Source organism: Neltuma alba, unplaced genomic scaffold (genome assembly GCF_004799145.2).
Source record: "Neltuma alba isolate B1F8T4 unplaced genomic scaffold, ASM479914v2 tig00000619_pilon, whole genome shotgun sequence".
Taxonomy (NCBI): domain Eukaryota; kingdom Viridiplantae; phylum Streptophyta; class Magnoliopsida; order Fabales; family Fabaceae; genus Neltuma; species Neltuma alba.
The window spans coordinates 83,218-144,165 of NW_021632117.1; the positions used below are offsets into that span (position 1 = coordinate 83,218).

The 60,948-nt window shown below is 32.5% G+C and overlaps 3 protein-coding genes across 4 annotated transcripts; 1 reads left to right on the forward strand and 2 right to left on the reverse strand.

The window, feature by feature from the left end:
- Nucleotides 1–29,347: 29,347 nt before the first annotated feature.
- Nucleotides 29,348–39,229, forward strand: LOC114742140 (chloride conductance regulatory protein ICln). Of its 2 annotated transcripts, none has more exons than XM_028930404.1 (7): nt 29,348–29,756; nt 35,890–36,019; nt 36,669–36,783; nt 36,925–36,984; nt 37,100–37,153; nt 37,231–37,316; nt 38,788–39,229. In XM_028930404.1, exons 1-7 carry the CDS (start codon nt 29,590–29,592, stop codon nt 38,857–38,859), a joined length of 684 nt encoding a protein of 227 aa, XP_028786237.1. In that variant the 5' UTR covers nt 29,348–29,589; the 3' UTR covers nt 38,860–39,229. The 2 variants fall into 2 exon arrangements, with proteins under 2 accessions (XP_028786237.1, XP_028786243.1); XM_028930410.1 differs by having other exon boundaries at nt 29,350–29,756; nt 35,890–36,013.
- A 3,709-nt stretch (nt 39,230–42,938) lies between these two features.
- LOC114742173 (uncharacterized) lies at nt 42,939–43,982 on the reverse strand. The gene is made up of 4 exons (XM_028930456.1): nt 43,730–43,982; nt 43,441–43,645; nt 43,175–43,359; nt 42,939–43,075 (listed from the first exon to the last, which is right to left on the reverse strand). The coding sequence occupies exons 1-4, from the start codon at nt 43,875–43,877 to the stop codon at nt 42,939–42,941; spliced, it is 675 nt and encodes a 224-aa protein (XP_028786289.1). The 5' UTR covers nt 43,878–43,982.
- Nucleotides 43,974–45,104, reverse strand: LOC114742182 (uncharacterized). The gene has a single exon (XM_028930463.1). The coding sequence runs from the start codon at nt 45,102–45,104 to the stop codon at nt 43,974–43,976; it is 1,131 nt and encodes a 376-aa protein (XP_028786296.1).
- Nucleotides 45,105–60,948: the final 15,844 nt, after the last annotated feature.

Consider the following 60,948-nt stretch of genomic DNA (forward strand, 5'->3'; position numbering starts at 1 on the left):
ATTTATTTAATTATAAATAGTTGGTATTAATTTTTTAATTTATTGGCCAAAATTAGTTTTATAATATATGTAAACTGTGCATGTTACAAGTCAAATTTATGGATGCTAAAATAGTTGGAATAATTTGAAAGAAAACTATAAATCTCATAAGCATTCATTATTCTGTATTCTATTAACGAGGTTTAACTTAATAATTTATGGTGCACAGCTCATTGTAATGCGTTAACAACTTTCCTTTAACTTCCTATTTTCTCTAGGTGTTCACTACATAGTTTGTGCATCAGTTGTAAAATGTCAAAAATTTATTATGTCATTTATTCAAGATTTTATTGTGTTTAGTTAATATATATTAAATTGAACTATATATATATATATATTTAAATATATCGTAAGGGAAGGTGGCCATTGGTTTCATTCCGTGATTACATGTGTGGTTGGTGAAAATTTTATTAAGAGATTGATTTAAGTAATGATTATTGATTTTGTTCAATAAATTTTATATATTTTGGTTGGGAGATGCAATTCTACTTATTATAATTTATTAGGTTATCACAAAATATTATGAAAAATTAAGGTACATTATTAACTAGTCATGAAATTATATTGTGACTTCGTACTATATAGTAGTTCCCGAAAAAAATTTTGTAACAACATTGAATAACTAATATAGTTTTTCTCTGTGGATAGAAAAAGAATAGATAATAAAAATTATGACCCATAGATGTACATCAAAACTTTGGCTCACTAAAAAGTCTGAAAGTGATCACTTGAAGTTTGCAAGAGTCATACATGCAAACAAATACTAAATACATAAGAGTAGGGTAAAGTTTGCTACTTTTAGCCTTTTACATTCAATCTTTTCTCTTGTTTCTTTTGCTTCTAACCATCAAGGTTGCTTGATTAACTTTTCACATTAATTTTTCTTGATGTCACATGGCCCTTAGTTAGTTCTAAGTCCCTTATTTCTCATACTTGGCCCTTGAGGCTTCGTCAGAGTCTCTATCTTCCTTGTCCCTTGGTCCTAGAAAAATTTTATTTTGCAATTTGGTCTCTGAGAATCCTTTTGTCATTTTAGGAAATTTTCAGGACTTCTGTCAAAAAGGGGTTTGGTAGTCTACTCATTTTAGACTATTTCTTGTACTTCTAGGCCCAAAATTTGGTGTTACATTAGGCATTGCTAAGAGATATATAGGTAGGACTAATGATTAAAGTGATTATCTTTTACAATCATAATCCACAACAATGTACAAATATCAAACATCAGGAATAATAAGCAACAAAAGGTAATCAAGTCATAAGTCATAATCATTAATCATTGTTTAATAGTTAAATGCAATATCCTCCTTATACCTTCCAACTTAAACCCATAGGCTGAGTCCTACCGTGTGACTTAAGACTCCCACGAGCTTTTCTCTCATGTGATGTGAATCGACCAAAGTTAGCAAAGCACACATGAGCCATGGGCTCCTCTAAAAAAATGGTATGCTACCCCAATAGGTTTACTGCCCAGTATCATAGCGAGTATGCTACCCTCGAGGTATATTGCCCCAAGATACTTTTGGAGTATTGCAAATGAAGTTTTATTGCTCTCTCCAAAGTTCTAACCATAGTGCACTTTACAGGGGAGAATCACATGGTGATACAATACATCTCCATCATTTTACTTCCCCTTAAATTACATAATTCACATCTAATTATGGCATGTCTCAATTCCTCATTAGGTAGTACCAACATATTAACACATAAGAGATTCAATTTACATATTCTCTAGTTGCCAGCATGTGCCTCAAGCATAAGTATTACACAAGCATACAAAGGGAAAGAAACAACATACAAACCTGAGCTCTTTGCCATAGTGATAGATGTTCTTTATCGCAATGAGAGAAATCCTTGCTGAGGCATCCTTTGACATGCTTCACCATGGCAAGTAAAGCTTTTTACCACGGCGATACACATAGTATCGCGATAAATAGAGGCAACACTAGCAAATCAAAATTTAGGGCTTCTATCTAGTCCTAGAGTTCCACAAAATTCAGATTTTCCCAATAATCAGCTACACAAAACAAAGCCTTAGATACAACTAGTGATTTCAAAAGCTACTTTATTTAATTTCTTTATTCCTGGTCATTTAAAATCTAACCTAAAGGCTCTTCTTTTAATTAGAGGCCCTCTCAGAGGAACTAGTAGGATAGATGGATAAGAATTCATGTTACCTAGATACCAATAGTAGTTACTGGCATTCCCAGATTGTCCCTTAAATGTTCCTCGAGCTCTTAAAACTACCTTAAGATAGACATAAAATTGAATTAAGAGACTGGTAGGATCCCTCAAGAGGTACCCAAAATCCCAATTAGGTGACTAAGAAACGAAAGAAAAAGAACAAAAGAAACAGAAAGGCTAAAGTTCTCAGAATTCCAAAAGGTTGCTCTGAGTATTTTAAACTCTACTAAATGACGGTTGCATTTAAAATTTCAACCTTTCGCAGCAAGCGTATCACCGTGGTGCCTTACTTTAATAAGATGTTGCATTTAAGGTGTTTACTGTGGCGAGGTTGCCCTTCTCCCGATAATGTTTTTAAAAGCGGATGTTATAAGGCACAATATTTGTTTGTGGACATCTAAAGCGAAGTTTTATAAATCTTAGAAGATGTGGATGTCCATGAATTCTTCCAACTCTTTACTTTTCATATTGTACACTCTATAACCTCTCCATTGAATAGTTTTTAGAAGTTTTTATTACATAAATCAAAGGCTACATATGGTACACTTACGTGAATTAATATTGTTATTTATTTTATGTAACCCTTGGTTAAATTTGGAGGCCTATAAATAGAACGTTATGTAATACACATTTGGTATATCCAAGTGAATAAGAATACACTCCCCTCCTCTCTAGTTTTCTCTTGTCTTGCTTATTTCTTTGATTTCAAATCTCTTTTATATTTCCTTATTTTCATAACAATGATAATTTTTTTAAAAAATAAATATGGCTTTACTAGCAAGCTAGCAGACTAACTTACTGTGGGTTGCATGTTTGATGATACAGGTTAAAAAAACTCGTTTCTAAGGGTGGCCAGCCCTAACCTAGTATTTTTGACTGGTTGGTGGGTTGGCCAAGAGTGACCCATATTAGTAGCTTTCTATTTTAACTTTTTTTTTTTACAACAATATTGTAAGTACGACTGTTCTTGAACGAGTATGGGGAGCTGAACTTGACCTAAAACCAATAATAGGAGTTAGCCCGTATGATCGGTTTGGATTGGGAAAAAGCTAGCCCTCCAAAGTTTGAACCTTTTCAGCTTATGTTAGTTTGAGCCCACTCCACCACAGGCTAGCTTGCGGGTTTGTTGGCAGGTTAGCCTTTCTCACATGCACACACACACGCACGCGCACACACACGCATGCACGCACGCGAGTGCACACGCACACACACACACATGCATGCACCCACGCATATGCATGCACAAGCAGGAATGCAAGCACCCACACACGCACGCGTGCGCGCGCACACACACACACACACAAAAGAGGGGGCTTGTCACATCCTGTTAATTTTAACTTGATAAATGAGGAATTTAGAATTGACGAAGAGCTAAATAAAATAGTAGAGGGAAAGATGAAACAACTTTTAAAGTAAAACTAGGGCAGGGACCGAATTATCATTTTGAAAAGTTTTGGTCAATAAAGAACTGTATTTTAAATTATACCCAAAATTCCTAAAAATTTCCTGAAATTCATGAAAAATGGAATAAAGTATCTAAAATAGTATTTGAGACCCAAAAGGAGAAAACAAGATAAAAATAATTTATTAGAGAATTTTTTGTAATTACAGGTATTTTTGGGTAATCAAGGAAAAACTAGCCAAAATGAATTATTTTAAATGTACAAAAGCCTCAATTATTCAGACAAAAATAAGAAAAAAATTAGTTGAGAGTTTATAACAGATTGTAAAATCATTTCTAACATCTAAAAGAGCAGAGGTTAGCTTTAAAAAATATTTAAATCTGAATTATGTTGATAAAAGACCAACTTTGGGAAGAATTTGAAGAAAGGGAGTTACAGGTAGAATTTTGATCTAAGAAAAATTGATGAACTTCTCCTCAATAAAAAGAAATTATTAGCATAGAGAAATGAATTTTTGGAGATTATTGGACTAAACAGGATTCAAAAAAAATTTAACCAATATAGTGGAATTATATAGCAGAATAACCTAAAGCTTTGTAGGATAACTTTTCCTTCTAATTTTTTGTAATTTTTGGCACTATTTTATGAGAGTAGGACAAGATTGGAATTATGCCATTTATCAAGGGGCATAATTAGAAGAGGGTAAATTATAATTTTATTTTAGTTTTAATCACATGTTTAATTTGTAAAGATGACACATAAGAGGACATTTGGCAAGCTCTTAAGATGTAAGAGGACACTTGGCTTCATCTTAAGAAAAAGACATGATCAAAAGCCAAGACATGAAATTTTAAGATTTTTTAAGGGCAAAAAGAGGAAAACTATGACAAAAATTGAGGCCATAAATACTCCACCTAAATAATGCATAATTCGGCTAAAAATAGAGAAACCAAAAGAGGGAAGATTTTGCTCTTAAAACTAAGATAAACAAGACAAAAAAGGAAGAAGAGGAAGTGCAAGGGAACTTGGTCAAACTTAAGCAATCGTCTAAGGTAAGTCAAGGCTTTCGTTAAGAGTTTAATTATCTTGATTAGTGATTGACTTGGATTTAATTTTGATGGAGAAAAATGGCTAAGAATCCTATGAAATCTTGCTGACCTAAATGCCACATAATTAGATATAAATGATTGAAAGACGACATAAGGATTAGGGTTAAGAAATTATATTTTTGGTATAAAAGTAAAGGTTCTGGATCTATATAGTATGTCCTACTTGTGTCTTAAGATTATTGTATTAGTTATATGTGAAGGGATTTGCAGGAAATTAGTATAATGGCCTGTGTAGAGGGAGGCGATTCTAAAGAGACAATTAATCAAAGACTTCCAAGCGAGTCATTCCCTCTATGGTATCATGAAGAGGAGGAAGACCTAAAGACCCTATTCCTCATCTAGGGTATTATTCAAAGACACAAGAAGATGAAGGTATACATTCTTCTGAGGCAACCAGTGAGGTAAACAACATGGACTTTAGGGATGAAGTAGTTAGTGTCCCTGCACAGAAAAATGATCAAGCTGGACCTAGCAAAATGGTGCTATTGCCAATAAAATTAGAATTTCCAACATATGATGACCTGTTGAAGGAATTCAAATTGTAGGCCCGATATATAAAGAATGATGAAGATCAAGTGGCCCTAATTTATCTTGAATTTCTGTACCAGATTAGGGTCCTACATTTTGTAGTTACTCATAAGGACCACATATTAGATGAAGCAACCTGGATGATGGCCCTATTTGAAGTACTTCCTGATACAAAATTGTTGTATAAGGGGCTTTTTTGGACTTGTTGTATGAAATAGTTACTTTTGAGCAGTTTGTTAGGGCCCTAGAAATCTTTGTGTTAGTTAACTTTCCATGAAATGATAACTAAGCATAGTTAAACTTTTGAAATGTGTTGATATGTGGTTGCTAGTTGTACATATAAATGGCTTTTGCTGCCCTGCCATATAAAATGGTATGAATGAAATATGAGTTTCATATATATATATATATATAATGGTTCTGTTCCTTTTATAGCTTAAAGAGTAACAAAATGATTAGAAGAAGAAGGAATGCTAGCGCAGGGGAATAGCCATAGGAACATAATAGGCCCCCTATAAACCCAGTACAAGTAATTATGAATGGACTAGAAGAAAAACAAAAAATGATGGAGAAGATTCAAATTAATCAAACTCGGTAGGAAAGAGAGCATGACACTGCAATAGTAACAGCAGTGGCAGTAGCCGTAGCAAACTTATGACAACCTAAATAAGAAATAGTTGGGGTACCTCAACAACCAGTCCAACCTCAAGGTCTACCAACTGATCAGGCAAGACGAGCAATAGAGTAGAATATCTAATGTTGGATTAGTCGTTTCCATAAGCATAACCTGCTTGCTTTTGAGGGGACTCTTGATATGTAAGTCACATGAGACTGGGTGGCCTGGCTAGAGAAAATATTTAAGGTTATGGATTGTCCATCAAAGAAAAAGGCTTAAATACCCATATGCAAGTTAGAAAAAGAGGCTGATCATTGGTAGAAGAACATTGAGCTAGTTCTTCAAGCCGACAATATCCCAATCACTTAGGAAGTATTTAAGGAATGGTTCCATTAGAAGTATTTCTTGCGATTACTAAGGGATGAGAAGGAAGTAGAATTTCTCACCCTAAGAAAAGGAGAAAGAGAACCTTTTAATAAGTACCTAGCTAAGCACATCAATTTGTCCCATTATTCCATATACCTGCAATATTATAATAATGAGCAGTGGTCTACTAAGAAGATAATTAGGAGATTGAAACCAATCCTAAGAGAGAGGGTAGCCTCTCAATAGATCGAGGTATTTAACAAGGTAGTAGAGGCATGTAGAATCATGGAAAGTAGTCAGAACCATCTAAGTTTAACGAGGGTAACCTTGCAAACTGAAAGAGTACTTATTAGGGCTGGATAGGAAGGGACCTCTAGTAATGTCAAACAGAGGAATAGGCCTGGCTTTGGCAGAAAGCCCAAAAGATGAGGTAACCAATATAACCAGAATAGCTAAGGCATATGAACGGTGTAAAAAGGATCATAAAGACTGGCCATGCTTGATGGCTCAGAATGTGTGCTACATATGAGGCAAAGCTGGATAGTTTGCAAGAGAGTTCCTGTAGAGTATGGATGGTTCAAAGCCCCAGACATAAGGAATAGTGTTCGTCTTGACATGAGAGGAGGCTTATAACTTGCTCATAATGATAGAAGGTATAATTAGTATCAATAATTATCCTGCTAATGTAATGTTTGATTCAGGCACAAGCCATTCTTTATATCATATAGTTGTACTAGGCATTTGGGTCTCACTGTTGATACTTTGCCATATGATATAACTGTGTCCACTTGTACTGGTGCTAGAGTTATAACTTTTAGTGTATGTTTGAATTGTATTGTCCAGTATGAGCATTATTGTACTACTTTAGACCTAATATGCATGCTATTCTATAATATAGATGTCATTATTGGCCTTAACTAGTTGTCTTCCCATAACATACTCCTTGATTGTAGAAATAAAACCCTTATCCTCTCTCTGAAGGAAACGATCCCATATGCAGAAGTAAAGATAAATTTTGTAACTGAGGCTTAAGTTGATAAGTATTTGAGAAAGGGTTACGGGCGCTATCTGGTATTCTTCTCAGAGTAGGCAGAAATGGAAAAGGAATAGAAGAGATTCTAGTAGTGAGAGATTTTTCCAAAAGTCTTTCTGAAGGAAATCAAAGGACTGCCACTAGAAAGAAAAGTAGAGTTTGCTATTGATATCGTACTAGGAGTAGGACCAGTATCCAAAGCCCCATACCAAATGGCTCTTAATGAAATGGAAGAATTAAAGAAATAGATTGAGGTGCCATTAGAGAAAAGGTTTATTCGACCTTGTGTTTCTTTATGGGGTGCTCTGGTATTGTTTGTTAAAAAGAAAGACAACAGCCTTAGAGTATGCATAGATTATCGAGAACTGAACAAAGTGATTATTAAGAATAAGTATCCTCTTCCTCAGATTAATGACTTGGTAGATCAGTTAGCTGGTGCAACTGTATTTCTTAAAATTGATCTAAGATCAGGATATAACCAGCTCGAGATTAAGGCAGGAGACATTTTGAAGACCGCCTTTAGGACTCGATATAGACGTTATGAATTTCTGGTAATGCCATTTGGTTTGACAAATGCACCCGGTATCTTCATGGATTACATGAACCATATTTTTTTAACTATACTTGGATCAGTTTATCATAGTCTTTCTAAATGATATCTTGGTGTAATCTAAGACTCTTAAAAAACATGAACAATATTTAACGATTGTCTTGAGTACCCTAAAAGAGAAGCAGTTGTTTGCCAAACTCAGTAAGTGTGACTTCTGGCTGAATCAAGTAAAGTTCCTAGGTCACATGATTTCACAAGATGAGGGAACTATCGATCTCAGTAAGATAGAAGTAGTGTTAGCAAGCTATTACAAGAGGTTTATTCAAGACTTTTCCTGTACTACCCAATCACTGACAAGACTTACCAAAAAGAATCAACCTTTCACGTAGAATGAGAAGTGTGAGGCTGACTTTTAAGAACAGAAAAGAAGACTAACCTCAACTCTTGTGCTTATTATTTCTTATCCTACACAGACTTATGTGGTATATATTAATGCTAGTAAACAAGGATTAGGCTGTGTGTTAACGCAATAAGATCGATAGCTTAAGCCATATGAAGAGAACACTCCCATGCACGATTTGAAGCTAGTAGTAATAGTATATGCGTTGAAGATATGGAGACATTATTTGTACAAGATATCCATTGAATTATATTGTAATCATAAAAGTCTCAAGTACCTCTAAGATAAAAAAGAGTTGAATATGAGACAAAGAATATAGATGGAGTTACTCAAAGATGATGACTACCAAATCAAGTACCATCCGGGTAAAGCAAATGTTGTGGTCGATGTGTTAAGTAGGAAGGTAATGTAGGTGGCATCATTGATGGTCAAAGAATATGAATTATTAGAATATGTGAGGGATTAAGGTCCTATCTACCAAATGCAATTAACAACGGAAGAAACCCAAGCATTACAAGTAGATACTTTAATAATGGATCAGATAGAGAAAGCACAGAGGCAGGATTAGTTTGCAAAAGTTTTCAAAAGATGTTCAAAAGGGAGACTAAAGACTTTGAGATATCATCAAAGGGATTATTAAAATTCAGAGGAAGAACATATGTTCCTTCAGTCGGTGATTTTAGAGAGAATCATCTAGATGAGGCACACAAAAGTAAATATACTATTTATCTAGGAATAACCAAAATGTACCATGACCTTAAGACACTTTTTAGTGGCTTGGGGTGAAAAAGGACATAACACAATGTGTGTCAAAATGCCTCACATGCTAAAAGACTAAGATAGAACAACAAAAGCCTTCAAGATCTCTACAGCCCCTGGATATTCCTATTCCTGAATGGAAATGGGATATTATTTTCATAGATTTCATCATAGGACTATCTTGTACTTCATCAGGGTATGATGTTATTTGGGGAATAGTGGACTATTTGACAAAGTCAAACCATTTCCTTGTAATGAAAGTTAAGTACCCTTTGGAGAAGTTAGCAAGATTATACATTAAAGAAATTGTCAAATTGCATGGGGAGGTAGAGAATATCATACCAAATAGAGATCATCATTTCATATCCTAATTTTGAAAAGCTATACAGGAGCTAGTGGGTACTACTTACAGCATACCATCCACAGATAGATGGATAAACGGAGCGAACAATCCAAACACTAGAGGATATGTTATCTGCATGTGACTTGGATTTTAAATGAAACTAAGATGAGTACTTGTTGTTAGCAGAGTTTGCTTACAATAATAGTTATCATTCCAGTATTCAAATGACTTTATATAAGGTTTTACATGAAAGGAAGTACAGGTCCCCTCTGTGTTGGATAGAACTTAGTGAAAGGAAAATCTATAGTCTTAATATAGTGGATCAAACCTTAGAACAGGTTAAAGTAATCAAGCAAAGATTACTCGCAACACAAAGTAGACAAAAAAGTTACGTAGATGTTAGAAAAAAGTTGCTAGAGTTTGAAGTTGGAGATCATATGTTTCTTAAAGTATCTCCATTTACAAGAATAGGTCGATCTATTAAGGCAAGGAAGTTAACTCCAAAGTATATCAGACCACTTGAAATCCTTTCTAGAGTCAGACTTGTAGCTTATAAACTAGCCCTACCCCCTAATCTCAGCCAAATACACATTGTCTTTCATGTTTTCCAACTAAAGAAATACCACCCAGATCCTGCACATGTTATTGAACTTTATAACATTATATTGCAAGATAATTTGTCTTTTGAGTTGCGACCAAAGTGGATTGTAGATCAAAAGACCAAACAACTAAGAAATAACACTATTTCGCTAGTCAAGGTGATGTGGAAGGACTTGACTTTGGAGGAAACAACATGGAAAGTGGAAGATGAAATGAGAAGCAAGTATCTAGAGCTTTTCATATAAAGTATGTTTTAAATTTTGAGGATAAAATTTATTTTAGGGGGAGAAATGTCGCATCTTGTTAATTTTAACTTCATAAATGAGGAATCTAGAACTAACAAAAGGCTAGATAAAATAGTAGAGGCAAAGATGAAACAACTTTTAAAGTGAAACCAGGGTAAGAACCGGATTATCATTTCGAAAAGTTTCAGTCAATGAAGGAGGGTATTGGAAATTATGCCCAAAATTTCTGAAAATTCTCAAAAATTTGTGAAAAATAGAATAAATTATCTAGAATAGTAGTTGAGGCCCAAATGGAGGAAACATGATTTATTAGAGAATTTTTTGTAATTATAGGTATTTTTGGCTAATTGAGGAAAAATTAGCCAAGGTGAATTATTTTAAATGTACAGAGGCCTTAATTATTCTGAAAAAAATTAGAAAAAATTGGTTGAGAGTTTATAACAAATTGTAAAATTATTCTAGACCTCTGAAAGTGTAAAGATTAGCTTTAAAAATATTTAAATCTAAATTATGCTTGTAAAAACTGATTTTGGGGAAATTTTGAAGAGAAGGAATTACAAGTCAAATTTTAACTTGAGAAAAATTGGTGAACTTCTCCCCCATAAAAATAAATTATTGGCATAGAGAAATAAATTTTTGGAGATTATTGGATTGAACAGAAAAATTTAACTGATATGGTGGAACTATGCAGTGAAATAACCTAAAGTTTTGTGGGACAACTTTTCCTTCTAATTTTCTACAAAATTTGACACCATTTTATAAGAGGAGGACAAGGTTGGAATTATGCCATTTGTCAAGGGGTATAATTAGAAGAGAGTAAATTATAATTTTATATTAGTTTTAATTACATGTTTAATTTGTAAAGATGACACATAAGAGGACATTTGGCAAGCTCTTGAGATGTAAAAGGACACTTGGCTTCTTCCTAAGAAATGATCAAGAGCCAAGTATGACATGGAAATTTAAGATTTTTCAAGCGTAAAAAAAGGAAAACCATGGCAAAAATTGAGTTTATAAATACCACCCAAATAACATATAATTCGGCCAAAAATAGGGAAACCAAGAGAGGAAAGGTTTTGCTCTTAAAACTAAGACAAAAAATGAGAAAAAGAAGAAGAGGAAGTGCAAGGGAACTTGGCCAAACTTAAGCAATCATCTAAGGTAAGTTAAGGATTTCATTAATGATTTAATTACCTTGATTAGTGATTGACTTGGATTCAATTTTGATAGAGAAAAATGGCTAAGAACCTTATGAAATCTTGCTTTGCTAAATGCCACATAATTAGATGTGAATGATAAAAAGATGGCATAGCGATTAGATGATAGAAAATGGTTAGAAACTTCTGTTATAAGTTAGTTTATGAAAGAATTTCAACTTGTTACCCTTGGATATGTGTTTTGCCAAGCATGAATCATGGGCCTTAGGTTTTATTCATATTAATTTGATGCTTTTAATGAGTTTAAGGGATGAAATTGTGTAGAATTATGTTGAGAAAATGTGTTTAGAAGCATTAAAGTTGAAAATAAAATTTTGAACCCAAAAAACCCTATATCTCGACCAACATTAAATCTTGGGAAAAGAGTTGGAATTTGATGAATCTAAGTTTAAATATAGATTCTACATGAAAAATCATATAGAAAAAGCATATGGGAGTTATGTTAAGAAAGATGCTACAAAAATCCTAAAATCAAATATAAGGATTAGGGTTTATGTCAAGTCAATTCATTGATATTGTTTGAGTTAAAATTGAGGATGCCTTGTTGTGTAATTGATAAGAGTTAAATATTGGCAAGAGAAGCTTTAAGGCTAAGGGAAATAAAGTAAGAACCAAGAGTTTGAACCAAGGTAGTAAGAACTAAAAATTTTGATGTTAACTTGCATTGCTTGCTATGTGTTTTTATGCCATAATGTGATTGGGTAAGGTAGGTTGTAATGTGTTGAACTCCTTGCATTTTATACTTTGATAATGTGCACAGTTGAGTTATTGAATAGTATGTCTATGTGCTCCCTTTCCATGGCATGATGTTGTTAGGGAATGTACAAAGTTATTAATTGACATTTAGCATGACAAACCTTGCATTGTTAGCATTATTATTGTTGTTCTTTGCTACTGGGTTGCTTTTGAAATCTTATTCCTTTCTATATACAATGAGGCCATTAGGGGCTAGTCCATCAGAGGAAAAAGGAAAAAATATGGAGGCATGAGAAGAATTTACATGAAATATTATACTTTGATATGGATTGCGTTATGCTTTATGACATGTAATTATGAATTTTGAGTAGTGTTATGTATCTTGTATAACAATGATGGATATTTGTATGATATTATGTTCCTATCTCTTGGGAAGTATGATTATGCCTAAGAAAGTGATTGCATAACTAGTAATTAGTGAATTGCATAATCATAGCTTTAACCTTTCAAGACAAAGCATTAAAAGGGTTAATAATGCTCGTAAAATCATGATTTTATGGCTATGACCTTTCTGACCAAATGATAGAATTTGGCTATGAGATTTGATGAGCTTAAAGTTCACATTTCAAGCTTTACATAGAGTGGTAAACTACTTAATTTGGAGCCATGTACAGAAACTTCTAAATTTTTGAAGTTATAGTAATAAAATTGAAAATTAAACATGATCGGACAAACAATACTTTTTGCACAAAATAAAGAGTCTGAATGGTAAAGAAAATAGTCCAGTGAGTACTTTCTCTATGTAAAGAAATGAAAGAGCTTCAAATAAAACTTGGAACCATATTATTTTGATTTTTTTAGATTTAGTTATGAATTTTCAAAGTTAGATAAAATTCTAGGGTTATCAAATGAATAGTAACCCAAGAAAGTCATTTTTCAATATTGATTTTCCAAGCCTAATGTCATGAAATGTGGTTCTATTTGATATGATTTGACTCCATATATGGTTATAAGTTAAGATATTACAGGGCCAAAGCCTAAAAATAAAACTGGTTGCCAACAAATGCTGTATCTGGAATAAGTGTCCATAAGGCTTTTCAAATAGGCAAGGCAATTGTCAAATAGCAAGGATTGAGATAAACCCATTTTAGCTAGAGTGTCTGCTGGTTTGTTGCAATCTCTTGAAATATAGAGTAATGAAATTTCCTAATTGAACTTCAGCATTTCACAACTTCTAAAATAAATGAGGCTCTAATTATCATTCCTCTCTTTTCTATTCAGTTGGTCAATTAAGTTCTTAGCATTAGATTCAATCAAAACATGCTTGAAGCCAAAATCCTAGGCCAAACTCAAGCCTTTAAAAATAGTTGATTCCTTAGCTTCTAAAACACTGCAAATTCTAATCTCATAACAAAACCCAGCTATCCAAACCCATGCACAATCCTGAATGAGGCCTCCACAACTAGCCTTAGAAGTAGCAAGCACCATAGCACCATCCATGTTGATCTTAATCTAATTAATAGGTGAAGGAACTCAAATATTTTTTCCAAAATTTGGTTCAATACAATGGAGGTTTTTGCATAATCAATATGAATTATAAAATTCTGCCATCAATTCAAAATGGAATAAATGGGGTCAAGTGGTCTTTCCTTGATAGGATTGAAAATGAAATTTTTCCTCCATAACCATAGCTTTCATACGAATACACCCCATAAAAAATCCCATTTATCATAGACACTCTTTCCCCTTTGATTCTTCAGATTATCAGAAATCCAGTCTTTTAAAGAAGCATTGAAAAAGACGGATATATACCTGGGTTTTAGCAATTTCAAGCAAAAATTTCTCACGTAAGAACAATCACATAGAACATAGAGTGTCTTTAATTTTCACATGACAGTAGTTGCTATATACTGAAGCAGGAGACCAGTTACTCCTCTAGAAATTAGTTGGAAGTATGTCATTGAAAACTCTCCAAATAAAGACTCTGATTCTTTTTGCTCCTTGCCATTTCCAGATCATATTATAGGCAGGATGATAAAAACTTTGATCATTTTCCACAAATAAATGGTACACACTTTTCATACTAGAACTACCATTTGCAGTAGCTTTCCAAGTCATTACATCATCCACTGTAGCGTGTAGAGGACATAACAACTGATAAGACGCTGTAAAACATCCTGATTAACAATGTTGTTTAATTTTTGGAAGTCCCAAGCACCATAGCTTGTCTAATCCGCAACTATACTAGCATTCTCTTCTTGAGTGAGAGGTCTTAAACATAAGTCCTTGATCTTTTTATCAAGAAACAGCCACAGATCATTAAAGAAATTGATTAGATTACCTATTTCAAACTTGCTATTTAATGCCTTTATCAACAATCTTTCCCTGTTGACAAATAAATTTCCATAGTCGAGAATCTCTAGGAAAAGTAGTGAGTAAGTCCATATCTTCACGTCTCATATATTTGTGATTTAGAATATTATTCCATAATCCTTTTTCCTCAACTAATAGTTTCCAAGCTAATTTAACATGATAAGCTCTATTCACAAAAGGGAGGCGTTTGAAACCTAAACTACCATAGGATTAGGTAATGTAATCAGATGCCAAAAAATGAGATGGTATCCATGACAATTTTGATCATTACCCCATATAAAGTTCCTTTGTATCTTCTCAACTTCTAAGCATATTTTCTTAGGCAATAGAAACACTTGTATAGGATACAAAGGGATGGAGTTTAATGTTGATTTAGTAAGCATAATTCTTTCGGCTAAAGATAAGCTTTCAGCTTTCCATGCAACAAGTTTTGTTCTCACATGAACCACAATGTAATGTAAATTTTTTATTTGTTTCCTATTATTAGTAAGAGGAAAACCCAGGAATTTCCTAATCTCACTAGAGATTTCATTTGAGTGATTCTTCTGATGTTCCCTTTCACAACTATTGGTACTTTAGGAGACAAAAACAAAGAAGACTAATGGTTGACAAATTCGCCTGAAGTATGAATGAATTTGTCAAGACTTTCCATCATATAGAGGGTTTGTTGTTCTGTTGCAACCCCCCATAGAAGTAGATCATCAACAAATAAAAGATGAGAGATAGCAGGGCCTTGATTAGCTATTTTAATAGGCTTCCACTTTCCTTCATTCACTACATCAGTGATTATATGAGAAAGCTTATCTATACAAAGCACAAAGAGAAAGGGAGATATTGGATCACCTTGTCTAACACCCCATTGACATTGAAAATAATGATTTTTCAAGCCATTTCACAAAACAATATATGAAACAAAAGATATCCAAGACATAACTAACTTCAAGAATTTTCATCCATACTAGCCTCATAAAGTACATTTTCCAAGAAATCCTAACATATCCTATTATAAGCTTTGGCTAGATTAATCTTCATAACTCAAAGACCTTTCATGCTTTTATTCTTTTTCATAATATGAAGAAGTTCCTACCCAATAATTATGTTTCTTGAATGTGTCTCCTCTTGATGAAGCTAGCTTGAAAAGGGGAGATCAATTCATTTATTACCCCTTTCAATATTTAAGTAAGAATTTTTGTGATGTATTTGTAATGGATTGAACATAGTGAGATTGGTTTGAAGTGAGCAACCAACTCAAGAGTATCCTTTTTCAAAATCAGAGAAATCAAAGTTTTATTAGCTTCTAGCCTTCCACAACAGAAATTTCTCCACTAAACACCCCTTGCACAAATTTTGCAAATTGAAGGTCCCACTATATTCCAATTTCTTTGAAAGAAAATTAGAGAGAAACCATCAAAACCTAAAGCTTTAAAAGGACCCATAGAGAAAATTGCATTCTTTACCTCTTCATCAGAAGGAGATTTACAGAAATCATCAAAGGATCCCTCAATAGTAGGAAACTCAGTAACAGTGTTCAAAATGCAACCCTTAGTAGAATCTAGTTTATAAAGATTTTCAAAGTATCTAATAACCATTGATTCTAGTTCTTCAACATCCTCAACCCAAACTCTAGATTCGCTTTCCTAAGTCAATGTTCTGTTCTTTTTCCTCCTAAATTTAGTCTTCAAATGGTAGTATCTAGTATTTTGATCCCTTTAAGAGACCTAGTCAATTCTAGATTTTTGGAACCATTTGAATTCTTCAAATTTAAGTACTTCATCTAATTCATTTTGAAATTCCAATTCTGTTACAAAGAAACTGAGAAAAAGGGAAAGCATTAGAATTTTTTTTAATTAATTCTCACAATTCATTTTCACATAATCTTATGACAACCCACTAAGACTGTCTAAGTCCATATTCCAAATTCAACATTTCTTTTTACACTTTTTTTTGGGAATAAATTTTTTTTTGGGCCTGTTTGGTTTGAGGAGAGGGTAAGGTAGGGAGGGTAGGGAGGGTTTTAACCTTATCTTGTTTGGTTTGATTAAAAAAGAGGAGGAAGGGATATTTAATTATTCTTTGTTTGGTTCAAGAGAGGGAGGGTGTAACACCTCATTGGACTAAACAATAAACTTATTTTTCAATCAATCAAACCACACAAATACTTAGGGACTTTATCCCAAACTATATAGGATCTCAATACTCTTTGTCATAGAGGTTTCAATACAAATTATAACTACAAGTACTAATATAAAAAGTAGCCTCAAACAAGAAATTAATAAAAACTGATTTTTTTTTTTAAAAAAAGAATAAGTCGCTAGTGTCACGGCACTTAAATATAATATAGCATAACATACTTAACGAGTACATTAGAGCCTTTAAGGCTCACTTCTTTAGTGCCTTCCCTTGATCCCCATGAGACTATTCACCTGGAAACTATTAAATAAATAGGGTGAGTACTAACGTCTCAGTAACCCAGAGTTTAACTATGCACATACAAACCGTCACACACAAGCAATCATTAACTGGCTTATATACAATTACTGAAATAAGTTGAATAATCAACAACAAATAATGTCACCAAAGTTCATAATAAGCATATGCATATCATGTCTACATGCAATAGATGCCTCCTTCCTTATTACTCCATGCAACCTTATTCTGCTAACTGGAACCATAGGCTTATTTGTAGGCTGGCCCACACGCTGGACCAACCAACGCTACTCCAGTACTCAGGATGTACCGGGCCAAGTTACAGAGCCCAAGCCTAGACTATAGCTCCCCTCCTTAAAGAACTAAAGAGGAGGTGTCACTATCCTACATTCTCCCTCTACAAACCTAGCTAGGTAAGTATTAAGGAACGGGACCCTTAAAAAAAGCCAACTACTGTGTGCACAGTGGAGGCAAACCACGTGGTTACTATATATCATATCGATAAGTATCATAAACTCCTCAGCTCAACCACCAATGTATGTCATGTATAAGCAACAATTCCAGTACATGTAAGCATGCTTGAAAAAAAAAATTACCATATATTTTAACAACTATAATTCAAACATAAACATGCTTAACAAGAGAATCCAAAGAACGCATAAAATAATACAATCATAGCCCTTTATCTTTTCATAGTCTCAACAATTTACTTGCATCTAAGCAGATAGAATTATATATATATTGATATACATTTAATCATGACACACCCACAAGGCTTGAACACACATAAAAAACCCCAAGTTACCTGTGTTCTCTTTTAACTCACATGCAATCAAGCAACAAATTTCAGTAATAAGAACTCTCAATGACAGTCTACAAGAATCACACATATACAAAATGTTAATTCATAACTCATGCTATTAAAATCCATCCTAAGAGTACCTTAAGGTTACTCTAAAACTACCTTAGAGCCTTAAAGCTGCTCTAAGGAATCCAAATTAAATATTATTAAATTCTTCTAATTAAGATTTGACGACTATTAGTCGTTTTAGTTTAAATCTACAACGTGTGTGTAAATATCCATGAGTAGGAAATACTACCTCCGGTCCTTAATATAACACGTCATTTGACTTTTATTTTGATCCTAAATATAAGACTCCAATCCACTTTATTTCTCATATTTATTCATTTTATTCCAAGTTAGTCTTTCTAATAGTGGTAGTTCTAGTTAATATACTTGATTAGTAAGGATATTTTATGAAAGACAATACTTATTTATTATAAATAACTAATTTAACTTATTTTCTTAATCTCCTCAAATTAATAAACTAGCTCTTATATTTAGGACCGAAGGTAGTATATGTTAAGGTCATATGTTCCTTAATTCTAGAAAATCAAATAAAACAATTTTCATGTGTAAAATACAACTTTAAATATATTTACAATAAGTTATATTGTGGGTAAAGGACAAAGAGTCACAACATATTTCTGTGAACTACCAACCTTAAGAAGAAATAAAATATGCAAAGTTGGAAATATACATACATATATATATATATAGTCATTTGAGAACAATCCCCTATATATAATACACAAAATAATTGATTGTCAAAAGTCACTATATATATAATATACAAAATAATTGATCGTCAAAAGTCATTATACCTGCAACAGGAAAACTCTATCTTGGGGGAGGCAACAATCCAAAATGACAATATTAAATAAAAGAAGAAAAGAAAAAATAGAAGAAGGGAAAAATTGATAGAAAGAGACAGATGGAGTGCGGCTAATATCACACACATATATGGGATTGATGGAAGCAAAAGCAAGGCTTGTGAAAATCATGAAAGGATACAAAAGAAAGCATAAGGAAGAAGGACCGGCCGTGAGATTGGAGAGGAGTGAGAACACATTAGGTGCATGTGTAGGTTTTTGTTCCTCAGGTTAATAAATATACATAAATATTTAGATTACATTTTATTTAATTTGTATAATTAAAATTTTGAGTTTAATTGTTTTGAGATCTATCCAATCTAATTAGATATAGATAATATGTTAATAACTCCATATCTAATCTCAATTTTTTAAAGTTTTATAATTATTATTTACTCAACATAATATTATTTAGTTCATGACTAATTACTAATTAATATACACTCACACGGACATATCAAAGCATTTATTCTAATAATTATTTCTTTTTGTTAGACTAATGTATAAAACTAATTTTATAACATAGCATCTTTCTCATAAATTATAATATATCTTTCTTGTACCTTAAATTATCATTAAATCTCTAAGTCCTCAAAAATCAGGATGTTACAATTCTTCCTTTTTTTAAAGAATTTTGTCCTTAAAATTCAATACATCAATCAATACACAACAATTGTTGTTATTTCACCTTTACTTAATTCAAATGTGGCTTCTTTTTTTTAAATATTTTTTTAACTTCCATGTCACCTTGTGCATAGGTTTAATTTTCCTATAATTTACTTATCAAACTTTTCCCACACTTTTGTCATTGGAAAAGACCCATTTCTCCATACCCGACCTAGTCTAAGTTATTATCATTATTTATATTAGAGTCGCTATGAAAAAGTAACTGTCTATACTAGTAGCTTTACTCGCCTAATCTATAACATCGAAACAATTTCATTTTCCCTTATTAATTTCATGGCTGGGCTTAGTGATTTTAAAGCCTACACACTTATGCCTACTATTGAGATACACATATACTTCCTTTAAAGTTAATTCTAAATAACCCTTTACTTCAATGTACTAGTTAAAATAAATTTCGTAAACAGCATTTAATTACCTATTATTCAATTTGTTTTTTTCCCCTATTATGTTGTCTAATCCATAACCGCGTACAGGTTTTCACCTATTATATTCATAGTAATTGTTCAAATAAAATCATAAGGAATACTTTGCAAGCTTTTAATTTTGGATATCCTCGAATCATACCATGATAAGGTCAATACGTATATTCCAAAAGTATTAGTGTACCATTCTTAACCAAATTTTAACCCACCATTTTTTTTCAAATGCAATTTTCATGCTCTTAGAGAGACATATCCCCCAAAACTTTATCTACTATAATCTATAACCTTAAAGTGAAATCCCAAATCATCCATATCTATCATACTCTCAACATTACTCACTTGACCTACATCTTGTTCTTCAATGTTTTCATTTAAATCAAGATAAAAATTTGTAATTCTGTTGATATTTTGCTAAGAATCCTTTTCATGTATGATAATTTTATGCTTGAAATACTTCAAAATGGAACTTTTAGTATTCACTACGTAATTTTAAGAAGTATTATGCATAATAAATGATTTTTTTTGCCAACATGTAAAATAAATAGTTAAATATTTGTATTTAGAATATGAAAGTCACTAACCTAGATGCATAAATATCTGTACAAAAAAAAAAACTTTCCACTCAATTTTTTTTTTGGTTAAAAAGTCAAAATTAGTTAAAGGTTTCTGAACATGCAAATAAACTTCCAACAACATACTGAGTTTTTTTTTTAAGGACCTTCATGATAAATTCAAAATACATTGAAAAAAAATATGCTTACAAAGGATATCACTCATCAAAATATAATTCTTAAGTTCGTTTTCTTTTTCCTAAAAAAAATCATCAAAAACTTACAGGTAACATTTCAAATTCTTAAGGAGACCAAAATACTTATCAAAATTCTCCCCTAAGGATGATTATAAGTTTTGAGGGTTGCCAAACACCCCCTGAGGATCATTATAAGTTTACTATTGTCTTATATCTCATGCCTAACACATCTTCATAGGGTTGATTGATCATATATCTATACATATACGCTTTGCTTCCTAATACAATTTTTCATCTCAGGATTCTACCTTTTATGCTAATATTGTTAATAAATAATTCATCTTTTAATCATTTACTCCATCCATCAAGTCTTATAATCAATCTATCTAGTTAGTTTCAAATTCTTTTACTAAATTCTATCACAAGTATTTTCATACATCTTCACAACCTACACACCACAATTTCTTTTCACTATTTTATGCTTTTGTCACTCATACATTTTGATGTTGATTCCTATCATTGTGCTTATTATAAACCACACTCTAAAACATAATTTCTCTAAGAATCCCCTTTTTTTTTTTAAAACATGTCAACTAAATTTCCCACAATTAGTGTTTACCACCCTTTTTAAAAACTTGTTGTTTTTTTTTAATATAACCATGCGCTTTATACATCTTTTTTTTTCCATCCTTTTTCTTCCTTTTATATCCTCATGTATTTCTATATGTTTTTTTATTACAAAAATATGAATTTATATCAGGAAAGTAAAATCATTTTTTTTACCGGTCATTCTTGCTAGTTGTAAGTAGATTTCACTCTTCCATTTTAAATTTGAAAATTTGCTCTAGTGAGAAAACAACCATGATGGCCCATTAAAGCATCCTCTTCATAAAAAATTATATATTTTAGGAATTGGCACTTAGAAGGTTTAAGCTAATCCCATTATTTCAAGTTGGTTAATTTGACTTCTAAAGAGTATGCTAGGGATGGAGGACATCGGTTTCATCAAGTAACACTCCATGGTTGTGATATCTCATCCATTACTTTTAACTCCTCAAAACACCAGTACAACATCATTCGGTCACCAGACTAGAGAAATCATAGACATCCCCCTAAAAGCATACAATTCGCCTAAACATGGGCATGGAGCAAGCTACATCAAACAAGCATGAAACTCAGAATAAGAGCTCTATATTTGATTACATGTACTATTGTACTGCCTCAACTTAGTAAACAAAGTCACCAACTATTGACAGGTACAGATGTAGGATTATCATCTCCAAAGTAGAAGCAAAAATGTCATGTTCATATGCTATTTGCTAGTAATAAGAGCGCAACAAGACATGGAAAATTGTACGATATCAATCTATCACTAATAGAAAGAAGAAAAACAATACAAAAACCATTTTTTGGTAGTAAAATAGCATAAAAACTCCAAAAATAAATGTTATTACATTTAAATATTATAATTTTTTTAATTCCTGTGAACAATATTAGTGCCAGCAACATTCACTAAAGATAAATTTAGGTCCTTCCCAATCTTTATCACTCGGTATAGTTCGGCATTGTTCTTTCTTCTTCTTCTTCTTCTTTTTTTCTTTTGTTTTTTTTAAGGAGGCTTTGTTGTATGTTTCTAGTTGACTTAGCCAGGTGAAACCTGATGAAGAACTTCTAACAAAATCCATCCAATTTTGACATACTATTACCAAGCCTTATTCTCGAAGTTTACTTTTCTACTATACTGACTTCAATATCTTCATAAACTAATATATCGTTACATATTTTATTTCACTTTTAGGTATTAACCACATTTTCACACTCATTCCATGCTCGTTTTGTTATTATTTTTTTTACACTCATACTTAACACTTTTCACTTTTATATTTTAACTACATCAGCCATTCTTATATCTCTCTGGCCATGCTAACTATATTCATTATATTTACAACTATCTCGATTATCCCATTATACATCTACAATTAACCACATAATTTAATACTGCCCAATTTACATACCATTTTTACTTGTACACTTTATTTATACCTTTACCTCTTATCAATACTTCAATTCCTCACATCAATACACTCAATATCATATAAACACAATTACACGTTCCAAATTTTACATTCTACTCTATACTTCCTCCTCTCTATTTACTTGCGCTCTTTATTTAAGATAGCTAACTACGATGTATATTATACATTTAATTTATTTGAAGTTCTTATTACATGCACCCGATTGATTGCATTTCTCTTATACATTCACCTTCCTTCACTACTTTCATTATCCATAGCATTCCACTTACATATCTTAATTCACTCTAACTTACAACTGAATAACTTTTCTCTCACACTCATCACACAAACACAATGCTTAGGATTTCTTCAACTCCTCACGTATAAATTTTTCACATAAAATTCTTCTTCTTCTTGTCCTTTTACCTACTACAATTTACAATTTAAATATAAGAATTTTTTTTATATTCTTATTCTACTCATCACACTTAGGTTTTTTTTTTTGGCTATACCAATACTAAAACATTCTTACATCACACCTGCCTAATGCTACTTTGATTTTATTATGCTTTTAATATTATTCACACTAACATTGTTTTTCTTTTGAACTTATTCAAATTACACTCAATTCCGCCTTTATTTCTCTCCCCCCTTTCCTCATTCCTAACTTACCCAAGTCATTCATTATGTCAATTTTTTACACTTAATTCTTCTCATTTGTTAACTCTTTAACCCTCCATCCTAGCCATTTTCTCACCAATTTTATTTTTATCCTCTTATTGAGATTTCACACATCTCTCATTTGCTTTAAAATTGCCTTGTCTTGGTGTAATTACCCATTACTAATAAGTTAAATATTTAGAGTTAACATCTTTTTGCCCCTCCTATGTATAGTACCACCACCATATAGGAAGTTCGGAGTGAAGCAATAAGTTACCTTCTTTTAAATAAGGTCTAAAACTAACAAGGGAAGTGCACATATTATATTTAATTTGCCATGACTTCTAAGAAGTTTAAAGAAACACAACCCTTTAAAAAAAAACAAAAAAATGCTTTTTTGAAATATATAAATAAATGGCCAAAGGACAACCTGGCGCTGAAACCAAAAATGTAACACATCATTGGACTAAACAATAAACTTATTTTTCAATCAATCAAACCACACAAATGCTTAGGGATTTCATCCCAAACTATACAGGATCTCAATACTCTTTGTCATAAATGTCTCACTTTAATACAAATTATAACTACAAGTACTAATATAAAAAGTAGCCTCAAACAAGAAATTAATAAAAACTGATTTTTTAAAAAAAAGAATAAGTCGCTAGTGTCACGGCAATTAAATATAATATAGCATAACATACTTAACGAGTACATTAGAGCCTTTAAGGCTCACTTCTTTAGTGCCTTCCCTTGATCCCCATGAGACTATTCACCTGGAAACTATTAAATAAATAGGGTGAGTACTAACGTCTCAGTAACCCAGAGTTTAACTATGCACATACAAACCGTCACACACAAGCAATCATTAACTGGCTTATATACAATTACTGAAATAAGTTAAATAATCAACAACAAACAATGTCACCAAAGTTCATAATAAGCATATGCATATCATGTCTACATGCAATAGATGCCTCCTCCCTTATTACTCCATGCAACCTTATTCTGCTGACTGGAACTATAGGCTTATTTGTAGGCTGGCCCACACGCTGGACCAACCAACGCTATTTCAGTACTAAGGATGTACCTGACTAAATGTATAAAGCCCAAGCCTAGACTATGGCTCCCTTCCTTAAAGAACTAAACAAGAGGTGTCATTCCTATGTTCCCCCTCTACAAACCTGGCCAAGTAAGTATTAAGGAACGGGGCCTTAATAAAAAAGCCAACCACTGTGCGCACAATGGAGGCAAACCACGTGGTTACTATATATCATATCAATAAGTATCTGATATATCTCTATTTTATAGTATATTTTTATACATAATTAAGGGATTTTATAATGTTTAAATGGTTTAAAATGTAGAAGATATTCATATTTTGAATTAAAGAAATTATATAAATTAATTGCTTAAAATTGTATTTTTTATTATATTTTTTATAATTTCCCTTTTGAAAGGTATTTTTGCTTTGATTTCAGGTTTTATCCAATATCATTTAAATTCAAAGGTCCTTTAAATTTTGTTGCCATGAAGTTCACACCAAATCAATAATTCAAATTTAAAGTTCTATCAAGATTATAAGATAAAAGAAAATAAAAGATAAAGTTAGAAGACTCAAGGGTTTCCTCATCTAACTAGGACAGGTTCAAGAGCTATAAAAGGAGATCAAAGGAGCCTTGGAGAAGCACCGAAGCCATCTACACTACACAAGCACAACCATACACTTGGCTTCCTCTTGTGTCTAATTATTTCATTGTCTTTTTATTATTTTCTTTTTATCATTATGGTGTCATCTAGCCATATGTGTGGCTAGTCCTCTTTGTTATTAAGGACAACGTGACGTGACTTGAGTTTCTGTTTTTATTTGGGAGTTTGCTAGTTTTCATATTTCAATCCACTAGTACATTGCGTCTATGAATTTCTCAGGTTAGGATTTTGATTTCTTTTGTGGACTGATATTTGATTTGTGTTTCAGTTGAACAATTATGTTTTGAAGTTTTCAATGAATATATTTTCAGTTTCCTTATGATTCTATGAGTGTTTATCTTTATAGATTTTTATTTTGATTTGCACAAGTAGTTTATACTTTAGGGTTTTCAATAGATAACTCTTTTTAGGAACAAGATATAATTGTTTAATTAAATTCACAACTAAGTGGTTTTTAAATGATTAATTGAAAGGTGATTATATGCTAATTTTCTAGATATAATTATTAATTAATTAATCATGACTTAGATGTTATTTAGGGTTTTTCTTTTTGACTTAGCAATTGTTTTTATACAAACTCTTCATCCTTTTGAACTGTGATAGCCACTCATCAACATCCTCAGGAAGTATATCATTCTGGTAAAGTCTTCGTTCCTTTCACTTCCTTTTACTTATTGTTATTTTCTTTTTATTTTTGTCAATTTATTTTCTTCAACAAATCAATCAATTTTCTTTCCTACTCCTTCCTTCTTTACATCACGTTTTTCTTAATTAAAAAGGTTTTCAAATTTTTAACAAAGCTCCTCATAGAGAGAGGTGACCTAGAAAGAGAGAGACGACCTAGGTTGACCTCTATACTATATAGGGCTAATTTATTTAATTAATTTGAGAGCTTACATGACAGGGGGATCAAATTTTGGCAACCTAGGTCGTCTCTCTCTATGAGGAGTTTTGTTAAAATTTTAAAAACCTTTTTAATTAAGAAAAATGACAGTGAAAAAATAAAAAGACAGTGAAATAATTAGACACAAGAGGAAGCCAAGTGTATGGTTGTGCTTGTGTAGTGTAGATGGCTTCGGTGCTTCTCCAAGGCTCCTTTGATCTCCTTTTATAGCTCTTGAACCTATCCTAGTTAGATGAGGAAACCCTTGAGTCTTCTAGCTTTATCTCTTATCTTCTTTTATCTTGTAATCTTGATAGAACTTTAAATTTGAATTATTGATTTGGTGTGAACTTCATGGTAACCAAAGTTAAAGGACTTTTGAATTTAAATGATATTGGATAAAACCTGAAATCAAAGCAAAAAGACCTTTCAAAAGGGAAATTATAAAAAAATAATAAAAAATACAATTTTAAGCAATTAATTTATATAATTTGTTTAATTCAAAATATGAATATCTTCTACATTTTAAACCATTTAAACATTATAAAATCCCTTAATTATATATAAAAATATACTATAAAATAGAAATATATCAGTATCATAAACTCCTCAGCTTAACCACTAATGCATGTCATGCATAAGCAACAATTTCAGTACATGCAAGCATGCTTGAAAAAAATAAATTACCATATATTTTAACAACTATAATTCTAACATAAACATGCTTAACAAGAGAATCCAAATAACACATAAAATAATAGAATCATACCCCTTTATCTTTTCATAGTCTCAACAATTTACTTGCATTTAAGCAGATAGAATTATATATATATAAATTGATATACATTTAATCATGACACACCCATAAGGCTTACATACACATAGAAAAACCCCATGTTACTTGTGTTCTCTTTTAACTCACATGCAATCAAGCAACAAATTCCAGCAATAAGAACTCTCAATGACAGTCTACAAGAATCACACATATGCAAATGTTAATTCATAACTCATGCTATTAAAAATCTATCCTAAGAGTACCTTAAGTTTACTCTAAAACTACGTTAAAGCCTTAAAGTTGCTCTAAGGAACCCAAATTAAATATTATTAAATTCTCCTAATTAAGATTTAACGAGTATTAATCTTTTTAGTTTAAATCTACAACGTGCGTGTAAATATCCATGAGTAGGAAATATATGTTAAGGTCATATGTTCCTTAATTTTAGAAAATAAAATAAAACGATTTTCATGTGTAAAATACAACCTTAAATAATTACCATTTACAATAAGTTATATTGTGGGTAAAGGACAAAGAGTTGCAACATATTTCTGTGAACTATCAACCTTAAGAAGAAATAAAATATGTAAAGTTGAAAATATATATATTCATTTGAGAACAATCCCCTATATATAATATACAAAATAATTGATTGTCAAAAGTCACTGTACCTGCAACAGGAAAGCTCTAACTTGTGTGATCTTGGTTGAGGCAACAATCCAACATGACAATATTAAATGAAGGAAGAAAAGGGGAAAAAAAAAAGAGGAAGAGAAAAATTGATAGAAAGAGACGGATGGAGTGTGGCTAATATCACACACATATATGGGATTGATGGAAGCAAAAGCAAGGCTTGTGAACATCATGAAAGGATACAAAAGAAAGCATGGGGAAGAAGGGGCGGCCGTGAGATTGGAAAAGAGTGAGAACACATTAGGTGCATGTGTAGTTTTTTATTCTTTAGGTTAATAAATATACATAAATATTTAAATTACATTTTATTTAATTTATATAATTAAATTTTGAGTTTAATTGTTTTGAGATTTATCCAATCTGATTAGATATACATAATATGTTAATAACTCCATATCTAATATCCATTTTTTTTGAATTTTTTATAATTATTATTTACTCAACATAATATTATTTAATTCATGACTAATTACTAATTAATATACACTCACACGGACGTATCAAAGCATTTATTCTAATAATTGTTTCTTTTTATTAGACCAACATATAAAACTAATATTATAACATACTATCTTTCTCATAAATTATAATATATCCTCCTTGTACCTTAAATTATCATTAAATCTCTAAGTCCTCGAAAATCAGGATGTTATAGAGGGAAGCAGTAGTAATGATCAATTTATCATTTTACCCTTACATATTATTTTTTATTTTTGTTTATATATGACATAAATTAATTTGCATCTTAATTCAAATTACATAATTTGATAAAAATGCAATATTGTTATATTAATATGCTTATTATTGTTTAGTAATTTTTTTTCTAATTACCATAATAATATATTTTAAATAATCAAATTAACAAATTTACTTTGTTCTTTTTTTTCGATAGACAAGAAACACTAGTCAGACAAACTACAACTTCACGTCAAGCAAAAGTGATTCACAAACAAAGTCTGGTGGCATAGAGAAAACCATTAAACCACTCGCCCTTTGCAAAGCCTTCTTAGGGTGTGTTTGGGTTACACCCCAAACTATGGTTTGGGGACCCAAACCATAGTTTGGGGAATAATCTATCCAAACACCCCCTCCAAAAACCAAAACCATGGTTTTGACTCCAAAACCATGGTTTTGGAAAAAGCAAAATTTTTTTGCTTTTGGAGAAAAAAGGAAAAGTGTGAGGGTCTATATGATATGTATCTTGTTATTTTTTTTATAAACATATTTTTTTATAAATATATTTAATCTTATATTTTATAAATATATATACACATTAATTATTTATTAATTATATTATCTTATGTATTATTAATTATGTTGGTAAAAAACATATTATTAACAATTTTATTCATTCAAATTAAAATATATCATAAAATCTATTTTTTCTGTAATTATCATATTAACTTATGTCTTTTTTTTAGTAATTTGTATATATAAAAAGTGCTTCTGATAACAACTATCCAAACACTCTCACTTCTCAGAATCACTTTTTTACAAAATCTATTCTTCACAGAATCTATTTTCTCAAATCTATTCTCCAGAATCACTTTTCCAAACCACGGTTTGGTTTTATCCAAACACACCCTTAGCCAAAATGTCTATAACAGCATTTGACTCCCGTTTGCGCCAGTCCACTTGCACGTCCCATTGCACGTCCCATTCTTGTTCTCTTTTGGCTATGCTTTTTCTTCCGGTTTTAAAACATATTTTAGTTAATAAAATAATATTTTTATAAAAATTAATTAATTCATAATAATATAATTTTTCATTGTAATAATATTTTTTTATTTTAAATTAATTTTTATTACAATATATTTTAATTATAATAATATACCTTTACTTATTTATAATAATGCATTTTTATTTTAAATTATTTTTATCATAATATTTTATTTTTATTTTTATTTTTATGAGAATTAATGAAATATAAAAAAAATAAGAGAGTAAAATTATCTTAGATTTTGGTTCTTCAAAAATTTCAATTTAGAGAGAGCTAAAATAAAAAAAAAAAAAAAACGAGGAAGGGGAAGGGGATTTTTATTTTCTTCCAAAATTTCTAACCAGACTTGGACTTTAATAAAATTTAAAGGAAATTAAGAAAAATCCTTTTGCCCTAGCCACTCTTTAGTTTTCAGTTCCCTCGTCTTCGCAAATGCAAGTCGCCCCCTTCACACGTTGAGTCTGTCGTCCTACTGCTGTTGTCGTTTTCTTCCACTTCAGTCCGTCACTCTTTTTCGTCTTCACCTTCAAGCTTCATTTCGACGGCCTGAACCCTGAATTTGAATTACCGGACCGGAGGGAAGCAAAACCTCTTCAAAATCCTTGAATTCTTGAGGTACCTGTCCATTGCTACCTCCTTAGAAGAAGTTGAGGCGAAGCAAATTCAGAACGCAGAAAGATGGTTTTGGGGCTAAGAAATTTCACTGAGAGGACCGGACATGGCGTCGGCCAACCAGTGCTTGATATCGGCAATGGCGAGGAGCTCATGCGCGTCCAACCAGGGGTTGATATCGTCCTAGCTAATCGTCCTCGCGAGTCCCATGGCACTCTCTATGTTTCTAACAAGTATGCTGTTTTCACCTGTGTATTTATGTCTTTCTTTGTGACTTGCAATTGTTTTGTTAATTTTAGGTGAATGGTTATATCAGTTTGGGCGAAGTGATCTAAACGGAGGTTCGTTTGGATTAATGATTGAAGAATATTAACAAAATATTCGACTTAGTTGAGTTTTGTGAGCGTGAAAGTTAAACGGAAGAATAAGTAGCGGTATGTATGGGCGAGGGCGTTGAGTCTTGAGCTTTTGTTTTACTGTAACCATGTCATTTGATACAATTTTCTGCTTCTTAGGGGTGTTTGGGTAACTCAAAAACATTTCTCAGAGGTATTTTTTCGCAAATCGTGACAAACTCCTCTATATATTTACTTCGTATGCTGTAAAAATACTTTTAAAAGTATGATTTTGTTTCTACCCAAACACCCCCTTGGTGTCTTTGGGCAGAAGTTGAGATAAATAACAAATCTAAAAGAAACACAAAACGGGATGCCACAGCCACTGCATGAATAATCTCCTTTCATGTGGTCTATCTTCATTGGTCTATTCAAGTTGGCTCATGATTGTTTCATGAGACTTGTGGTTAAAATTCAGAATGTGATACATTTACCCTGGCATAATTATGTGTGCATATGTGTGTGCATGGGATAAAACAGAAACTCAAGATATGCAAATATGAATTCTCCGTATTATTTACTATCAAGTTCTGCTGAGAATATAAGCACAAAGGCTATAATCATCAACCAAAAGCAACAGAAGAAATCATCACATTACACAAGATAATGGAAATACATTGAAAACAAAGCACATAAAGCAGAAAGAAATATCAGAGGGAAAAGACAGAGAACAATAAGAGGGAGATTGAGATTCCAAAATGTTGCTTGCCAAATCCTCTGACAATAACCGAATTTATTCCTCTTTCTCCCATATCTTCCATGTGGTCCTGCAGGCTATAGTGCTCCTATGTGGCATCGATGGTGGATCCTTAGCATTTTGGGCTTCCTCCGATTCTACTTGGCTGCAACTTTCTAATCTTCTTTAGGCCCGTTCATGACAATACTCTCCCCATTGAATTGGACCTTGTCCTCAAGGTCGAATTAGGATAATTTGGTTAAAAATTATCTAGATTTTCCCAAGTTGCTTGTGATGAAGAATTTCAATTAACCAAAAGCTGGTTAGTCCAAGTATCTCAATGTTTAACCCTCCTTGTATCCAGAATATTAACTGGCTGCATGACTAGATTCCTATGAACAGAAATAGTAGTCAGTGGAGCAAACTAGGAGTGAGGGTCACTATAACATTTTTTTTTTTTTAAGTATGAAACATGAAGATTGGATGTAAACATGGCAACTTTAGTTTATAAGCAACTAACCCAATATACTGTATCATTTCAAATGGACCCTGATACCACAGAGAGTTTTTGAACCTTGTGTTCTTTCAAGGAGTGCTACCTATGTGGTTGTAACTTAACAAAGACATATTCTCCCTCCTGAAATTCTATATCAATTCCTGTCTGCATAGAGTTTCATTGATCCTGTGCCTTTTTCAAATTTTCTTTTAGTTGAATGAGCAAAGCATCCTTTTTAGCCAATTGATCCCATACTGCCCTAAGACCTCCAAGGACCGATCCGGCCTAACAAGTATTGGAGGTTCTCTCCCAAAGATAATCTTATAGGGTGACATTCCAACGGATGTATGGTAAGAGGAGTTGTAACAAAATTGAGCCCATGGTAAATAGTTAGTCCATGACTGGGTTGATCATGAGCAAAGCACCTCAAATACATCTTTAGGCTTCTATTCAGTGCTTCCAATTGACCATCACTTTGAGGATGGTTTGATGAACTCATACATGACTTTGTGCTTTGCATCTTAAATAATTGCCTCTAGAAATTACTAGTGATACAGGATCTCTATCTGATATCATGGACCTTGGTATACCATGTAAGTTAACAACATTTTGTACAAAAACTTCAGCCACATGTTTAGCGGTGAAATGAGTTTTTAAAGGCATAAAGTGGGCAAATTTAGACAATCTGTCTACCACCACTAAAATAACAATATACCCTTTTGACATAAGTAAACCGGTCACAAAATCCATAGCAATGTCCTCTCACAATTGTGATGGAATAGGTAAAGGTTGCAAAAGCCCATACAGTGACACTTGGATAGATTTAGCTTTTTGACATACCTGGCATTATTGTATGTACCTTTTTATATCAGCTCCTTGCCCTTCCACCAAAACTCAGCAACTACACAAGCATGGGTTCTTGCTATACCGCTATGTCCACCCACTAGAGAGGAATGAAACTCATTCTAAATTGTGTGCATTAACCTAGTATCATCATGAGGAATAACCAAAAATAGTACGCCATTACTGACTCGAAAATTTGATTATGCCAAAGGAGATTCAGTCACCTTTTGCCTTAACTCAAGCAGATTTGTGGATGTATTGATGGTTGTCTATACCGAAGTAAATAAGTCATTGGTATTAAATAACAGAGCCAAATAAGAGCGGGACAAAGCATTAGCTGCAACGTTAGTCTGTCTCGACTTATACTCTATTTCGTAATCATAACCCAACAACTTAGGGAGACAAGCTCCCTACTTCAGTGGTTGAATAGTCTGGTTAGCAAATGTCTCAAGCTTTGCTGATAAATTCGAATAATAAATGGATGGCCCACCAAATAGTGTCTGAATTTAGAAATAGCTTGAGTCAATGCATAAAGTTCATGAACATAGGCTGAATGGTTCTGCATGCAGGGCAGTAATTTCTTGGAAAAATGAGCAATTGGATGGTTGTTCTAACTTAACATAGTACCAGAACCTGAAGCATCCACTTCAATCATATAAAGTTGTGTAAAATCCGAAAGTAAGAGGATTGGAGCAGTCATCAAAGCTTGTTTTAAGCTGTTGAAGGCAGATTTAGATTCTGAAGTCCGTCTAAAAGATTTTTTTTTTTTTTGGCAACAAATCAGTCAGCAGAGCAGCTATATGAGCATAGTGCTTTATAAACTTCTTATTGTAACTAGTCACTCCTAAAAACCCACATAATTGAGAGATTGAGACAGGCATGGACCATTCTTTAATAGCAACTAATTTGTTTGGCTGCATTTCCATATCCCTTGGCGACACCACATGCCCCAAATAATCTATCGAATCATAGCCAAAAGAGCATGTAGTTATCTTAGCATGCAATTGATGTTGTAATAAACAATCTTGAACCAATTTTAAATGATGCAAATGTGTCGCCCAATTTTCACTATAGATGAGAATGTCGTCAAAAAATACAGGAACAAAATGACATAAGAAAGGTTGAAAAATATCATTCGTAAGGGCTTGAAAGGTTGTTGGTGCATTTGTAAGACCAAAAGGCATAACATGCCGTTCATAAAGCCCGTGATGTGTCCTAAAAGCCGTTTTATGTCTATCCTCCGACTTAACCAAAATCTGGTGATAACCAGAATGCAGATCCAATTTAGAAAATAAAGTTGCTCCTCTTAGTTCATCTAATAATTCATCAACTGTTGGAATAAGATAAGAATCCTTTAAGTCATGGCATTTAAAGCCCTCCAAGTATCATCTTTCTTTTGAACTAGCAAAATTGGTGCTGAAAAAGGACTAGTACTGGGCTGAATAATACCTTGGTCTAGTATCTCTTGAACCATCTTTGTTATGGACTTTTGACTAAAGGGATATCGATAAAGCTTAACTTTCACAGAAGTGATTCCATCTTGTAATAGAATGGCATGGTCATGAGACCTTTGTGGAGGAAGTCCTTGAGGAACTTTAAAAACTAGAGTAAATTGCTTCAATAATTTCAATAGATCATCCGGCAACCCCTCAGGAAATGCTATTTTAGTAGGAACTTTCGCAATCATACAAACCAGAGCACATAGCTTCTGAACAGAATTAGTATTTTGGTCATGCCTCATGTGATGGTGCTATAGAGGCTCCACACTATTGGACTGATTGCCAGTTAAAGTGATGAAGGAACTGTTCAAGTAGAATGTGATTGTTGCCATGCTGTAATTCGTGATATGAGGTCCTAGAGTGGCAAGCCAAGAAGAACCTATCACTAAATCTGACTCTACAATAGGTAACACAGGCTTGCAAAGTAATATTGTGACTATGAATATTTATCGTCAAATCTTTCACCATTCCTTCTCGCATATACAGACTATTACCAACCATAGCCTTATCATTTGAGTCATGAAAGGGCAATTTTAGATGAGACACAATACATTGATGGATAAAATTATTTGAACTACTCCCATCCAAAAGGATTTGCACCAAAGTACCTCCAATGGAGCCAGTAAAATGGATGATCGTCCTATTCTTGGAACCATGAAAAGCGTGAAAAGGCGCATGAGGCACATTAGATTCAGATTGGGGCTCAGAAACTGGTTCAGTGGCAGAGTTGAGTCCTTCAAGTAGTTCATTAGACTCGGATTCATGGTCATCAACCTGGAATAATAAAAAACAATGATTTGGGCACTTATGGTTCTAGGAAAATTTCTCGTCACAATTATAACAGAGCCTTTTTTCTTGCCAAAGTTGCATCTCAGCCGCTATTAACTTTTTTATCGACGATATGGTTTTAGATTGGGGTTTGGGTAACAGCCCAGTTAAAGAGGTCGCTGTTGGCGCTTTCACAGTAAGGGAACTAGAGACAATGATGTTGAGGGTTTCCTAAATGACATTGAAACAGAGTTGGACCAACCAGCATTTGGGCCTTTTTGTGAATGTCCACCAGTTGAAACTTTCTCATCAAATAAAATGGGCCGGTGAGGTAGCTCGATGGAAACAAAACGACTCTTAGGCTATCACTTCACTTTTGTGGGGTTGGTTTCAGCCCACTCAAGAAACAGTCTTGCAACGCTTCATCAAACAACCCCTTGACCCTATTAACGGTGGTTGTGAACTCAGTATGGAAGTCCGCTGCCGAGCGTGTTTGCTCCATTTTGAATAACTTGATCTTGGGATTTTCAAAATGAGGGGGACCAAATTGTTTTTCAATAGCCAAAGCCAATCCATGCCAAGTAGGAATTTGATTAGTTTTCTAGAGCATTTGGAACCATGGATCTACTGAGCCGTAAAAATGAATGGAGGCCACCGTAATCTTTTGATCATTTCGAGTATGATAGAATGAAAAATATTGCTTAGTTTGAAATAGCCAACTCAAAGTATCAGTACCATCAAAACAAGATAAATTGATTTTAATTTGTTTATCAAACTATTGTGCAGAGTTCATCGTGCCCAAAGACGTTGAAGATGGTGGGGATGATGTTGAAGAATTTTGTTGAGTCCATTGTTCCTAACTCCTGATTAATGCATCAACTAAGTGCGACAATGTTGCCAAGGAATGTTCGAAGGCTTAGAGCTTCGTAGTAATAGTGGTTAAGGTAGCCTCAACGTTCTCCAACCAATTCAAAACAACATGATCATTTTCATCAAGTCTCTTAATCTTTGTATTGATAGTTTGCGGTTGTGTATTCTTTGCCATTGAAGCAGGGAATGAAAGCACCAAATGGGCAAACCAGAAACTCAAGATATGAAAATTCGAATTCTCTGTATTATTTACTGTCAAGTTTAGTAGTACAAAGAATATAAGCACAGAGGCTATAATCATGAACTAAAAGCTACAGAAGAAATCATCACGTCACATAGGATAACGGAAATACACTGAAAACAAAGCACATGAAGCAAAAAGAAATATTAGAGGGAAAAGACAGAGAACAACCGGAGAGAGAATGAGATTCCAAAATATTGCTTGCCAAATCCTCTAACAATGACTGAATTTATTCCTCTTTCTCCCATATCTTCCATGTGGTCTTGTGGGCTCCAGTGCTTTTGCGTGGCAGCAATGGTGAATCCTCAGCACTTTGGGCTGCCTCCGATTCTACTTGGGCTGCAACTTTCCTATCTTCTTTAGGCCCATTCATGACAGTGCATGTATATTGTACATTACAACATTTTGCTATTTCATTGCATCATCATTTCAATGTTCGATGATGTTATTGATTGTACTTATTCGATACTGTTGATTAGCAACTTTAATAAGGTCAGGTAAAGAAGGTTGGGAGGTGTGTTTTCAATTGCTGACTGTGACACTGTAGTTGTGCTAGTAAGCTGACTTTTGTTTTACAGGAAATTGATATGGTTGAGTGATGTAGACGAGGCTAAAGGCTATGCAGTTGATTTTTTGTCTGTGTCGCTTCATGCGGTATCAAGAGATCCAGAGGCTTATCCAATCCCTTGTATATATACACAGGTACAGGTACCTGTACATGTAATGATTTTGTAACAGCTATGTCTGTGCTATATGGTCTGTATTATGGTTGTGTCACTAAGGGTTGGAAGGCATATGAAGTAACTGTCCTATTCTAGTTTTAGACTTGGAATTGCACGATCCAACTTCACTGCAGATTGTAGAATGCAAGCTCCCAAAGCGGGATAGAATAATGAAACTTGGATTTGAAAACAAGCATATCTATTTGCCAAGCTTATCAACGTGTAGACATTTTACAGCTTGTTGATTTGAATGAGTGTAGAATATAAAGAAACTTGTATTATATGGCTAAACTTCTGATGTTTCAATCTTATTATATGGTTTTTGGCAACAAATGAAAATTCATTATGTTCAAGAGATATTATGAGAAATACAGTTGAAGAAACTGAGAATTAAAGCTTAGTTCATTGAGATCAAATTTTGAAGAATTTCTTAAAATGACGATACCATGACTACAAACTAGAGTTATTGTCATGTGAAATTTCTTGTAGTCTCCATTTTTTCCTTTTCTTTTTCCTCCTGGAATTTAAGTGTTCTTGTATGCTTTTTCCTCCTTATCTGTCTACCTGCAGTAAATTATTAAGTTCTTGTCCTTTGATTTGATCCCTTCTGATTCTGACTGGGGTTCTTCCTGAAGATTGAGACTGAACCAGACGGGGATGAGTCTGACAACTCAGATTCAGAATCCAATGACACCTTGGATTTGTCCAGGATCAGGGAGATGAGGCTTATTCCATCAGATCCAAATCAATGTATGCATAATCCTTCTTCACAACTGTTGCTCTGATTCATAGGAAAGTATGATTTTCATGTTGGCATTTTACATTCTGTTTGCATTGTGGTTTCTTCAACTTAATCAAGCGTTGACAGTGTATCAGTTTGTTGTTTGGCAGTGGATTCTCTTTTTGAAATATTCTGTGAATGTGCAGAGCTTAATCCCGAACCAAATGATGGTGAGTACAATTCTTTCGTAGGAATTAGATTGTGTTTGTTTTACTGCCTATTCTCTCCTTTTTCTGCTTTAGTTATAACTTGCATTTGCTCACTATTTTTGTTTGTTTGTTATAGAGGAAGGAGAAGAGCATGAGTGGATTTTCAGCGCAGATCAAGTGGTAGATGAAGGTATGTGAAAGTCATTTATCTTGTTTCCTTGTGACATGCTTAGGCGTGAAATAAGTTTTTAACAACCTATTTTCCAGGGGACGAAGATTATATCTCTCAAAGTCCAGCCCACGCAATTGGTCAGTCAAATGGTGATCATGACATAGCTCGTACGGTACTCCAGGTAGGTTTTTGTGCCATAGAATTCCTTTATCTACCACTATTTTTGCAGACTGACGTTCTGACCTAGAGCATCAATTCCTTTTGAAAGTGATCTACTAGTGAACACGTTAAAAACCTCGCCTATCCTTTGATGATTCATTGATTCTCTTAAATTCCTTTAAAACCTTGCCGTAGAATAGTATTTATTGACTCCTAAATAAAATAGCGGTCTGCACAAATCTGAAACTTGAATCTGAAATCCTCCCCCCCTTACGAAAATCCTGTGAGTTGTGCTCAACAGTGAGGGTCAATCTCTATGGACTTTTGTTAGTTGAGTTGTGATATCAGGAGGGGCAAGGCTAGGAAAGATGTGAAACTTGGGGAGATCTACTACAGTCATAAATTTCATCGTAGGAAGCTTCGAGGATAGTGAATGGCAGCAGAGATAAGGAGTTTCTGCTGGCCATTAAGGATAAGATAGCGATGATTGCATGTTACATTGCTAGGCAAAGCCATTGAACACGGTGAAGAGTTTCTGCTGGCCATTAAGGATAAGATAGCGATGATTGTATGTTACATTGCTAGGCAAAGCCATTGGACACGGTGAAGGAATTCGATCCTATTTTTTCAAAAAAAAAAAAAGGGTTGTGTAAAATCTAAGTGGAGTCGAGTTGGAAGCCATCTAGGATGACTCAATGTTGACTCACTATGAGTTATGTATGATAAGGATAAAATTATAACATCTAGGATGACTCAATGTTGACTCATTATGAGTTATGTATGATAAGGATAAAATTAGAAGAAAAATTGAAAGATTAAGGATTGAGTTTCAGATGAGTTAAAAAGTTCAAGGATTAATTTTTTTGTTTTGCAGTAAAATAATTATTATATAGGTTAAATGAGCTAAGTCACCAAACCTATTGGCTGGTTTGATCAACCAATGGGTTGAATGAGTTGGGTTGATGTGATTGTATTCAAGACTTGTTCAAGTGAAGGCTCAATTCAACCGTCTGAACTAATGGGTTAAAGAGGCTGATCCAATGAGGTCAACCCGTTTTAACTTTTGATTCCTCTAGTTAGGAAAACCGAATTCTTTGTTATGTAGAGAAATTCTGTCAGCTTTCAATCCCCGTGTTTCCATTATTTAGGCTAGATGAAGATACTGTCCATTTATCATGGATTTATTTATTTATTTTTTTTGAAATTATTTTGATTGATTTATTCTTGTGATTGAATTCATGACCGGAATCTAGTTTGTTTGAATTTGGCATTTGCTATGCATATATGATCATCTCTTTGTTGATAAAACAAAATAGCGTTGTGTGATCTATGTAGCTGATTTCACTTAATGGGATAAGGCTTGTAATGTTGATATAATTATCTCTTTGTTGATGGCGTAGCTTTTTCTTTAGCAGCTTGAATGCGCTTTTATTTCACATATCCTCCCTTTTATAAAGGTTACGACATTAAATTTTCAACTCAATTTATTGTAGCTTCGAATTGATGATGAAGTCTTTGAGGATGCAGAGGAGATGGAGCATGATAGAAACAACACCCATAATTGAATCTCTGTGATTTCCTCCAAATAGCATCTTCCAGTCGTCTTAAGGCCATATCAGTTGTCCTTTGGTTAGTTGGATCCCATATGATGTAAACTTTTGTCCAAGGTGTACTTGATAGCAGAATGGTTAGAATAACTTGTGATACATGATCTAAGTTTTGTGGTCTTGCTAGAGTCATAACTGATGATTCCTTTAGGTGGTGTGTCCTCAAGGCAAGGTTCATTAATGGTTCTGGGTGGTGTTTACTTCTTGTCTTTTAGCCATCATGATGTTGTAGTGTCCTGCGAATTGTGGTGAGTAATCTTCTTTGTAATGCGTTGGTAGGCCATGCAATTTCTTTATACAAGATTGGTTAGAATGACTATAATTTAGATCCCAGTTGTTCACGTTGGGGTTCTTTTAATGAAATAAGAAAATATAACTGAAATGTCATTTTAAAATTTACTGGATATATATATTGAGGGAGAAGGAATAAAAATGCTTTTTAAATTTAATTTCAAAGCTTGATATAGCTTTAATATAGGCTTTGTATGATTCTATTTTTAATTTTTTTTTTAGAATAGTTTTATGGAATTGTTTCTGAGAACAAGTTTTGAGAAGAAATTTTTTTAAAAAAATCTGTTTGAACGATTGTTCTAAAAATTCTTGAGGAAAAACATAAAATTTTGTTTAAAATAATTGTTTTTAAAATTAATTTTTGAGTGGAAGGTTGGGTTTTTTTTACCACCGTGTGGTAGTTTAAGCTTCAGTTTGAGAGTTGGGAGCTCAAGTAGTTTTAAAAAGGTGTTTAGGTAACCTTAAAAATATTTTTAAAAAGCATTTTTTTAAAAAATCGGGATGAGTTTCTTTATATATTTATTTTGTATATTGTAAAAATATTTTTAAAATTGTGATTTTATTTTTAGTCAGACACTGTTCTCCATTTAACATCCAATTTCATAGAACACATAAAAGTGGCTCCTTTTTTAAATTTTTCGAATCAGATTATTATTTTTCATTGGGAAAAATATTTAACTGGAAATTAATTATTAAACAATCTTTTTTTAAAATTTTTTGTTTTAACATACAAAAAAAATTTTAGAAATGGGAAATTAAACAATACCATGGTTTTTTCTTACTTTTCTTTGGTGGGATTATCTTGGTACAACTATAGGAATCGTGTAAGATGTTGTTGTTGTTGTTATTATTATTATTATGGAAAACAAATGTAACTTTATTATTATATGGTAATATAATTTTTCCCATCTTTGGCAAGATTATCCATCTTTTCTACGGTATTACTCATGCATAACCTTTGGTAAGGTTGGCATTTAAGCAGGGATGAATTGGATGTCTTAATTTTTTTTTTCCCAACTAAAATACAATAATAACAATAACATCTTATCCTATGAGATGGGATCGATTATATAGATTGCACTTTGTCATTAGGTTATGTGAAAAACCAGATCTTTGGATAAATTGTTAGCTGAAAGATCTCATTCAATAACTAAATTAAATAGTTTTCTTTATCCTTCTTTACCCCTTTTCACAAGATTCCATATTGTTTGATTAATCTTCTTCACGAGCACATTTAATAATCTTCTTGGAATGTGTTCAAACCATTTCAAATGATTTCTATGATTTCTCTTCAATAAATGTCATTCCAACTTTTCTACTTTTATGTTCATTATGAATTTTTTTCTTATATGACCACCAATCTACCTCTGCATTATCATCTTGGTTGCCCCCCACTTACTTGTGTTGTCCCTTTAAAGTTCAATGTTCACTACCATATACTCTAGCTAGTCTTGTAGCAATGAGATAAAACTTTCTTTTTACCTTATTAGGTGTTTTCTAATAACAAATTCAGTGGTTTTCTTACATTTAAACCATCCAACTTGAAATCTGTGATTAATATCATTATGAATCTTTTTTTTTTTCCTTTTATATGATCATATATCTACATCTGCATTCTCATCTCGACTACTATTGTTTTTGCTCATGTTGTCTCTTTAAAATGCAACATTCATTACCATATAACATAGGATAACGGAAAATTTCAGTTCAGGAAGATGGTAGGACCTTATTTAAAAATTTTAAACCTTGAGAGACTGAAATGAGAATGAGTCCGCGTTAGGCGCCCATCAATGCTCATCCTTTAAACGGGGGCTGTTGAGCCACCTTTTTTATTTTTTTAATATTTGTGTTGCACGCATTTCAACTGTCAAAATTTACCCCTCCCCTCACGTGATGCTGCTTTCATTTTCCCATCCCTCTTTTTCTCGTCAGCTGTTAAGCCACTTGCTATTTTATATAATTTTATAGTTTGAAACAGGGTAAAGGTAAAATTTTATACTTCATCTTATTTCTTATTTCTTATGTATAATTTTATCCCTAATTTTTTGTGGTCTAATTTTATCCATATTTTTTACGCAATTTTATTCCTGATCTTTTTAGTAGTGTAATTACATAAAAAAATCATAAATAAATTATACCACTAAAAATATCACGAATAAAATTGTACTTGAGAAATCATATTAAAGGTAAAAGCATACCTTTGCTCCTAAAAGAATTGAACGTTAAAATCATATTAAGGGTAAAAGTATACCTTTCGTCCTAAAAGAATTGAACGTTAAGTTATTTTAAAAACAAGATCATATAATATGTAAACTACAAACTAGGCCTCCTACAATATTTCACGAAAAATCTCAACATGGTTTGATTGCTGCCCATAATTCCTTATAAACGTATAAATTGTGTAGTTGGATCATGCGAAATAATTTTAGGTGAAAGCAAAGTATTTATGTCTGACTTCGCAGAATTTACTTTGTTGGAATACTATATGAAATCAAAGTATTCATGTATGACTTTGTTGAAATAAATTTATAGCTCCCTTATTCTGATGGTAAAAGACCCTTTTTTTTTTTCATATAAGTATAATGATTCTTTTGTTGTAAACAATCCTATTCAACACACTATTAAGTACTAAATGTGGGCATTTCTATCAACAAAAATTTGAACTATATTTCATCATGTTGTGAGTGACTAACTCCTTCCATATGACCTAACCCAATTGGGAGACTATTTTTAGTGTATGAACCTGATAGGACTATTCAATCATGTGAAAGTAAAACAAGGTTCTTTTTTTTTTTTTTGACAGAAAAAAGCTCTTTTTATAATATTAAAAATTAAGATTTTGATGAGATCAAATTTAGGGAGTGTTTGGTTTCTTCTGAAAGCATTTTTAAAATGTACTTTCACGCAAGTCGATATAAAACTCTTTTTACATACTTATTTTGCAAACGTAAAATAACTTTTAAAATTATGATTTGGTTTCTATTTAAGCACCCTTTAAACTAAAATGTTAATAGTTTGGGGAGTTTTGCATCTTATAACTTAACATTTTTTTAATCTATATTAGATGTTACCTGATCCTTATTAGCATTTTTTTTTTATTTTTATACAATACATTTGAATTTTTAATTTTACTTAAAAAATTTGATTGATCCAATTACAATTAGTTAATATGTTTGTAAGAATTATGGGCAATTAATATAATTTATATGATAATTTTTTCAATAAATAACTGCAGTGTTTTTTCTGTTGACCAAGGTAGAGTTTAAAAAACATTTAAAATTAAAAAAAAATTAGTCGTCTATGATCTAACAGGTTGACAAGAGAAAAGGAGGAAATGAGGAATAGGAAAAAAGAAGCAGCACCATGTGAGGGGTGCGGTAAATTCGATGAGCACTTAATACGGACTCAGTTAGAAGCTTTTTCACTAACATGTCACGAACAATAAAAAAAATTTACCCCAATGCTACAAGATGAAAAATACTACCTCCTCCCGTTTTTTATCAAGAAACAAAAAACCGGACCGGGAGCTAAACCGGTCGAGGCAGTGGGTCAAGGGTCACTAGTAGAACCGGAGGTCAGACCGGGGTCGGACCGGTCATATTAAAATAATATAATTTAATTCACAATATTAAAATAGAACTGAATTCATAAATAATAATCACTCAAAAAAAAGATAGAAAGTTACAAAAGTAGTTTAAAGGTTTAATTGTACCAAGCAAATATTAATAAAATTCACATCTTCATCACTATACAAAATCAAAATCATCATCAAGATCATTGGTAGGAGCATGGACTAAGATATCATCAGTTGGGCGAGGAAAAGTAGGAGTAACAGTATCATCGTGCAAAGGTGGAGGATCAGCAATGTCCATATTTTCATCACCTATATAAGACAATAATCAATATTAATGATTATGCAAATAGTTATATATTCATCTAAGAATACTAATAGAATCTTAATTATATATATATATATATATACCTTCATTATCCCTCTCAAAAGTTGTTGAATTTGCAGTGCCTTCATTGTTAAGAACACTTTCAATTGTAGCCACATCTCTATCATCAAACTCAGGGGTGGGATCTTCTTCAGTCACCCAAAAGTCCACCATGTCAATATTTTCAAAGTCAATTGGATCATAATTTTTCTTCTTCTTCAATGTATTCCTTCAATGACAAATAAAAATTCAATTAATTATAAATCAATTAAAATAGAAGATTAAAAGCATTTAGTATTTCTAAGAGTACCTATGCTTCAATCGCAGATTATAGTTTGTGAAAACCAAATCATTCAGCCTGCTATGTTCCAATCTGTTTCTTCTTTTTGTATGAATTCTCTCAAACAAGCTCCAATTCCTCTCACAACCAGAAGAAGCAGAAGTTTGACTAAGAATACGCATTGCAATGCGCTGTAATTCTGGAACTGAACAACCATAATATGTCCACCACTCATCTGTATAATAAAATACATTTAGCATACAATATTATAAAGAACTAGTGAATAACTATGAAAATACTATAAAGTATTAACACTTACAAGGGTCTAATTTTTGTGCAGCTTTTTGACATGAGGGTCTACTGAAAGATTCTTTGCCTTCACGGTAAGTGGTTGCTTGTTTCATCACCAGAAAGCCATCAACATCTTCATCTGAATAAGACTCCACCACATCAATCAAAGCCATCATTAATTTTGACTTGCTAGGACAGTCTGGACCATATGTGATTGCAGGGTTTAACAAGTATGATGCTGCATGAAGATTGGTTTTCAAATGCTTGTCCCATCAAGCTTGGATAATTCTTGTATAAGGCTTATACATCTCCTTGTTCTTCTTAAACATCTCCTTAATTGCCATTTTTGCTCTTCGCATGCCTTCATAAACATAAGGCAATGAAGGTTTTTCATTTGAATCTACAATTCGCAATAATTTTATCAAAGGAGATACAATCTTTACAACTTCATTACAGTCATTCCAAAACCGGTTATCTAATATGATTGCACTAAAAATTTTTCTTGCTTCGGTCTTGGATAATTTGTGGTCCACAAAATGCTTATCAACAACCAAAGCTTGCAAGTCATTTTTGTGCATATATATGCTATGCAATGTAATAAATGTAGTAGCAAATCTTGTGGCACCAGGACGCACAATTTCTTTCCAGCTCGGTCTTTTTCTCAGCCAGGATAAGAAAACCATATGATTGTATGCAAAGATGGTTATTCTTGATGCCTTTGATGCAAGGTCCGACACATGAGGCATGCTGGAAAAGTCTTTCAATACAAGATTCAAACAATGAGCAGCACAAGGAGACCAATAAATGCTTTTATGCTTTTCCTTAATCAGTTTGCCACATGCTACATAGTTGGCTGCATTGTCAGTCACTACATGAACGATATCCTTAGGACCAATCCACTCAATGACTTCACATAATAGTGTAAATAAAGTTTTAGCATCTTTGACTAGATCTGATGCATCAATAGATTTCACAAATACCATACCGTGTGTAGAATACACTAAGAAATTTATCAAAGTGCGTTGTCTAACATCGGTCCATCCATCAGCCATGAGTGTGCAGCCATTGTTTTTCCATTTAGCTCGATAACAATCAATCAGCAACTGACATTCTTTTTTCCAATCACCCAATAAATTGGTTTTGAAATCATAAGCACTAGGGGCTTTAAACCCAGGCCCAATTGAAGCAATTCCATCCACAGCTTTTTGAAATAAAGGGCAATCAAATGCTTTAAACGGAATACAGTTCACAATAGCCCATTCAACAATCAACATTTTCACATTATGTTTTGCTTCTTTAGTTGCTAATGCACTTTTAATACCTGGTTGGGAATCAGGGGTTGTCCTAGGAGCAAAATAATTGTCCATACTCCCACTAGCTTTCCTCTTCTTTGAAGTACTCATGATAATTTGTGGATCAACATGGGTTTCTTCAACATCCTCTTCTAAGTTTTCAACAGTTTTTTTTTTGAAGATTCTTTCAAAGATTCTGACATTCTATGGCGTACATCATGTGGAACTTTCTTACAAGAAGCTATTTGACCAGTGATACCAGCAAGATGTTGCTTCATCCTATTTATCCCACCTCCTCTATAACTATTAGCACAGAAAAGACAAGTATATATATTCTGTGTCCCCTCTTTTTTGTATGCAATATGTGCCCATGCAGGATCAGTTTTGGTACGTAATGAAGAAGGGGGTGTAGGAGTGGAAGTTTCAGTATTAGGAGTGGAAGATCCCGTATTAGGAGTCACATTGTCACTTCTTGAACTTGGATTACTTGAAATATCCATCACTGTTACTAAATCTTTTTTGTATGCAATATGTGCCCATGCAGGATCAGTTTTGGTACGTAATGAAGAAGGGGGTGTAGGAGTGGAAGTTTCAATATTAGGAGTGGAAGATCCCGTATTAGGAGTCACATTGTCACTTCTTGAACTTGGATTACTTGAAATATCCATCACTATTACTAAATAACAAATGAAAAAAATCAAACATCTGGGGGTTCATTGCTATGGGATTAGCTCGGATAATATAACATCACTGATTAAAAATCAAAGATCAAATTGATAAATTCAGATTTCATATGAAATATGCACTTTAAGTACTTGGATCTAATATTCAAACACCATTTGCATAAATTTTCAGGTTACGACTTACGAGCATCATGCCAATATTCAGATGTGCTGACCAGATATCATCATGCCAAAATTCAGTATGATCAAATTTTAGTTAACGAATCCTCTCACATGTGCTGACCAGATATCATCATTCAAATAATCAAATGATGTTCCAAGTAAACGAATCAATATCATTGAATCAATTAGTAATTCAGTATGTTGTATGACCAAAGAACGCACATCATCATTCAAACAAATCAAATGATCTTTCCCGAATCTTATATCTATATCATACACGATATTGTTCTACATTAGAAAAAGGAAACAAATCTCATTTTATCTAAGCCTAGCTACTTGAGAATTCAGATGGAAAAAAAAATCGAAGAACGCACAAAGCTACTTGACCGAAGAGCAGAGCACGCTAATGATTTAATATCTAAGCCTAACTAAATGAAATTTACCAACAGGACAACAAGAGGCAAGAGCATAGAAGCGACCACCTACAGCTCCGACGATGATTCTGCCACCGGGAAGAAGCAACGACGATGGGAGGCGACCACCTGCGGCTGCGATGCAGATTTGAGCTTGAACCACGATCACCGGCTGCTTCAACGTTCAACCTCGACGACGTGACGCGACGATCCGAGACCTCCGATGGCGAGAAAACTCCGGCATAATGAGGTTGATTCAGCTAGGGATTTTCGATTTGGGGGAGGGTGGCGACGGCGAGAGAAACTGAAGCAGGGGCAAGGTCGTTCACTCGTTCGATTTGGACCGGACCATCTTCGATTTTTTGTTTGTTTGTAAATTTCCACTGCCAAACGATGTCGTTTCCATGGATTGGGGATTAAAAAAAAAATAAAATATTCAAAACCGGACAACCCATCAAACCGGCGGGTTGCCCGGTTTGATTCGGTTATTACCGGTTTGATCCGGTTAGTACCGGTTCAACTGCAGGCCGGTTTTTTTGGCCTCCCGGACCGGACCAGCCATCGGTTCACCGGTTTTCCGGTTAAACCGGTCGGTCCGGTCCGGTTTTTTTTACCTTGTTTTTTATATAAGACCCTGTTTGATTTTTATTTTGATTCTAAATATAAGACTCCAATCCACTTTGTATCCCATATTTATGTATTTTTTTCTAACATAGTTCTTCTAATAATTGTAGTTCTAGTCAATATAACTGATTAATAAGGTATTTTAGGAAAGACAATATCTATTTATTACAAATAACTAACTTAACTTCTTTTCTTAATCTCCTCAAATTAGTCAACTGGGTCTTATAATTAGGACTGGAGGTAGTATTAATCAGAATACTCCACTTAAAGTCGTACATGCAAAGAATGGGTTTAAAATTGTGAGAAAATCATTCAATCCAAGGACGATTTTAACTTAATTCCATTTGTCACGTCATCTAACATTTATATTTTTTTAATAAAGAAATAAAATCGTTCACAACAAAATCATTCTTCAAGTGAATGATTTTACTTTTTTCATACTTTCTCTCCTCTCCTTCTTTCGTTTCCCTCCGACTTCTCATTTCTCTTTGGCTCTAGTAATTTCCTCCTTTCTCTTCCCTTTTTATCCCTTTCCTCCAGCATCTTCTCCTTCTTTTCTCACCTTCTAGTTATTTGGTTTTGGAAAGCAAGTAGATGGACCATGTTATTGAATACAAGTATTAAAATATTGTTTCCATGAAAAGGATGAGGAGAGAGCATGGAAGACCAAGGGTGTTGTCCACTTATGGTGTTTTCAAATAAAATTTCAGTAAATGTGCAGTTTTACTTTTGATCTTATTTCTCAGGTGCATTTAGCACTCTGATCTTTTTAGTGGTACAAATTTATTCATAATCTTTTTTATTTTGGTACAATTTTACTTATGGTCTTTTTATTTTAGTGTAATGATTTGTCAACAAACATTTATAGTACCATTAGTAATGGGTAAGACTGCACCAAAATAAAAAGATTATGGATACAATTGCACTACTAAAAAAATCATGGGTAAAATTGTACCACTAAAAAAATCAGGGTGCTGGGCGTACCTGAAAGATAAGATCAAGAATAAAATTACACATTTACTCACGTTTTATTTGAAAACACATTAGTGTACAACAACCATAGTATCCCTTGCTCTCTTCTCTTCTCGTCGTTTTCACGGAAACAATATTTGCTTGGATTCAATAACATGATCCATCTGCTTGCTTTTCAAAACCAATTATAAAGTGAGAAAGGAAGGAGAAAATGTTAGAGCAAAAGGACAAAAAGCAAAGAGAAAGGAGAAAAATGCTGGAGTCAAAGAGAAAGGAGAAGTCGGGGATAAAAAGGAAAAAAAACAAAAAAGAGGAGAGAGAGTATGATCATAATTTTGAACTCATTATTTGTGTGAAAGATTTTGAGTATAGTATCCTGATAAATATTTTCCTCCGTATAGGATTTGGATAATTTTTGTTTCCTGTTTGTAGCATGTTAGTAAAAAAAACCCTTAGTGGATTTTCCATCTTTGCAATGATAGATGCAAAGATTTTCTCATTTATAGCTCTTACACAACACGAGAATGATAGAAAATCCTCATCTGTCAAGGTTTTTAATAAAAAGGGGCATTAGGATTATTTCAAAAAAGTTTAAAATCTCTCTTTGACTCACATGACCTAATTAGGATTTTGACAAATCCAATAACCTAAATAAGAATTTGAGTTAGTCAAGTGTTTTTTTAAGGGAATCTCCCCTTCAAAATATTTAACTAGTTATATATTTTAAATTATAAAAAATACTTTAATACTTTAATACTTTTAAATTATAAGTGTTGATGTGGAAATTTTAACAGTCTTGATTATCATTATAAAATGTTCTAATATATACAAAATAACAAGTGTGGAGGTAAATTTACAAGTGTTGAGACGCGTTTTAACTAGCATTCATGAGCACAATAACTGTCTTGACATTTGTAAATTCACCTATCCACACTTGTTATTTTGTATATATCAAAACATGTTATAATGATAATCAAGACTAGTAAATTTTCATATCAACAATCATTGTTTTACATATGAGCACTCTTTAAAATATTTATTAGCACTTATAAATTCACCGATAAGTGTAATAAGGCATAATTTTTAAAAGGATCAAGGTCCAACTTTATTTTGAAACTGTTTGTGTAGAATCTGTAGGTATTTAAAGTTTTTCTTGAATCAATATCATTCCGAAAGTATTAAAAAAACTAAAATTGCCCTAATTGTTAAAGAACTCATATTGATTGTTAATATTTTTAACAGTTAAGAGTGATATTACTCTTTTTTTAACACTTCCAAAGCAATATTAATGGAAGAAAAATTATAGATAGTCACAACTTCTATGCAAAAACTTTCAAAAAAAAGTTAAACCTGAGTTATTTTTCAAAAGCAGGAGAAAATCAATAAAATTACATAGGATCAAATAAAAATATTAAAATAGTTTTCTAAATTAACACATATAATGATTTAAATATTTTAAAATTTTGATAATACATAAACTAACCCAATTCTTTAAATATTAGAAGGGTCTTGAAAAGAATTATAAGAATAGAAAAATTATATAAAGACATAAATTAATTGGGATATTAAAAAAGAAAAAAAAAGTACATTTCAGTGCTCACCCTTGCCTCATCTTTATCACTTCAATGGAGAGCATTTTTTTCTTTTTAGCTTTTTCTGACACTCTTTGTCTTTAAGGAAGGGTATTCATGTTAGTTCACATTTAAACTTCTTTTCATTTCAGTATTTAATTTCTGAAATGATGTTTCTGATGGTCCTAATTTTAAATAAGATGCTATAATGATCCTTAACTGAAATTTTTTTCAAGATAGAACTTTTTGTTTTACCTTATTAAATATTTTGTAATCACAAATAACTTAAGTAGTTTTTTTTCCTATTTAAAACCCCCAAACTTGAAATCTATTATTAACATTTCCATCAACTAAACTAATGAAACAATAAAACAGTGGATAAAGAGAGTAATAAATCAAACGTGCTTTTGAAATATGTGAGGATTGTTTTGTGCTATACAAGATAAATATGTGAACATTATCTTGTTTCTTAAAGTGCAAAAGTGAATTTTTGATAATGATCCCAAATCGGTACGAAGAGTTTAAGAGAGCTGGACACATACAACTTGTGTTGATTCTAACCTCTTGACCTCCGTACGATTTTTAAGTAAACTCTGAAATTTTCACTAAGAATGAGTCCTTGCAGCCATAGTACAACCATAGGCACTTAGTCTTGATTTCTCTTCTGAACTCCTACAATTAGCAAACCCAACCAATCCACTTAAAAATACTGCACTTCAAGTATTTCTAACACAATAAAAAAAATTAAATACTTAAATAACTTTCTAAAGATTAGATATAGATGTTGAAATATCCTTCCTTAAACCTTTTTTTAGTATGTATTTAGAAGCGTTATGGTTCAAGTGGATCATGAAACGAGCTGTGGATTGAAAATTTGCATTTGAATACTCGGGTTACTGTTTACTAGTTAAGTTCCAGATTTTTGGTTCAATTTTGAAAATTCATAACTAATTATAGAAAAATCATATTGAGGTGGTTCAAAATTTTATTTGAAGATATTTCAATTATTTATAGGAAAAAAATTATAAAACTAGACTTAACCCTTGCCAATTTATACAGTTTTTTCATTGAAATTTATTGTTCATTTGGTAAAAACTGTACTTTCTAGTTTATCTGCCTTAACTTTGATCAAGCATAACTCTTAGCACACATATTTATTTCTAGTGATCTACCACTTGTTTTAAAGCTTAGAATGTGTATTTTAATCATGCCAAATTTCATTAGCAGATTCAATCACTTGCTTTCCTTTAACTTTGTCACCATTTCGTGACTCAATTAGGGGTAACTTATCCCCTAACTTGAATTAATAAATCATAATTAATTCTTTTTATGCATAATACCATTCCATCCATGCATTAGCCATTCCCATACAACATTATAGCCAATTATACATGCCATTATTATTATTTATCGTCACATACCATTAATGGTACATCTATAACATACATTGTGATACAAATGATATAATTCAATACAATAAATTCTTTCATTCTTTTCCTCTTGCTTTGCTTCCATTTTATGCATCCTTTGCTTGATCATTATCACCTATTGGATTTAGTTAAGGGAGAGTAAGATTTGGAAGAATCTCAATAGCATATTACCATTGTGCATGCAAGATGGATGCAAGTGTATGACATGCTCACTTGATCTAGCTCATGCTTACTTATAACATATTCTCATGCTCTATATTTCACATTAACATGCATGGCTATAGAAACATAAATGAAACAGAGCATAATATTAACATTAGCATCTCATATCATCATCAAACAACATAATACACATCAACACACAAGCATACACATCAAGTACATAAGAAAGGCAAGTTCACTGCCCTTTATCCTTAAGCTTTCTTCTTGCTCCATTTACTTCTCAACCACTAAGATTGCTTGAACAATCTTGTCATTTCTCTTTCTTGGTGTCTCATGGCCCTAGATTCACCATACACATTAATACTAGTCCATTAAGATCATGAAAAACCTTTAACTCTCTTAACTCTTAAACTTGTTTCTCTTTGTTCTTAAATTTCACTCTCTTTTCCATTACCTTTAAAATCATTCCCTTAGTCATTTCATGCATAATTTTTTTATGAGAAATCCAAATATGAGCTTGGATTTAACAAAATCCAACTCCTTCTCTTATTTCTTACCTTGGTTGAATAGATGCACTTATGGTCCAAAAATTCCATTTTCAATTCTAATGCTTCCAAACTTATTTTCTTACCCTTACCCTACACAATTTTTCATTCTAAATTCATTAGAAGTATCAAAGTCATCAAAATCCAATCCTAAGGCATAGAACTCAGCTTGGTCAAACAATATCCCCAAGTTACACAATCATGCAATTCAACCAGTTTCAACATAAACCACTTGATTTTTGTTCCTTTCAAACCTTTAAACATTATTCTAACATCAATTTCATCTTTTCCTTAACTTAGGAATTTCATGCAGCATATCCCCAGGGTTTCAAGCTCCCAAACACCATTAAAATCCTAACTAAACTTAACAAGGGTAGTGAAAACTATATCAAAAACCATGAACATACCTTGCTTTGGAGCTTGATCTTGCATGGGATTACTTGATCTTTCTCTTCTCCTTTCTCTTTCTCTCTCTAGAATTCATTTTGCAAGAGTTTCTCTATGGTTTTCATGAGCTTGGATGAAATAAAGGGGAGCGAAGGGGTATTTATAGACTTTATGAACAAATCCTAACCATTGATCTTGAAATTGCAAAGATAATATCTCAGCCATTCATTTTGCCTCTTTGTCTTGTGATGACATATGTCCTCATGATATCATGCTTACATCAAGTACGCCATGTGTCTCTCTCTTATTTCATCTTCCATGTTAACCATACACGTGTCTTTCATCCAACCATACATATAATCCCTTGCATGTCCCTTCATCATTTTAGCATTAAAATAGGGAGGAAATTAATAGAAAATTTGTGTAAAATATAGCCCTTAGGTATTCCTTCATCTATTTTGCCATTCTGCACTATATCAAATACTTTTTCGGGTTCTGACTTATCCGGTACCATTGGGACATATTCTAGCACCTTTTTCTCATCTCAAATAAGTCCACATAGCATTATATAACATGCTTAAAGAGAAAGTAATGCTCTTCTCTTGTTCTTCCATTAAAACAATTAATGATATTTATTTCAGAGTAAAATTGACTGAATTTTTTCTATCGGTCCACGACTCCGAGAATCTATCTTTGGGTACCAATATTGTTTATTCATCATGGAGAATTTTCTAATTTTTCTTAAGTCAAAAGTCAATCTGTAGACAGTTTACTTTGACTTTTCCTAGATAGTATATAAATAGGTTTTAAATTCTATTAAAGGTAACCTTTTCACTTTCTATGGACAAAATTATTTTTAAAACCTGTGCTAATTCCTCAAGTATTTTCTCCCATTTTTATCCAATTATCTGAGGCCTCCTTGTATTTTAAATAATTTAATTTTCACTAATATTTAAAATTAGTCAAAACCCTGGAATTCCACAAATTCTTTCCAGGGGTATTTTCGTTATTGTTAGCCTCATACGAGCCTCTCGATCTCATTCCTTTTTTTTTTTTGAAATTTTTCTAAAGTATTTAGGCCTACTTTCCATTACTACCCTTTTCAGCCTGAAACTTTTTAAATTTGCGTTTAGGTCCCTACTCGGATTTAGCCTTAGGAATCCCCTTGCTGAGGTTCCTAACACAACCTTTGGCCCTTAATTACCTTCACTCCTTACACTGGACTCCTCGGACTTTACATACAGGCCTTAATATGCCATTTGCCATTTTCTAGGATTTTACTAGAATTTTCAGGCAAAATTTCTATTTTTGCCCTTACTAGCCCAAAACTTTACAAAATTATGATTTTGCCCTTAGTTCGGCTTAACCCTAAAATTCACCTAATTGAGGCCTCCAACATAACCTTTGACCTATATACATCTTTATTTTGCATTCTTGGATCTTAAGATTTTACTAGAGTCTTTAACTTTCTCTTTTTTCAGTTCCAGAAAACTCTCCCTTTGCGATTTAGTCTCTCAGAATCCCTCTATCCCTCTAGGAAATCTCGGGACCTTTGCAAAGAGTTTGTAACATGCCTATTTTAGGCTAATTTTGATACTTTTAGGCCCAAAATTCAGGATGTTACAGATATTGAAGCTTAAAAAGAGAATATAGAAAGCTTTTAATGTTAGAAATGAATGCCTAGTAAATTCTTACCTAATTTTTGCACTAACCAATTAAAATGAAGTGATAATTATATATGTACATATTGTTATGAATATAATAATATTTGTGTGAATGTTCACATCTCTCCTATTCTCTCTAATATACTCCTCGGGTCCTAAATATAGGACCCCTTTTGTAGTGTAAATTCACTCCAAAAAGGGTCTTATATTTAGGACCGGAGAAGTATTATATTTTGTCCATTATTTCATAATTATCTCCTATATATAATCTGTAGATTTTATTAATGTTGTTAAGCTGTGCTTATAAATAGATGTCATGTATCATGCTACTACTACAAAAAAAAATAATTGACAATTATTTTTATTCATACTTGACGGTTATGAACTACTCCCTCCGTTCCTTATTATAAGAGACATTTGGTGCTTATGGCATGTTCCTATATATAAGAGACACTTAAAAGTTGTCTCTACTTTTTTGTGTTGATTTCCTGCTTTACCCATATTTATTGTCTCAAATTCACACACTCTCTCCCTCTCACTTCTCTTTCTTTCAATAATTTAATTGTTCTCTCTCATACTCTCTCTCCTTATTAATGAGGGTGTTTTTGGGAAAAAAATTATATTTTTTACACATTGATTGTTCTTAACTAATTTTAACTACTTTTTTGATCAACGTAATTCGGTTATTCGTCTCTTATAATAAGGAACGGAGGGAGTATCAAATATGCAGGAGTCATATATTTGCATAGAAAATATTTGATAGTCATTAATCATTAAATATTTGTGTGAATACTTGACGGTTTTTAAAATAAAACTATCAAATATTGGACCCCATTTATAACCTTCGGTTTCCATTACTTGACAGTTATTAAATATAACCATCAAGTATTGTTAGACCAATACTTGATAATTATTATCAACAAAAGAAGGTGCGCTTGATGTTGAGAACATTATTTTTTAAATAATGGCCGCTTTTCTAGAAGGCCCCTGCATTATGAAAGAAATAGAAAGCAGTGCTATAATAAACAAAACCATACCAGCAACAAATATTAGAATTATGAATCCAATTAACCACTAAACAGAAATTTACATTATATATATTGTAACAAACTAAATGTCATATAATGTGGTCTCAAGCCAAATCAAAATTGGATACGTATGAAAGGCAAAAACAAAACCAAATTGGCTAAATCCTAAGCCAAAACCAAAATTGGCCAATTGTCAAAACCACAACAAAATTGTTCAAGTATGAAAACTAATAGCATAATACCAAATCCAAAATAGTCTTCTACTTTACTATCTATTTTGTGCCCATTGATAGTACAAAGCTATTGCCAGCTCTTCAACGATTTCTTCCATATGAGCGGATGAATACGTCATGCAATATGTGTCAGAAAAGTATTGTATACAAAAGCAAATTGAGGTTAAATATAAATGTATAGCTACCCTAAGTATAATTCTAAAATATATATATTGAACTTTAACAAATGTATATTACCTTTGTAGAGATTGTGTCAGAATTGTACATGAGTATCTCCTTCGTGAATTTCATCATGCAATACCCATAATCTGAGCTTTTGTCTAGCTAACGTGGGCACTATAAAGAATAGGAAAGAAAAATATATTACTCAATAATATCAATAAACTATATTTAGTTTAATAGTAAATAATGATGATGAATAACTTCACTTTCTTCCATACGAACACTAAGTTGAATTAGCCACCTCTAACTAGGGGGTATGATAAACCTTAAGCTGTGCGGTACATCCACAAAGGTTTGAGAAGATAATAAAATTAAATATTAATGATTATCAAAGATTATATAAAAACAAGAAATTAAATTAAATATGAATAAAATATATTCATGTTACCTATTAAACAATAAAACCATAAATAATCAATTACTCAAATCCGCATGAAGAGATTCGAGATACCAAATCCTTAGCTTGAAGGGATTGACCACAACCAGCATCTAATATCTCCTAAGTATAATAAAAACAATAAAAACAATTAGAAAATATTTGAAAATAAAAAAATTTGAGAAACTTCAGTATACTACCCTTGGCAGTAAGGCGCCAAAAACAAAGTGTCTTTATTCTTTACTGCCTTTTAAATGAAGATATTTGCCACATCTCTCAATAAGTCTCTCTTCATATTAGGGCAATAGTCAGCAAAAGTGTAAGGATTGATAATCTTGAACTAATCATCAAGGGCGTTGAGGATTATGAAATTCTTGTAAAGATACCTAAATGCCCAAGCAAACAGATCAATGTAATAAATATTCTAAGTAGTTAAATATTTAATCAAGGTTTAAACAAACACCTTGTATAAAAGTTACAGGCATTTGTCCTAGCCAATTCATGCTTTGGAACTTTCTTCAATACTTTATTTGTGACATATTCACACGAGGGTCTTCCATAGATCTCCGGCTTAAAATCTAAGGGAATCATTAAGAAATCTCCTTGTTTTAATCTGGCCTCAGTTGCATGTTTCTCAAGACATATTCAGAATCTTGATGACATTGCTTGAATAGGCTTAGAGGGTTGCTTTTATGTCGATGACAATAAGTGATCTTCTAATAGGCTCTTCTTCTCCCTATATTGACAAACACATAGTCAGCAATTAAAAGAGTTTATACATTATTTTAAATTAACTCAAGGTTTCAACATATACATATCTTTTTAGGCTGTCTTAACATAAGAAGACGACCCTGCCAAGCAACAAAAATACCTACAGCTTAAGCCACTATCTTTGTATCTTGAGTAGGCACAGGAAGGGCATAGTTAGGATTAATGGTAGTGTTTAACTATATCCTTACATGATTTATAGAGAGAGGCACAATATGAATCATGCTCTCCCTTTGTGAGTTGGACATGCGGCCTAGTGCAACCATGTGATGTTTAGGGCTATCCGCTATACATTGAACATTTGCTTCACCCTAAATAAACATATAATGTTATTTAGTATGATTAAAAAATAATTAACTATGATCATATAAACATAAGCAGTATTATACCTTAGGTAAAGAGGGGAATATGCAACTGTCTTCAGGTTGAGATTTGAAGCCAATTATGGTGCTTGGCTCTTGATCAATTGATTAATCAGGAGTGCTTATGCTTTAACTTGCTTCTTTAACCACCACGTTTCTTCCTTCAAACCCATTAACTTAGCAAAGAATATTCACTTGATGTTGAGGCTTTTTCCCTAGACCCAAAGTAAGCTTACTTGTTGACTTTACAATCGACCCTACTCTCCCATAACAGCTTCAAGTCTTCAATTAATAAAGTCAGGTATATATCTATGCCATTCCCTAGTTTCTTTAGACTAGGGATTATCATATGTTAGATTTAAGGTTTTGATGATAACAAAATAAGTAGTTAAGTTTCTGGATACTTGTTAAGTTGTTACTCAATCATGTGTTGGATCATTGAGTTGATCGAACATATGTCAGGTAAATGATAGACTTTCTTTGAGTATAGATATTGTTAAGTTTTATCAATAACGTGTTACATAACTACTGTGCTAGATAACTTGTTAGATCTACATATTATTTGATCACCTTTTCGATTATTGGTAAACTTGCTTGAATGTTGTTTCTGTTAGGCAATTATCAATCACTTGATTGATAAATCAAATGTTTGATAAGCTATCATGTAAAAATGTTAAGTTTCTCACTGTCGACAAGCTATTATCAATAATGTTAGGGATAAATGAGATTATGGATCACATGACAGATTATTGGTAAGTTCACTTCAAACACTATCTATTTAGAACACATTTAGAGTTATCCATCACCTTATCGTTAATCTTATTTATCGATAACTTGTTCTAAAACTGTCTAAGTTTGTCTTGCTATATTGTTCGATAAGTTGCTCAATCACGCTTTACTCAGTATTTATCTACTTCAAGTTTTATTCGGTCAATTATCAATCACTTTATTGATAATCACAAGAATCGATCATTTAATCGATAAATATATTTATCGATCATTTTATCAATTAATATCACATCTTTCCTATGTAAGTCTGTCTAAGTATTTTAGAAAGCTTGTTAGATAACATATTCGATCAAATCCTTATTGATAACATTTCAGATAAATTTGGTTAAAATGTTTTTCTACACTTACTTTGATTATCGATAATCGATAATCTATTCCATAAAGTTCAGATATAATTCTTGAAACTGTTCTTCATGATATTTCTCAAAAATTATGATATAATTATCTTTAAACTTTTCTCAACTTTCATTAATCATTTTGTACTCTTATGAAAAATAGAAAAGGCACCTAATTCAATTTACAAGCTCTTCAGATGAATTTTCTTGATAAAATCATTTTGACTATATTTCACCATTTATTGATAACCTATTCCATAAAGAGCATGATCCATAATGTCTTAGATAAGTGAGTCCACATTTTAGAATTATTTCTCTTTCATTTAATCAATAACTTTATCAATTAAGGGGTTATCGATCAGGTCTTCGATAAATTGATTCTCTGACTATCTAATCCATGAATTATGATTTTCACTTCTTGTATTAAAGTTCAAAGATCATCATCTATTCTGTTATTCACTTTTATTCTCTGACAAGAAAACTCATTTCTCTACCTATACACTTTTGCAGATTATGAAGCACAACGGTTATATTATAGGCTCAAGCTATTGTGTCAGAAGTGCATTTATTAATAACAACCATTGCAACTACCAACACACACAAGTGATATCCTAACGGTTATAAGCTCTCATGTTTAACAGAAACTTGAAAGATTCTAACTATAAATGGCGCAAAGAGCATTGAATGAAATAGTGAATAAATCGAGCTACCAACTGTCAAAATTAATCTCTGCATTCATTACTCTATTTTTACTGTCTAAGCTTCAGTGTTTATCTTATATACTCTTGAGAGAGAATCTGTAAATCATTTATTACTTTCAACGAGTGACTCAAGAATCTGGGATTCTTGAGGAGATTGTAACCTTACGGGAAGTAGGGGGAGTGTTTGAGAGTGAGCTCAATTGTTGTACTATGGCACCAAGAGCCTATTGCATCTTGGGATTTAGTGGAAAACTCAGAGGTTCTATGAGGACTGGACATAGGTCAAGTGGTTGAGGTCGAGCCAGTATAAATTCCAGTGTGTTCTGCTTCTGTTCATCCTCGGTAAAACCCTTCTAAACTTACTTCCTTTATGTTATTCAGTTGTTTACTTTATAAAGTCAAATTTTTATATATCACCTCACCCCCTCTTGGGTGAAACTGCCACTAACATCATAGAAGGTTATATATAAACAAAATCACTGGTCATGTACTGCGGGTATTGCTTTACATCTCACATAGGTTCATCCTGTTAGTAGCCAATGCAAGGCATAGATTCCTATCTTCTTTCCTAAATTTAGGATATTCAATGTCAAACTTCTTCTATTCTGGAGAATCAACAGGATGCTGAAGCATGCCATCTTTAATCCTTTTATCTGAATGCCATATTAAATTTCTCGCATCTTCTACACTGCCATACAAATGTTTGAATCTTGGCACAATGAGAAAATACCATAATGCCTTCTTTGGTCTCTTCCCATTCTCTTGGTAGCGTGAGGCATTGTACTTAGGACACTCAGTTAATGATTTATATTTTTTTCTAAACAAAATACAATCATTAGGACAAGCATGTATTTTCTCATAGCTTGAGCTGATAGTGCGCAATACCTATTTCACATCATACGTTTTGCTTGGAAGCTTATTTCCCTTTTATAGCATATGTTTTTACAAGTAAAAGCAATTCTATGAAGCTTATGTCACTCTATCCATTTCTTGCCTTCATGTTATATAATTTCAAGGCTACAGACAATTTTGTGAACTCAATACAACCTTCATACAGAGGTACCTTCGCATCACTCTCAGACATTTCTGGACAATCCTTGAGTTCCCCTTCATTAGCGTTGGCCATATCTTTAAGATGGTTAGGCTCATATGTAATTATGTCAAAATTAGGTGATCTATAGCTTTCATGATACCCTTAACTACTATTATTTGCATCTCTTTTCTTCCTATGCTTTGTCTAACACTTCAACTTTGATCAATTCTATTTATAATTAAGTGGCTCTCATAAACAAATGGCAGAACCTACTTAAGAAGGCAATACTTAACACAAGGGCAAATAATCCTACTGTAATCATTAGCATGCTTTGCCACAAACCTAACAAAATATTCTATCTTATCCTAATATTCTTTTGATAGACAATTGGTAGACATCCATTTCTTGTCCATAGTCCCCATCTAACAAGAATCATTTAGAGGAAAATATGATTAGTGACTTAAAGATATTGGGCGAATTAAAGAAAGATAGGAAATCAATAAGTCACAAGTGATCACATGTTATCATTCTTTAATTTTACTTCTCCTATTCCAATTATTAATAACTATTAACTCTAATCGTTAAGAAATAGTAATTGAAAAAATTCAATCACATGTTGTTCCTTTTGGGAAAAAAATGGTAGCATAACGACTTAAAAATGAGCATTTTCCAAGCACTATGCCCTCCATTAGACTTCAAATAAACTATTAACAACAAATAAGCAATAGGGCAATTTCAATAACAACATCCAAACTAACATTTTAATAAATCTCTAAACACCAAATGAGCAAGACAATTTCAATTTGGAAAACCCAATAACTAAAAGTATTAGGAATAATGCTTTAGCAGAAACAAAATAATGTCATTTATATGATTATCAAAATAGCATTATCTCAAGTTAAATGGAAGAAGTACCTCAAAGAGGGTCTAGGAGTATGGGCCATGAGCTTTGACCTTTAATTACAAAGGTAAAGAACCTCTGGTAAAAACAGAAAGCATACTAAAAAAATCCCAACTCAAATTTAATATTCAAGACAATGCCACTTAAATAATAATTCAATCATGTCCTACTCCATTTTGAAAAAAATTGACAGTATAACAGCTTAAAAAAGAGCATCATCTAGGCTTTATGCCCTCTATTTCAACTATATTATATTCACAACATTATTCACCAGCAATCTAGAACATGTCAATGATTTTAACAAGTAAAAAAAAAAAAGTTACAGAATAATGCTTCAAAACTAGATCAATGCCATTGGTTTAAACATTGGAATAATTCAATAAGCATGCAAAATCATATTTTAAAACCCACAAACCCTCTAGAAATAACAACCAAAATACCCCATGAGCCCAAAAAAAGAAAGAAACAAAGGACAGGCATGGAGATCCTTAGTTTGCAAACAATAAAAGAGCAAGCATAGAGGAGAAGAAACATGTAAATAAAGAAAGAAGTAGGAAAAAGAAAATTAAAAGAACAAGAAGAAAGAAATACGAA

Bases quoted from the DNA above. Each gene is read 5' to 3' on its own strand.
- LOC114742140 (XM_028930404.1), top strand. From the start codon at position 29,590: ATGGTTTTGGGGCTAAGAAATTTCACTGAGAGGACCGGACATGGCGTC. The intron at 36,985-37,099 runs GTGAGTACAATT...TGTTTGTTATAG, and splicing joins TAATCCCGAACCAAATGATG to AGGAAGGAGAAGAGCATGAG. The intron at 37,154-37,230 runs GTATGTGAAAGT...CCTATTTTCCAG, and splicing joins AGATCAAGTGGTAGATGAAG to GGGACGAAGATTATATCTCT.
- LOC114742173 (XM_028930456.1), bottom strand. From the start codon at position 43,877: ATGATGGCTTTGATTGATGTGGTGGAGTCTTATTCAGATGAAGATGTT. The intron at 43,360-43,440 runs GTACTCTTAGAA...TTGTCATTGAAG, and splicing joins AATCTGCGATTGAAGCATAG to GAATACATTGAAGAAGAAGA. The intron at 43,076-43,174 runs GTATATATATAT...TGTCTTATATAG, and splicing joins TTTTGAGAGGGATAATGAAG to GTGATGAAAATATGGACATT.
- LOC114742182 (XM_028930463.1), bottom strand. From the start codon at position 45,104: ATGAGTACTTCAAAGAAGAGGAAAGCTAGTGGGAGTATGGACAATTAT.